At 46.1% G+C, this 72089-nt stretch overlaps 1 protein-coding gene across 1 annotated transcript; it reads right to left on the reverse strand.

Moving 5' to 3' along the window:
• Positions 1–7233: 7233 nt before the first annotated feature.
• On the reverse strand, positions 7234–44809 carry C17H12orf75 (chromosome 17 C12orf75 homolog). Its single transcript, XM_042054259.1, has 5 exons — positions 44715–44809; positions 29754–29778; positions 12302–12337; positions 11556–11635; positions 7234–7313 (listed from the first exon to the last, which is right to left on the reverse strand). The coding sequence occupies exons 1-5, from the start codon at positions 44758–44760 to the stop codon at positions 7234–7236; spliced, it is 267 nt and encodes an 88-aa protein (XP_041910193.1). The 5' UTR covers positions 44761–44809.
• Positions 44810–72089: the final 27280 nt, after the last annotated feature.

Here is a 72089-nt window from a genome sequence, read left to right on the forward strand (position 1 = left end):
TGTTCTGTGTGGGGGAGGGGGTTGGCCTGAGTTTGCCACCATGCCCTCTGGTGAAGCTGGAGTTGTGGGCTGGGCTATGGTGATGGTGATGGAGAGGGCCGTTGTTAGGGGTTGGCTGAGTGAGCTCTGACGGAGTGTTGGCGGTGTGTGGGCGGGAGGCTTACCTGGGGTCTGGGGTGCTACCATGGCCTCAGACGGAGCAGAGGGCTTCCGTGGGAGTCGTGGGCTGTGGGGCTGGGATATGGTGATGAGGAGACAGAGGTGGTTGGGGGTAGGTTTGAGAACTATTTTTTATTTCTTTTTCTTTAGTTTTGTTTTGTTTTTGAGACAGGTGTTTGTTTGTTTGTTTGTTTGTTTTTGGCCGTCCTGGAACTCACTCTGCGGACCAGACTGGCCTCAAATTCAGAAATCCACCTTCCTCTGCCTCCTGAGTGCTGGGATTAAAGGTGTGCACCATGATTGCCCAGCCATCCCTCTTGTTTCCTGTGGGAAGAACTTAAGATTGATTCCCCCTTACGCATGCTCCACTTGACTCTCCTCACAGGCAGCCTGCCCACAGGAAGCGCAGCCTCTGCTTCCCTGCATGGGCAAGTCTATGTGGAGAACAGGTAAACACAGAAAGCCGTGTTCTTCAGGCTGCTTGGTTGGTCAGCTTGCTCCCACTGGATGCCCTGAAAGTGTTCTCAATCGTAAGGTCAAGTTCAGGTATTCCAATTACAAGACTTGACTTGGTCTGGCAAGATGGCCCAGCCTGGTAAAGGCACTGATGCCATGTCTGCTGACCTGCGTTTGATGCCCAGAACCCACATTGGTGGGAGAAAAGTACAACCTCCTGAAAGTTGTCCTCTGACCTCCACAAGTGCGTGTGTGTGTGTACGCATGCGTGTGTGTGCGTGTGCGTGTGCGCGCGTGTGTGTGTGCATGTGCGTGTGTGCGTGTGTGTGTGCACGTGTGTGTGCACCCACACACACGCATGAGCGTCTGCACACATACAATGCATAATTAAAGTTTTAAAATAGACTCTGAACAAAACATAAAGATGCCCGCCTCAAGGATGCATCACAGATCTGCTGCCCCGGGTAAGTCTGCTCTGTCTCTGCACAGTGTCTTTCCTGTGTGCCTGGTTTCTCTTCCTGAAAGAATACTGCACATTGGCTCAGACACAGATGCCTTGGTCCATTATAACCTCATTTCCCCTGTTTACATCTGCAAAGTTTCCAAATCAGGACACGTTGCCAGGTTCTATGTAAAAAATGAATCAGGAGCTATTCACTTCAGTAAGACAAAGATGGTTCTAGCCCAAGCATGTGGCCTGGAGTTCACCATTTTCATGTTTCCACATCCAGGAAGTGGGACTGTAGTTATGCAATACTGCAGCAGGCTCCAGGATGTCGGCTATGGGCATGCACTACTGCAGCAGGCTCCAGGATGTTGGCTATAGGCATGCACTACTGCAGCAGGCTCCAGGATGTTGGCTATAGGCATGCACTACTGCAGCAGGCTCCAGGATGTTGGCTATAGGCATACACTACTGCAACAAGCTTAAACACTTTTTTCTTAAAAATAAATTATTTTGGGACAGGGATGTAGGGTGAATCAAGTTGGCTCAGCCAAGCCTCACCATCCAAACTGAATCCCAGGATTTGTGGGATAAAGGGGAAAAACGATTCCAGCAAATTGTCCTTTAAAGGGTTGCGTATTAGGAAGGCTGAGAACCACTGCTCTGGGAATCCAATGAGTTGATACTGGCGTGTAATAAGCATTCATACACGGACTTTTAAACATTTTATTATAAACATTGTGTCCCGTGAAAACAAAGACAGAGAAAAGCTAAATAAATCGCCCAACATTCAGAGTTAGTGACCAGCAAAGCCTCCTATACTGGAATGGAAACGAGGCACGATCCCATCAAAGCAGAGAAAAATAAACTGTTATTAGACGCTCTGCCCACCAGGGGGCAGAAGATGCACGCATTAGAAAGGCATGACTCCGGCCCACTGATTTTTTTTTTTTTTTTCATTTTTTTTTCTTCTCTGTTTTAAACGCTAAAAACTGAAAGTTTTGCCAATCTGGTGGTTCATGTCTGTAATCACAACACGTGAAAGGTGGAGGCGGAAAGACACGGTTATCCTCCACTACACAGTGAGTCTGAGGCCAGGCTGGACTACACGAGACCCTGTCTTTAAAAAAGAAATCAGAAACCTCAAAGTTTAACCGTGGATTTTATGCCAATCGTTAAAAAAAAGTTGGCTCGACGGTTTTTTCTATTGCTATAAAGAGTGGACACTTGCTGTGTGTATCCAATATGACCACATCTGTCCACGTCCAGAGAATTGTCCCTCGGTGAAATGCTGGCCAACATCGGACGACATCTTCACCAGGTAAGCCCTTTCTTACAAGGAAACGACATTCACTAAGGAATGAGAGACAAGGACCCTCCCTCCATCCTGCCTAATTCTTGGCTGAATAGCTATACCGAGGTCCAGGTACAAGATGGCGCCCGTGTGGTCTGCAGCATCGAAGAGGGAAAGACAGGAGAGGGCTCAGAAAACTCTTGGAATAAAGGCAGGCAGCTGAGCTTGGGGAGCCACACAGTGAGTGCTCTCTTGCGGTCACTGCGCTGTTGCTGGTGTGTGGGGCTGGCAAAGACGGACCTGCCAGGAAATGACAATAACATGCAGGTCTTAGGAGATGCAGAGGGGTTCAGCACCTGCTGGACAAGAAGGGACATTGTTCCAAGAAGAGAGAGCTGTTCTGGATCCCAGGGTAGAGTCCTGTAACGAAGGACTCTACGATGTGGACTGCCCAGTGTCTTTGGAAAGTAAGAAGGGAAGGAAGAGAGACAGCCTTGTCCCCTACAAGCCTGAGAATAAGCATTGAACTACAAGCTCGTGGGGGACACTTCAGATCCAAACCATAAAGGGTGGGCCTGGCTGGTGGGAAAAGGTCACTGGTGTGGGGTCTTAAAGGTCATACAGCTGCTGGTCCTCAGTATGAAGGAGCGAAATTCCCCCAAAACCGTGAGTCAAAATTAATCTTTTATCTTGGGATGGTTAGTTCTTTATTTTTATTTTATATGCATTGGTGTTTTGCCATGGGTGTCAAGTCCCATGGAACTGGAGTTACAGACAGCTGTGAACCACCATGTGGTTGCTGGGAATTGAACCCAGGTCCTCTGGAAGAGCAGCCAGTGCTCTTAACTACTGAGCCCTGGAATGGTTACTTTTTAGCCGTCAATTTGACGCAGCCTAGAATCACCCATGGAAAAGTCTTAATTGAAGAATTGTTCCCATCAGGAGGGTGGTAGGCTTGTCTATGGGAGAGGCAAGTCCGGTTAATTGGTGTGGGAACCCCCATACCCTGTTGGTAGCACCATTCCTGCTCTGGGGCCCTGGATTGAGGAGAAAGCAATCAAGCAGGCGTGCACGCCTTTACTCCTCTCTGCCCTTGACGGTAACCAGGCTCCTGACTCACTTCTCTGCTCTGACGAGCTGTCACCTGAAGGTGCACGTGTAAGCCCCTCCTCCCCCAGTCGCTTTCTCTCAGGGCATCTTACAAAGCAACAAGCTAAACTAGAGCGCCTCCCTTCAGGGCTTTCTGTCAGCTGTCTGGACACAGTGACCCCAAAGTGACCAGAAAGTGATGAGGAAGGGAGGCTCTTGCCTGTGGACCCCCAGCTCGTCAGAGTGACGGGCAAGGCACAGTCCTTGGGAGCAGACATCCTCGTGATGCAGCAGTGACCATGCGATCACACTGGCAGCCACAGGACAGAGGAGGGACATGCCGTTGACTGGGGGAGTTACCTCGTCATTGTGACTTCCAGCCATTGTATTTTAATGTGAATGAGCCCTGCCAGAAGGGTCCATGGCCACTTACAGTCCTTTCATGAACCATCGTTTTAGATCATACCCTTTATCAGAGAGTTCTTTGTATATAGCAGGCTAGCCGTGGTTACCGCAAATGTTGCCGAGAGTCCTCAGATGTAGAGTCGGGTGTCCATGTGGTTGTTGCAAACATCGGGAGATCTCAGATGTGAAGCAGGGTAGACCCATGGTTACCACAGCATAGCCTTTTCCCCAGCCATTTGTCTTTCAAATGTTTCCAGGTTTCAAACATACGCTTTCATTTTTCATATAATTAAGCCTAACAATGTTTTTTTTTTTACCTTGCAGACGGGGCTTCACGCTTCTTTCACGTAAAGCTGTTTCCCAGTCTCAGGTCAGGTAACTATTTACTAGTATTTCCCTCAGCTTTATGGGTTTCATAATTTATGAATTTTCAAATTTGTTCAAATCTATCCCTAGGGTATCATGGGGAAACCTGGGATTTCTTAACCCTGTTTCCTGCTAATTAAAAATAAAAACCAAAGGGCGAAGACATGGCTCAGCAGTCAAAAGTATTTGCTCCTCTTCCAAAGAATCCACATTTGGTTCCCAGCATTCATGTTGGGTAGCTCACAACCACTGGTACATCCAGTTTCAGAGGATTTGATGCTGTCTTCTGGCCTCTGTAAGCACCAGCACTACACACACACACACACACACACACACACACACACACACACACACAACTTTAATTTAAAAATTAAAACTTTCCCTGCATAAACCATATACTGTAAACAGAAGTCTGTATCTTGCCTGGTCCTGCAGCTATTCAGTCCCAAGCAAACACACAGAGGCTTATATTAATTACAAACTGTTTGGCCTCTTAAGTCAGGCTTATTATTAACTAGCTCTTACAACTTAAATTCACCCATAAATCTTATCTATGTTTAGTCACTTTTCTCAGTGAGGCATTCTCACCTTGCTTCCTCTGCATCTGGCTAGTGACTGCATCTCTGCCTTTCCTCTTCCCAGAATTCTCCTTGTCTGGTTGCCTTGCCTATACTTCCTGTCTGGCTACTGACCAGCCAACCTTTTAATTAAATCAATATGAGTGACAAATCTTTACAATATACAAGAACACTCTCCCACAGCAGTATATGCACGATCTCTTGGGTTTTCTCTTCTATTCCTCCGGTTCTACAGGCCCGAATGGCGACCATGGCTTGTCAATGCTTTGACTCCTGCTGGGGTATATTCTCCTCCTCCTCCTTCACCTCCCCTCCCACAGCTTACAGGCTCTAAGACCGTATGCGTATGAGTTGACCAGAGCTAGAAAGGCAGTGATATACTGCCAGAGAACACACCCTCCCTCCATCACATCCTCGTGAGGAGCGCCACCTCTGTAGGAAATCAGAAGGTCTTAGCAGTCTGCAACCAAGTGACAATGTGCGTCTCCTCACTCGGAAGGCTTAAGGAAGCCTTTCCATCAGACGGCCTCCTAGTCAGAAATGCTCTGACATATATCACCACTGTATTTTTTATTTTACCAATAATAATCTTGCAAAAACCATAATGTTTGAAAAGGTGTAAGCTCTTAGATTTCTCTCTGGCTTTACCTCTCTCTGGCTGTGATAAAATACTGATAAAAGCAAGTTGGAGGGCTGGAGAGATGGCTCAGAGGTTAAGAGCATTGCCTGCTCTTCCAAAGGTCCTGAGTTCAATTCCCAACAATCACATGGTGGCTCAAAACCATCTGTAATGAAGTCTGGTGCCCTCTTCTGGCCTGCAGACATACACACAGACAGAATATTGTAGACATAATAAATAAATAAATAAATAAATAAATAAATAAATAAATAAATAAATATTTTTTTTAAAAAAGCAAGTTGGAGAGGAAAGGATTTACTTTATTTTAAACTTCCAAGTGATGCCCACTGTCTAGGGAAGCTGATGCAGAGACCATGCAGAAACGATGTTTTCTGGCTCTCATTCTGTGCCTTGCTCAGCCTGCTTTCTTATACAATTCAGGACGGGCACTACCCAGGGATGGCACTGCCCAGAGAGGTCTAGGCCTGCCTATGCCAATCATTAATAAAGAAAATGCCCATAAACATGCCCGCAGGCCAATCTGATAGAAGCCATTCCTCAATCAGGGTTCCCTCTTCCCGAGCGAGCCTGGCTTGTGTCTAGTTCATCAAAACTAAACGGCACAGACAGGCTCCTGTCCCTCTCCTTTTTGAATCTCCCATTCATCGTTTACCCTCCTCTGTCTTTCAGGTTCTTACTGTGCTCCGCAAAGACGTTCATCATTCGCCTTAAGACGCAGGAGGTGGGTGGCTGTGTTATGAACATGCAGGGTTTAGGAGGCTCTAAGTTTAGCTCATCCCTGTGGAAGGAAAGTGTTAGGACTTGTCATAATATGGAAGAGACTGTTCATTTGTAATGGGATTTGATGGAGTTTTAACTTCTGAATGACATTTTCATTTTGTGGCATTGCTCACCATTGACAGTCTACCTAGGGGGCGGGGCTGGTGTAGAGAAATCCAGAATGGAGCCTGAAAATGCTCCCAATGGTCAAAGCTAGACAAAACCAAGAAAGCCTGGCAATATTAGATTGCAACCTGAACAACAAGATGAATACCCACATATTCTTATTGATATGAATAAATACATACTTTAGAAAATTCCTAGCAGTACCTATTGAAGGAATGGGGAGAAAAAAATAGGGATTGGAACACCCAGTAATTATGCTATAGGCCCCAAGGATGGGTCTTGGGTGTGGCTCAGTCTACCTGCCTAGCACACATAAGACCCTGAGTTCAATCCCCAGGACCCTGAGGAGACAAGAGCCAAAGATCACATTCATATTAGCTGTGGAAACTTTAAGGAGAAGCAGAACCCCTGCAGTCCAGTGTCACGAAATACCCAGTTGCCAGGATGCTTTTTTCCCTATTGCTGTATATTTCTCTATCCAAAGTGATGAGAGTACACACTACACAATCCATCAAAATGTATACGACTAGGTGAACTTGTCTGTTTGCACAAAGTACAGCAATGCATTGCCCCAAAGTTCCCCTTTCCTACATGAGGCAGGGCAGAGCGTGGCTGGAGTCATCAGGGGAAGGACCGTCAGGTGAGTCTACACTAGCCTAACCGTGCCTGACCAGCTGTGTTCTCAGTGGCCCCGTGTGTGAGTCATTATGTCGGGATCAGTGATTCTTTGCAGAACGGGAAGTGGAATAGAGACTGGCTTGGTATACGCACGGGACAAACTCTCCAGATACTAGAAGATAACTGGAACTCTGGTGAGAACAAGAATATCGCCAAATGCTATCAAGGTTTTAGTCAACGACCCCAAATTCCTCCGGGGGGGTGGGACCATAACTCCCATCTTGACTACGGTCTGGACTCATAAGTCACTTAGAGCTGCGGTTCTCAACCTGTGGGTCATGACCCTTTGGAGGGCAAATGACCCTTCACAGGGGTCACCTAAGACCATCAGAAAACAGATACTTAGGTTATGATCCATAACAGTAACAAAATCACAGTTATGAAGTAGCAACGAAAATAATTTTATGGTTGGGGGGGTCACCGGAGCATAAGCAACTGTGTTAAGGGTCGCAGCGTCAGGAAGGTGGAGAACCGCTGGCTTCGAGGTTTTGGGAAAGGGAAACTCAGAAACTCTGGTGGAGAGAGCCAAGACCCTCATCCAACCGATCAGAGTCAGTTTCACTGGTAATAAGTCAGGATCCTGAGCTCTCACTATGTGACGTGATGAGGGGTCATTCCATCTCAGTGAGGGTCTCCCTCAGGATCTATGATCCCAGTCCAATATAAAAGCACAGGAGGGTTCCTATTAACGGCATATTCCAAAATTCCCAGAGAGTAGGATTCAAAAGGTTTGCAGTCACAAAAAAAAAAAAAAAAAAAAAAAAAAAAAAAAAAAAAAGGAAAAGCTGAGAAAAATGTTACCAGGAAGAAGAGGAGACAAGAGCGATCAATTTAAATGGAACATGGTGTAAGCTGGGGTTGGAGCAACAACAGAAGAGGCCCAGGAAACAGATGACGTTCGGTGAGAGTTGAATTTTATCCCCAGTCCATCCTTACATTCTCCTATCTATCTAAAGGATAGATAAATTTGTAAATTTGTGCCGGGCGGTGGTGGCGCACGCCTTTAATCCCAGCACTTGGGAGGCAGAGGCAGGCGGATCTCTGTGAGTTCGAGGCCAGCCTGCTCTACAAGAGCTAGTTCCAGGACAGGCTCTAAAACTACAGTGAAACCCTGTCTCAAAAAACCAAAAAAAAAAAAATTGTAAATTTGTAAATTAGGTTTTCCAAAGTCAATGCAGTTGGTGTTTTTTAATTTAAATATTTTTTGAGACAGGGTCTCGCATAGTCCATTCTGGTCTCAGGCTCACTGTGGAGCCAGCTGGCCTTGAAGCCCTGACTCTCATGCCTATCTCCTCGGGGCTATTATTATTACTTATATAAACATCGGCGTCCCCGAGTGCCATGTTGAGCAAGCTGCTTAAGGACATCGAGTGGAATCTACGCCTCGTAAGTTCTACTTTTTGTGTTCTGCAATTCGATGGCTCCACAGTTATTATGATCAACCAAATATAGAAGAGCCTTTCTTTGGGAAAAACCCCCACTTCTCATAGTAATCTATTTGACCAGTGTTATTTGTACATATTGATATACAGTGTCTACATATGATAATACCACAAGCAGTTTCTTTGAAAGTCGTTTCTTGAAAATAATTAAGAAAGCCAGGTAAAGGGGATAAAAATATTTAATCGTTGAAATACGTTGGTAAACCCGGTTGCTTACACTGCAGTCATAAGTAGGTGTGCATGTTGTTACCAAATTCGGAACTTTCCGGATATCCCACTAAACATCAGCCGTAGTCCTAAGCGACAGTACGGAATTAACACGATGAGATGCTCTAATTACACACGGGGAGAACGGGCAACTGGGCAGCTGGAGGACTTCTGGAGCCATGTGAGCCTCTGATTAAAGAAAACGGGAATTTAGTCCACACCTGTGTGGGGAGCATGCACATTTAACTGGCTCATTTTCAAATACTTGCATTGTCCTCAACAGAGGGAATTCTCTTACATTTAAATGAAAGTTTTAAACCGACTAGGGAGAAAGGGAGAGTTGTGAGATTCTATTACCAACTTCACAGCTGAAAAAAATGACGAAGGAGAAAGGTCAAAGGACAAGAGACGATATATTACTTCAGGTAATTCCTTTATATGGCCCTAACACCAGGTTATAAATACAGTAAGGACTGCGTTATATAAAAACTATCAAAAGACAGGACTTCTGTGAACCGGGTGGAATGGCCAGGACGGAAAACACTATGAAGCCTGGCGGCCCAGGCTGGGTGGCAACAGCCTGACGGCTCCCTCACTGGTGGGTGACACACGGAGTCCCCCCAGTGAGCACCAAGTCTCACCAGTTTCCTTCTATGGCCACATGCACAGTATGTACCCATGGCTTTCACTACACACTAAGGATTTGGGAGAGGTGGCACAGCAGGGGACAATCTTTCAGGATTTGTTTGAAGATACAATGTCCCCGGAGCCAAATTCCTTCCAAATTCAAGAGCAGGCTGTAAAAGGAAAAAAGAAAAGGTGGGGAAAAAGAGTTAGCAAACTCAAAAATCACAACTTAGATAAAAGCACATGTCTTAAGCCTGAAAATTATTTACTGAACTTGCCTCGAAATAGAGCACATTTTCAATAGTCAACCAACAGCGACTTAAGATTTATTAGTGGGCAGCATATTTCTGAATGCTGAAAATATTTATATAAAGAGATAAAACTGGATGCTGAGAAACTTATGAAAAATACAAATAAAAATTAAAATACAGAATAACAATAACTAAACCAGGCTGCGAGCATATCGACACCACACGCATAATATAGGTCATCAGTTGTAACACTGTCCCTTCTCAGCATTAACCTGCAGAGAGGGTCCAACCACTCACAGCCTGTGGTCCACACTGGCATCTGAGAGCCGTAAGCTCCTTTGGGCTGGCTCAGTTGAGAGCAGGCCTAGGCCACCACTTCCTTCCTGGGTAGAAGACGCCTCTCGAATAGCCACAGCTGTGTGGCTGTGGTTTCCACTCTAGAGTCAGGGGCATAAGAAACTACCTAACCATATCAGATCAAGATGCCGAAAGCCATTCATCGATTTGGCCCCCCAAAATAGCCGAATGAGCTCACGGGGTGAATTCCAGTCAGAAAGACGGTGGTGTTAGCCAAAAGCTGTAGCCTGTCCTTTGTATCGAAGGCCCCAGGGAACAGCCCTCACCTTAGGATTCTGCCCAGTGCCTAGCCTGCCAAGTCACAGATGTAGGTGTGTCACAGACAAACGGAACGATGGACACATAGCCACTCATGGAAACAGACAGCCAAGACCTTCAGTTGAGAAAACCTTTCGGGTAATTTTAAGGTGAGGCAAAAAGGAAACGGGATCAAACTGACTACGCGGAGATGGCAATCAAAGAACACGCTGGGATCCATGAGCAGTGAGGGAGTATTTCGGCCAGCTACCTGTGACAGTTACTGTCAGCAGTAACTGCTTGACTGTCACTGCGGTAACCTTTGACCCCCACACAGAGACAAACAGCTATCAAATCTCACTCCCCAGTGAGCAAGCTGGGGAAGACAGAGAGAGAGGGATAAGAAGATAAAGAAGGGGGCAATGATGAAAGCAAAAGCTACCATTTATTTCATTTAATCCTCACAACAACCTTTACGTCTAAGCAAAAGATCCAGTCTATAGCCTGAGACTGAGGTCACAAAGGGAAAGTAACCTGTTCAGCCAGCAGGGGGAAGAGTCTGACTTCCAAAAGAGAAAGGACTCTCTCCGGGGAAACAGCACTCCTGAGTGGAGGCTGCTAAAGAGGCTGGGTGTGTTTGGTAAGAGACGGCACAGAGTGGAGAGCCAAACACAGCCCATGCCATGGGACCAAGAGAACAGAAATTCTCCCTCCCCTCATGCCTGCTCCTGTATCAGCCAGGACGAGCACCCCATCTCAACCAGTGATGGACGCATCTCCTCTTGAACCCTACTGCTTCATGCTGTGTATACCGATCCCCGAGTCCTAGCCAGAGTCTCTCTGACTGAGATCTTCCAGCTGTCATTCAAGTTCTAAGCCCTCCTGAGTTCTGCTGAGCCCTGATGTTTTAGACCGAAGTGAAACCATGGCTGTTCAGAAGAAAATGGACCTGGCATGCAAGATCTCTTAGACACACAGAGACACTACAAGCAGTCCCTTCATTATGGAGGCTAATCACACAAGACAATTCAGGAAAAGACACAGTACCTCTTGACTGTCCAGATATCATGTTATCTTCCTCTAATCTTCGAGAGAAAAATAATAACAGTTAGTGTTTAGATCTTTTTAAACATTCATTATAATTTCCCACAAAGCTACAAACAATATCACACACACGTACACAGAAAGATGGACACACACACATACATATATACACACACCCATACATATGTATGCACACACATATATATACAGACACACCCATACATATATACACACCCATAATGTGCATGCACACACACACCCATTCATATATATATGCATAGATACACCCATACATATATACACACCCATACATGCGTGCTCACACAGACACACACATATATACACACACACACACGCCTTTTTAAGGAAAGAAGCCCCACGCAACCCTTGCTTACTTTTCCGTACTGTCTTTGCTTGACTAGACACCATATTGGCGGCTTCAGAAGGCAGACCAACGTACACTCCGCCATAGTTTCTTTAAGAAAAGAAATTAGATCAATTTAAGGGCGCTAGAGGGAGAGAACCATCAAAAAATAAAGGACAAACCACTCCAAACGATTATATATATGATTGTGAAGATAACTCATGACTTTTCAAAGATTCCTGCTTTTCTATGTTAAAAGGAAGCTTTGGGAAAAATAGCTTCATTAAATAAGCAAAAATTTTTAACTTCTTTGCTTGTAATGAGAAAGAAAAAAAGTGAGCGAAGTACATATAGTGATATAGAGTCGAGCGATATGTGACTGGCGTCCATCACCGCTTAGGGCAAACTCAGAGATCCCTGTGGCATTAGGCAACGTGGATATTCAAAAATCACTTCCTCACAGGGAAAGACATGGATAGCAAGAGACAGGATGCCCGGGAACGCAGAGCAGAGGGGGTCCGAGGAAGCGCAGAGGTGAGGAGGGGGAGTCGGCCGGGGGCAGAACAGATGGCACAAAGCCACACGCGCAAGGCAGAGTGCAAGCTTGCTGGGTCGCAGCTCAGATCCTGGGTCTGGGCCTCTGTCGTTTCAGGTCCCATGTCCCTGCTAGCGTACCACCTGACGGAATATGTGTCATTGTCCTGTGCCAGAGTGGGTGACGTCCATGCACTACGGCCAAAATCACTCACGTGACACCGGCTGCGACGGCCCACATACCTCCTCTTGTCTTCGTCCGTAATTGAGTCTTCTGTCCTAAAAGCCCAGAAACAGTTGCCGTGAACCATGCGTTTTGCACACCGGACACTTCAGCTTCCGTTACAGGAGGTCATGGTGACTAATTTCACATTTGCTACCCGCTCTGTACATCTACAGCCCAGTGCTCTGCCTGGCTCTGGCCACACACTAACGGTCGGGCGATTTTCTACATATCAAAATAGATACATTCAGCAAAAGCTAGAAAGCCCGGCTGCCAAACTCCATCAGGGACAGGGGCCAGCCTGAGTCAGGAAAGGCTAGACAGAAAGCTGTCCGCCAGCCCTCGGGTGAGCGACCATGACAAGCTGCCTGAACCTCGGCTCTACGGTAAGGGCTCTAGCAGCTAACCCCTCAGTTCCTGCCTGCCCTCCCTATGACATGGAGCCCCTTGTGCCCCTGGAACAGCTCAACTGCAGTAGTGGAAGCAGGAGAGTTAATGCCAGTTTTATTTCCCTCTGTTCAAAGGATGGAACCATGTAATACACACTCTGCTACAACGAGGAAGAAAACGCTCAGATGAAACTTCTTAGCGGCCTCTCTAAAATGAACAGAGTCAGCACCGGACACATATCTCAGCTGTTCAAGGGCTTGTGGGGCAAGCAGTAGGGTCCACGTTTGACCCTCAGAGCCAGACATGGTGATGCATGCTTGTAGTACCAGCAGGAAGAGGCTGGGTGAGGCAATCCAGTAGGATCCGCCCCTATTTCAAATCTACTTCCTATCAGTTATCTAAACCCCGGTCTATGTTCTCAGTATAAACAACCTTCACACATACAACTAGCAGGAAGTGATAACACAGTCATCCTATTTATTGAGTAAAGTTTCAGATACACATTTTCTAAAAGCACCCTATGTATAATGAGTTATAACATGTCCACTGACCGGCTGGGAAAGGGGACTCTGTGTTTAAAGTGCTGGCTGCATGACTGACAGAACTCTACAAAAACATGAAGCTCCCCAGGGCAGCCTGACTACCTAGCTGGAATCAGTGAGCCTACGTTCAGCGGGAGACCCTGCCTCGATAAAATGAAGAGCAATCAAAGACTGTACCTGCTGTCATCTTTGGGCCTCCACATTCGTGTATACACACACACACACACACACACACACAGTGTGCACACATACACTTGTGTACACACACATGCACACACACACAAAATCTTCTAAACCTTCAGATATATATGCCTGAGTATATGAGATCATCATCTCATCCGTTTTCTCCCCAATTATTTCAATTCTGGGACTGAAGTCCTGGACTTTAAAAATGGCCTCAGTGGGGTTGGGATGGAACTCGGTGGATAGAATGTTTGTCGAGTGTGCCTAGACCCAGGATTTGATCTCCAGAACCTGGGTGTACTAACGTGAATCTGAATCCTGGCACTCAGAATAAAGGAGGATTGGGAGTTCAAAGTCATCCTCGGCTATATAGTGAACCTTGAGGCGAGCCTGGGATAGAGAGACCTTGTCTCCAAATTTAAAACGAAGCAAGTCACTATCAACCAGTCCCTCCTGGGTATCAGGTAAGGGATGAGACACATCTGTGCTCTTCCCTACACCTCTGAGAATTTCAACCCCAGACATCTGTGCAGAGAATCCTGGAGACCAAAAACGTTCAGGTGGGCACTCATGCCCTAGGCTCCACAGCCTTTCATGCAAGGAGAAAGAGAAAAATCCAAAACTAGCCCCCGCAAGAGATCACTGTGCTGGTTTCTCAGAGGTGAAGCTGCCACCGTGCCAAGCTCAGGAAAGCACTGAGCATCAGCCTTACAACTCCACTGGCTCATGAGGCTATTCCAGACACCTTCATCCCCGTACTCCTCAATCGGTATTCACTTCCCTTTGAAGATGAAAAGCCATGGTTCTGTAAGACTGAAGGTTACAGCACAGAACAGAGCCAGAGTCTGAACCCACCTGTGTGATTCCAGACTCACTGAGCCCTGCTAATTTGTATTGGAGACACCGGCACAGCCCCAGCCCCAGCTCCAACTAACACCGTCCCACTCAAGGGGAGAGGAAGCAAAATGGGGGAGAATCCTGGCTGGGCTGTAGTCATTTTAGAAGGAGCCCGCGGCTGCTGCTAGGAGTCATCGTCTTAGCAAATATTTCCCGTTGCTAGGCCACTCCTTTCCCCAACCTACAGGGGTTGTCCTGTCCAGCTGTCACATTAGAATCATCTGGAAAACCAGGTCCAGGCAGAGGAGGAACAGAAGCAGCTGATTGCTCTTGATGAATCTCCTCAGGGGAAGGAAAAGCTGTCATTCACCCAGCCGTCAGCAGAAACCGAAGTCTGTCCTGACCATATGAAGGTGAGCACACCTTCCCAGGCGGGGTGGAGTGGCTCCCCCCAGCCATGCGGGTCACATACAGGAAGAACGTTTTAGCAAGCTTCAGGTTCCTGGGAAGAGGGAGGCCTGGGGTTGCAGAGCCAAAAGCCCAACAGGCCAATAGGACTTGGGCTCCAGCTGAGAGTCCTATCTGTCCACAGTTAGCATCCTTGTGCTAGCCAGGCTGTGGAGCAATCAGGTGAAGTGCCTCACGGCTGAGCTCAGGGAGCAGGAGTAAGAAAGTTTAGATTTCCAAGAGTCATCTTGCTAGGCTGTCCTGGAAAAGATCACTGGAATGTGATATTTTTCCGAAAGAAGCCCAGCATATGAACGCAGACACACAAATACATACACATATATCATTTGGGAACGTGCCATTTTCTAGCAGAAGTCCTTCACATGTGCACACACACATGTACATGAATACAATGTGTGGACAAACATATCCACACACACAAACAAATATAAGCAAACATGCAAATAGACATATACAAATGCAAGACCAAGACATGCATACACAGGCACACACGTGCACACAAGAAACACAAACGCACGCCGAAACAGGCATGCCTAGCCTACCTAATGGGCAAGCGCCAAGCCAGTGGGAGATTCTGTTTCAAAAGCAAGGTTGAACCATACCAGTTGATGTACCAACATGGACAGAGGAAATTCTGTCCCTCTCCTAGAAGAATGGGCAATGGCTGCTAAGAGAGGAAGAATCAGTTTCCTCTGGGGTGGGTTCGCACAAAGGTTGTTCAATCCCAAGGGGTTATCCCTAGACACATGTCCGTGTGTCTTAGACACATGCCCGTGTGTGGTTATCTTAGACACATGCCCGTGTGAGCAACACTAAATGGGCTCAGATATATATGCATGTGTATTATAATACTAGAGAAGAGATTGTGAATCTGTTCACCAGCTGCTAGCGCTACCAAGATGGCTGATGAGCTGAACAGCCTGTGGAGGGGTGGGGTGGGGTGGGGTGGGGTGTCAGTAAGATCAGAACACTGCAGAACAGATGGTGAGGGAAACCAAGGGATTCATCTAACACACGTAGGCAAACATGCTGGGATACACAAACGGCTCTGGCACAGAGAAACAGTATTTTTCAGGACACAGGCCTTGACACGGAAGGTTCATTATTTTCCCCGTACACACACCACTCCTTTCTGGTTCAAATTTGAGTCACCATCAGGTGAAGTGTACGATAACCCGAAATCGTTCTCTATGATGAACCTGCCTCCTCTACCACCCAACGGGTAAGTTAAATCCCACAAAGCGTGGGAACGGTGCCTCTGTGAATTCATGTTTTTAAGTCTTTATGGAGAACAGTAATCACAGCCATGGCCCTGAGGATCCCCTCTGACCTGCCTGTTAGTTATCCCAGCAAGGAAAGAAAATTCTGCAGGTTTTCTCTGGCTTTCCATTTGGCCTCAGCGACAGGGACTTCAGAGGGCCACTAGGGGATGCAGCCAGCTGGCAAGTACGCAGTTCAATCACAACTCTGAGAGCTCGGAAAGCACCCCAGAGCGTGGATCTGCCGACTACAACACCCGCCCTAACATCAACCTTGGCCCCAATTCCATTTTCTTTACTGGGCTACACAGGCTGCTCTGGGAATAGAGAACAGGAGTTGCCTCTAGCGTTAACGTCAACTCAGAGCCAGGAGCTGGGCTGTAAGCGGTCTAGTGCCTGCCTTTTGCTTTGGGCACGGTCACATCAGCAAGTACACGCAAGTGTGTGTGTAAAGACTCAGAGGCTCATCTGCAGGACATCCTCCGGCAGTGCCGAAGGCTTCCTTGAAGCAAGCTGGCCTCCCCATTACCGGGAGACTGAATCTTGGGTCTCAAGTCTGAGAGCAAGGCTCACACCTTCTCTATTGTGGTGACCCAGATCAGGTGTCTGGTTACAGATGCAGTCTTGGTTTTGTTTTTCTTTTAGAAATATATATATATATATATATATATATATATATATATATATATATAATGTGTCTGTCTAACAATAATAAAAAATGAATATATCTAGAGAGAAGGAGACGCGAACCATTTGGAAGGTTATGCTTCTACCTAGTCTCCGAGGAGCCTCTGGTGAACCAGTTATCACCAAGGGTTGCTTCAGAGTACAGCATCTTATCACTGTTGGACTCTTAGTTAAGCTCCCGTGCTGACGTGGAGATCCAGTCCTACCCCTGTCCGCTGCTCCTCGGGGAACCCACCAGCCATCTAGAGGACACCATCCCTGAGCTTCCTGGAGCCCGTCGCTTTGCTCGTGCACTTCTTAGTTCTCTGGACACATTAGTGGCTGGGCTCTGCTCGGTGGTACCCACGAATGACAGCGAAAAATTAAAGTAGAATCTACTAGGTCTGGATTCTCTGTTAATTACAACAGTGTTAATGAGCCGAGTCCAGTCGGGGCCTTCCCCTTTCCTATTTAATTGTGCGTTCTCCGACTCCACCCCCACACGTTTTCTGGGCTTCCAATTATGGTAACTATGAAACGCGGTGACTATCTAGCAGTGTGAGTTCTCTGCTGCAAGGCAGACCCTGCTTGGCCTGTGGAGCCCACATCTCCATTATTTGGGGGTCTCAACGCCTCCCACCTCGATGGCCCTGACTTCATGGGTTTAAGAGCTGATTGTTGAATCTTCAAATCTAAGAATGATGAGGACATCGGAACAGGTGCTACGGGGGATACGCATTCCAAGTAAGGCAACCCCTCACCCCTGCCCACGCCCCAGCGAGGGACCCAGGTAGACACTGTCCATCAGCAGCTGCCCGGCAGGCACTTAAACCCCTGCCAGAGAAGGGAAACTGCTGGCTGGCAAAATGGAGCAAGAAAACTCAAGTCTTCCTCACTAATTGTACCTGTTCTAACTTAGGCCCATCTAGCACCCTTGAAGGGGAACGGAAGAGGCTACAACAGCTGCTTCTCATCTACCCAGAGCCTAAGTGGCTTCTAGACACCGCTGCAGCGTGGGTCTAAATCTAAAGCTGTCTGGGGGCTTCAGATAGTTTGCGGTGTTAGATCTGGGGTTTGGGAGGCGCCGTGTTTGAATCTTTTGGCTCGGGGTTTGGGTTTGGGTGCTACGGATCGAACCCAGGGCTTTGCCCACGCTAAGCAGCATGTTTCTACCGAGTATGCCCCACACCCAGCTTAACACGGTTTTAATGACCATACACAACAAGCCCGCCTTGATTTCTATCTCCCACAGCTAAGCAGAGTGAAGGGGAGGTGGACAGGGTCTGACAGGATGACCTCTTCTATGAAGGGATACCAGTAACCACCCATTTAAGTACTTGTAAAAATCGTTATTGTATTGGCATTTATGTGTGCATGTATGTGCACATGCATGTTGTGGTGTGCACTGGAGGGCAGGGGACAACTTCCAGGAATCAGCCTGGTATTGGCATAAAAACAGACAGGAGGACCAATGGAATTAAATCAAAGACCCAGATATCAATCCACACACCTATGAATGCCTAATTTTTGACAAAGAAGCAAAAAATATCAAATGGAAAAAAAGAAAGCACATTCAACAAATGGTGCTGGCATAACTGGATATCAACATGTAGAGGAATGAAAATAGACCTATATCTATCACCATGCACAAAACTCAAGTCTAAATGAATCAAAGACCTCAACATAAAGCCAGCCACACTGAACCTCATAGAAGAGAAAGTAGGAAGTACACTTGAACGCATTGGCACAGGAGACCACTTTCTAAATATAACCCCAGCAGCACAGACACTGAAAGAAACAAATAAATGGGATTTCCTGAAACTGAAAAGCTTCTGTAAAGCAAAGGACATGGTCAACAAGACAAAACAACAGCCTACAGAATGGGAAAAGATCTTCACCAACCCCACATCAGACAGAGGTCTGATCTCCAAAATGCATAAAGAACTCAAGAAATTGGTCATCAAAAGAATAAATAATCCAATTAAAAAAATGGAGTACAGGCCTAACAGAGAACTCTCAACAGAGGAATCTAAAATGGCTGAAAGACACTTAAGGAAATGTTTAACATCCTTAGTCATCAGAGAAATGCAAATCAAAACAACTCTGAGATTCCATCTTACACTAGTAAGAATGGCCAAGATCAAAAACACTGATGACAACTTATGCTGGAGAGGCTGTGGGGTAAAGGGAACACTCCTGCATTGCTGGTGGGAGTGCCAACTTGTACAGCCCCTTTGGATGTCAATGTGGCGATTTCTCAGAAAATTAGGAAACAACCTTCCTCAAGACCCAGCAATACCACTTTGGGGCATATGCCCAAAGGATGCTCAATTATACTATGAGGACAGGTACTCAACTATGTTCATAGCAGCAATATTTGTCATAGCCAGAACCTGGAAACAACCTAAATGCCCCTCAACTGAAGAATGAATAAGGAAAATGTGGTACATTTATATAATGGAGTACTGCACAGCAGAAAAAAAATTACATCTTAAAATTTACAGGCAAAATGATGGATCTAGAAAATATCATATTGAATGAGGTAACCCAGAAAGACAAATATGATATGTACAAACTCATAAGTGACTTTTAGACATAAAGCAAAGAAAAGCAGCCTACAATTCACAATCCCAAAGAACCTATCCAACAATGAGGACCCTAAAAGAGACATACATGGATCTAAACTATATGGGATGTACAAAAAGACAAGATCTCCTGTGTAAATTGGGAGCATGGGAACCATGGGAGAGGGCAGAAGAGGAGGGGAGAGGAATGGAGGGGACCAGAGAAAAATGTATAGTTCAATAAAAAAATAAATTGTGTTTCATTTTAATCATTCCTACCCTTTGAAAATTATGTGGATGTAGTTTAATATTTGAAAAAAATGAGTGAAATATTTCTAGTCATTTATGGCAAGCTTAAAATGTTCTAAATGACAGGAACATTTCAAAGAATCAACCACTAACCACTGGGAACGAAGTTTATAAAATACATTAGCATTTCATTGAAATGGCACCTCTCTCTCTTTGTTGGCAACAACTTAGCTTCTTTTACCAAAGAACAGGTTTTCAAGGAGAAAGATGTCAGGGTTAAAGCCACCCACTGAGTATAATAATCTCCACGATTAAGACCACAGATTCCCAGAACTCTGACTCAGAACTCCGGTCACAACATCAATGAGAATGTTTGCAAAACCAGATATTACTGAAAGTGGAACCGGCCACTGTAACTCAAATCCCTCCTTCTTGTAATGTCTTGGGATTGTGGGTACCTCCTCCGCTGGTAGTTGAGACATGACTCACGCTGCAGAGGACCAGGAAATCATCGTATCTAAGATTATAGACGGTGCCTACTGAGCCCACTTGAAGCTACTTCCTGTGAGCGTGCCACAGCCAGCGTGGCGCTCTCTTCCATATCAGAGTCAACCACACATTGACTCAGACTCCACAAATAATCACACACCTTTCTGCTCCATCCTCTTCTTGTAGACTTTTCCTAAGTGAAGCAGATACTGAACGTCTCCTTGGCCATCAATAAGCTCTATTTTTTGGTAAGCTGACCTCTAGAAGATGGACCACCTCCAACTGGCCACAGCCTGTGATTGTTCAGCAAAACGTGTGTTTTCCTCCACCCAGATTTCCAACAATGTATTTCGTACATGATCATTTAAAAAAAAAATCTGTACAGGACACAATAAAATCTTTCAATTATTTTACACTATGATTTTCATTCTACCAGCAACTAGAACTTTCCACTCCAAGAAACCTTATTCAGCAATAATCCATCAAATATAGACAGTAAGCAGGCCTGGTGACCTAAGCAAGTTTTCCCAACTACTCAAGAGGGATGGAGGTTAGAGGGTTACAAGTTCAAATCCAGCCTGGGCTTCTTAGTGAGACACTATTTCAAAATTAAAAATAAGAAGAGGGGTTGGGCTATAACTCAGCTCGCCTGAGATATGTAAATCCCCAGAAGTGCCAATAATGGTCATACATTTTTTAAAACTACATTTTCTTTTCTTCACCAACAATATATGGTATTCAAAGTATCTTCATCATTGCATTTTCTCAGCTTTACAGCTGAATGAACTACAGTTAAAATGTCAAAGCCTTTGGTAGTAAAATCACGAAACCATGGCACGTTCCAAGACAAACGGCGAATAACTAGACACAGCAGCTGCTCCAATGAATGATCTCTAATTCCTCCGAGCTTCTGTTTGCCTGGAAACCAGGAGGTTCTCACTCCCCTCTGCTTTCCAGAACGAACATTTACGCAGCAAAAACATAATATGCTTTTTTTCACTTATTCATCAAGAAAAACCGTTCTAAATATAAAGCTCTGCTTACAAAGCTGCTCTGAGAAGCGGAAAAACAACCCAGTGCCTGAGCCTCCCCCATCCACGTCTGGGTGCCACGGTGGAGGCTGCACTCACCTCAATTGGTAAACAGAACAAATGTAACACAGAAGCTGCCAGAGCCAGCGCTCCATTCTGGCTGGCTGTGTTTTATGTTTCATGATGATCGTTTGAAACACTTTTTTGTTTTATTGCAGAGGAGGTTGTTTAGTTTTTGTCTTTGGCGTTTGTTTTTGATTTCTGAGACAAAGTCTCACATGGTAGCCCAGACTAGTCTCAAACCCTCCGTAACCCTTCTGCGTCCCCTGCTTCTGGACCATTGGGATGACAGGCGTAAACATCACACCTGGCTGGAACAGGCTTATTAATTGACAATGTATTTGCTTCTAAATTATATTTGCTGTAATTATATTATAATTCTCCACTTGTAAACCCAACTTTCTTTAGAATTTAACTTTCTTTTGAATTTTTTTAATGGTGCCCCCGGCTCCTCGGGTTTTATGTTTTAAACACCTGTGCCCTGCCCTGCCCGCCTGGAGGCACAATTTCTGGAGGCCACGGAAACTTTAAGAGCCTAGTTGACAGAAGGCGTGGACCTCTGCAAGGCACAGCCACCTCTCTCGTTCCTGACTCAGGTTCATATCACTGCTTCCTGGTGATATGAATGGCTCTGCCCTGGCTCCTGCCACCATGGCCGCCCCCCAAGGAGGGACTGACACTCGGCCAACATCAGTCTTTCTTTAAGTCATTTCTGTCAGGTGTTGGTTGCGGTCGCGAGAAATGTACCCAACATTGTGGTTCAGGTCGAATCCACCAAACAGTGATAGGTGATTTCCAACTGAATTATTCTTCTGCCAGGGACTGGATGAGGTCTGATGAGGTCTGACTCGTTTGTCCGCAGCTTCTTCCAGCTGTTTGCTTTCTCTCTTTGCCTGGCCGAACTCCTCAGCCAAGACTGGCTGCATTCCTCCCCACCCCCCGGGGTGAGCATAAGTATCACTGACTTCAAAGCGGGGGACTTTCAATCTCGGCCCAGAGGAGAGTGACCAAGGGCTAAATTGTATTCCCAACCTTCCACTGATGTACTAATTGCTCTCTTTGTGAAGAAGACCCACAGCCTTCGGAGGCGGTGGTAGAGCTATCAATTGCTATAAGCAAGGCAGGAAAACGCTGTCTCCTTACCTTCAGAAAGCTTGCTTTTCCCCCTGTGGTACCAGTTCTGCTCAGGGCCTCCAGAACACACAGCTTGTTTTCAAATAGCCCAGGATCTCTAAACACTGGACAGAGCCTCCTAAGCTCCCCGCTGAGCTTTCAGACAGGGACAGTTCCACCAACACTCAGGAAGTCTCCTCTTTGGAGTCAAGTGCCCCTGTTAGAAAAACTCCAAAAGCACTAGAGATTATGGCTCTGACCCAAAGCCTGTCTCTCTGCCACTGGCTCTGAGGTGTTCAGCCTCTCGTGGTTTGAGCTCTTCTGTTCTTCCTTTTTTTTTTTCTTAACTATTACATAAATCATGAGAGTTTTTAATTTACTTTTTAAATAATACGTTTACACATTTATGGAGAACAGCGGGACATTGTGCTACCTGGTGTTTGTGCATCTTGACCCCCAGCTAGAATCATGTGGGAAGAGGAAACCCCAATTGAGAAAATGTCCCCACCAGATTAGCCTGTGGAGGCATTTTCCTCACCAGCGCTGGATGTGGGAGTCACCAGCTCACTGAGGGAGGGGCTCTCCTACCACCCGCCCCCACCGCACCCTCAGAGCAGGTGGTCCTGAGGAGTGTGAGACCGAGCAAGGCATGAGGATCAAACTGGTAAGCAAGGATTCTCCACGACCTCTACTTCCACTCTGCCTCTACGTTCCCTCCCGCCCAGACTTCCCTCAGTGACAGAGTGTGACCAGAGAGCCTTAAGCTGAAATATCATTTGCTCCCCGAGTTGCTCACAGTGTTTTATCACAGAGACAGAGAGCCTTACTAAGACAATTGTGCTACGTGGTCATCAAGTCCCTTTGATCAGCACAGCACCACAGGTTTTTAAATGTTCCCAGTGTTGCTACTGACACAATCCCATTGCTGCTCCATGGGGCTTGGCTCTTGTGACATTTTAGAGTAAAAAGTCATCCCACCCCCAAGGAAGAGAACAACAGTCCCTCTCTCTGATCTTCCTAGAATCACGCTCTCTGCTCTACTTCATCTCAGTCCTAGCCCCCTACTTCCCATTCGTCCTGCACATCAGCCCTCTGGAGGCCACCCCCCACTTTCCATTTGTCTTTCCCATCAGCCCTTTGGGCTTCCCTTCCTTTTCTACCTGGTTTAACAGCCAGACACCTATCGCTCTCTGCTCTCCGTTCCTAATGCTCTCCTCTCCTCTCTTTCCTTCCCTCCCCTCCCCACCCCCCTCTCCCTATTTCTACTCTACTGGGTCCTACCTGTGGAAAACCCAACCGTGACTCTAATGAAAATTACGGCTTCCCCTCACAGCAAGACCTTCCATGTGCTGTGCCTTCTGCCATGAGGTATTTACAACAGAACCTCCGACCAATGCTTTCAGCAGTCTCTTAAGTCATCCATAATTATGGCTCCCATTCGCCAGGATAATGCACACGGGGGCCGTGTATCACCTCCCGGCCTCTTTTCTCCCCAGACGTTTTCATACAACTCTTGGGATAGAGGTACATAAAATAAATACACAAACCAAACATTCACTGCTAATAAATAAGTGTATTTAAGAGCAATTACTTGATAGAAATACAATTTAAGTATTAAGATGAATACAAATTTGTGTACCTTTGAGATGAATGTGCTTTATTCTTCCCCCAATGAATTAAATCTTGGCTGATATTTGATATTGCAGAGCACGGAATGAATATATTAGTCAGGGTTTTCTAAGCTAACAGAACTTATACGATGAATACAATATATACATATATATATATACATATATATATATATATATATGAGTTATTGGAACGACAGGCTATGGTTCAGCTAGTCCAATGATGGCTAGCTGTCAACAGAAAGTCCAAGAATCTAGTAGTGGCTTAGTTCATGAGGCTGGAGGTCTCAGCTGCTCTTCAGTAGATGTTTAAATCCTAAAGAAGTGAGCTCCAATGTCAGGGAGGGAATGGATGTGCTAGCAAGGCAAGGGCGAGCAGGCAAGGAACAAAACCTTCCTTCTCCCTGTCCTTTTACAGATGTCCAGCAGAGGGCATGGCCCAGATTAGAGGTGGGTTTCCCCAGCTCGACAGATCTGGACTAAAGGCGAGTCTTCTTACCTCTAAGATCCAGATTGGAAACAGATCTTCCCACTTCAAATTAAGCAAAGATCTCTCACAGTTGTGTCCTCCATTGGGGGTTTTGGCTCATTCCAGATATACTCAAGTTGACAACCAAGAACAGGTATCACACAGAACAACTTTAGCTTTTGTGTGTTCATGGGAATGGGTGTAATCGCTCATGGGTACACATGAAGAGGCCAGACATTGACATTAAGATGTCTGTCTTCTTCAAGCAGGAGCACCTGAGTTTAACCCCCCAGGACCCATGTGAAACCCTAGACATGTGTGTGTCTGTAACGTCAGCACTGGGGAGAGGGAACAGGCAGATCCCGAGAGCTGCTGGCCAGCCAGCCTAAAAACACAATGAGACCCTGTCTCCAGGCAGAACAGAAGACAGCAATAGGGGGAGGACAATTGACATCTTGCTCTGACCTCCATGTGTGTGCATGGGTGTGTATACCCACACACTCCCATGCATACACCACAAAGACACACATACACGCAAACACACACATGGCACAAAACACAAATCAAGATTGGGTATTCATAATTTGCTTGTAATGTGTTTTCTAGATATTTTTTCTTTATATCCATTACCTTTTGTGGCAATAAAATAGCTTTGCTTAAAGAAGAATCTTAATGAAATTTTACTCTCTAGGTTTTAAGTGAAGTATTCCCTTGTTTAAATCTAAAGGCTATGATATTTTTGTTTCCAAAGGCAAACGTTAAATTTGAGTTAATTTATTTAATAGTATCATCTATGACGCATATTTGTAATAATCTTACAAATAATGTTTAATCTTTAAAAAGCAAGATTCTTGGATAAGAACAAGAGAAGGTAACAGGAGGTGAATATGATCAAAATATATCACATGAAAGTGTCATAAGGAACCATTATTATACATTATAAATATAAGTACTAAGTCATTAATATTACTAATACGAGTATTAGTAATATATTATGATATAATATATTATTATATTAATATTAATATAATTAATATGCGAATAATGTTAGTATATAAATATAATAGTAGCAGTAATATATTAGTGTCACTAATACTGATATAGTAATAACAATAATATTAGTATTTTTAAACAATACTTTCTAAAATATGAAAAGTGACTGACACTGGGAAGAAATCAACCCTAAGGCTCAAAACTGCCCCCTTCTTTCCCACACCACCACACTTCTTCATTCGAGAAATCGCCTCCCCCCGCCCCTTGGCCATGTGGTTTGATGAGGCTGTATGATTGGCTCCCAAAACCAAGCACATGACCTGGCCCTGGCCATTGAGAATTCGCCTGGCCCCTGACTCAGAATGGCAAAGCGTCCTCACCATGCGGGAGTATACGTTGCGGGTGAGGGGCGTCTCACTGAAACTAAAGGAAAACGGGCTGTTTTCACGGGGTCGCTTAGCTAACAGGGCACCGAATGGCCGTCTCCCCCATACCCTGGGAAAAGCTGTTAGCAACAGGGCAAGCTGGGGAGAGCAGTTTTCCGGGTCTGACCACCTGGATCCAAACCCCTGTTGCCTTCCACCAACACATGACAATGGCTCTCCTTTGTTTGTGTCTTATGACCAAGTTTAAACTGGACTTCGGCCATGACCAACCAAAATATCCCAACACAGCCTATTGGTGCCAAGTAGCTCAGATAATTCGCTGAGATGAAAGAAAGAAAAAAAAATGTTTGATTTTTGCAAGCATGTGAATCAGCTGAATGAATTATAAATATTTTGCTCCCTGTCCCTGCACCATGATAATAGAGAGACTGAGGAGCGGGCTGGCAAAAGAGCTTGCCACCATAAGCAGGCCTGCCTCAGGGCGATTAACCCTCCAGATGCCTTCACACAGGCTGTCGCGTTTCTAAGGTTTACCTACCAATTACTCTTCCCCTCAGCAGAGACAACCCCCAGTCTCAACTCCCACAGCCTTTCTTACTCTTCAGCCCAGAGATCTACACGCGACCTGTCTCTGTCGCCTGCACGTAAAGCAAGGGTCAGTTAGAGACTTCAGTATGAAAAGCCACACATGACCACAATGAAACACTCATAAAATCTGGGTTTGACTATTCTTGTGTCAACTGTTCATCATGGATGTCTCTAGTCGTGAGAGCACAACTGATTATTTTCCTCTTTAAAAAGTAATATTTTTCTGTGGTTCCCAAGTTTTCCTGATCTTGCTCTTTGCTCTGGTTTTGGTGGTACCGGGAATGGAGCATCATACATGTTATTATTATTCTTCACGCAAACATTCTACCGTGGAGTTACAGGAGCCCCATCTCAACTTGCTCCGTACTTTATTTTTCTTTCTTTCTTTCTTGTTAAGGTGGGCTCTCCCTAAGTTACCCAACCTGGCCTTGAACCTGCCATCCTTCTACCTCAGCCTGTCAAACTGCTGGGATTACAGGTCTGAAACATCAATTCAGACCTGCTATTTCTTTTGAAGTAGAAACATGTGTTTTTAAAGTGTTTCTCCTTTCAGTTTGACTCAGTTATTACTTGCTCCACTCAGCTGAAGCCACCGTCCGGAGGGGGTGGATGTGGTGATGGCCACAGCCACCTGGTCCCCTTCTGGCCACCTTCTGCATCTCCAGCTCAAGTCAGAAACTGTGGCATTGTCCCGCTGCCCCCTTCTCTTCCTTCTCTGTCACTTAACGCATGGACTGTCTCTACCGTACCCGACCACACAACCTCCCTCCTTCCCACGGCTCCCAATTGCTGGCTGACCTCCGTGGCTCCAACTTCATGACACCCCTCTACCTCCTTCTTCCCCCATGTGACACACCCCCAGGAGTTACCCTGGACCACAAACATAATCATGTAACTCCTCCAACTTAATATTCTCAGTGGCTCTAAAACATTCATAAATGAAGCCTAGTTGCTGGCCTGTTAGGAAAGCGCCTTCACAGGCCGCTCCCAAACCATCGGCACCATCTTACACCTCCCCCATCCTGGATGGGGGGCTCCAGGAGGGACCAGAAGACGGCCAGGCCCTGTCTCCCGCATCCTCTTTGCACAAGCTCACCTTGCTTCCTCTTCCCTGCATGAACTCTTGCTCACCCAGGAAGCCCAGCCCAGCACAGCCTGTTTTCATGAAGAGCCCCGTCGCTATACTCTGGTCACCAGCAAACCACAGTGGTCTGCAGAAGGACCTTTCGTTCTATGGTGGATTCTTGCACACAGAAAGCAGACAGCTGAGTAGGAGAAGGAAAAGATGATAAGAAGAGGCCTCCCCTAGAGCTAGACTTCTACAACATTGACCCTTTATGCCTAGGAAACTGTCATGTGACCCCAAGTGTATTAGAACATAAAACAGGTATCCAAACATTTGCTGATAATAAATTTTAAAGAAATGTATTTTTAAAGTTCATTTAATTTCCCCACATATTAAAGAAATTGGTTCACTAACAAAATGGGTATGCCTATCTATTTTCATTGAAAGAATCAAATTTTGAGTCAACAAGATGGCGCAGAGAGGAAAGGCACTTGCAGACAAACCTGACGGCCTGAGTTTAATCCCCCGGCTGACGTGCAATCAGAGAATCAGCCACTACAAGCTGTCCTCTGACTGCCACATGTATGTCGTGACGGGCACGTATACACGCACACATGCACACAAATGAACGTAATAAAAAAAAACCTTTTTAAAAATTTAGCTGCATGTTGGCTGGATATCTGACACTGTGGGGCATTCAGCACCCTTGGCCGTGTCCAGTCTGTCATATTTTATTTTATAATAATAAATGGCACTTAGATGGCCACTTCATTTAATACACAGAAGACGAGGGCACAAATGTATTTAGAGTCATTTCAGCAACCACTGGAGACTCAAGCACTATGCCAGGAATTTGAAGCAAGTGATTACTGCTTCTTTTGTGCCCAAAAGTCTCACATGAAATGACTATTTCATTCCTAGAAATCTTCATAACTCCACATATTAGTCTTCTCTGAATTCTTTTTCATAATTAAAAAAAAAAAGTCTGACTCTATTCTTAACATTGGACCGCTAACAACTGTCAAGTCTCATTCCTCCCCCTCCAGCCTGAAACCTGCACAAGCTGTAGGAAAGCCTGGCACTTCCTCCCTGGGCGATCAGGAAGGCCAAACCCAGTTTCTGTGTAGGATCTCTCACCCGGACCATTCCCCAACCACAACACAAACCAAAGGCATGCCCATTCCCTCACCCAATCCAAGCAGACCACTCTGTGTGCAGTAAATTCTTGTGTTTGTGTTTGCACACTTGGTCCCTAACGGTGATGTTGTTTGGGAAGGTTGTGGAACTTTCAGGAGGTGTAGCCTCGCTGGAGGAAGTGCTGTATTGGGGGTGGGCCCCACTTCCTATTTTCTCTGCTTCCTGGCTGCTGAGGCAACTGTGAGTGAGCTTCCTCTCCTTGTGCCTTCCACCTGCGACCATGCCTTCCCCGCCGAGGCAGACCAGAAGTGTCCCTCTGGATCGGAGTCAAAGTCACCCTCTTCCCTTCAGTTATCGGGGTATTTTATCACAGCAGCAGGAACGAAACTAGGCCAGCGTTGTAACCAGAAACCCCCTGAGACAGTGAACTCCTATGCGGCTTGTTGTATCTAGATTACAGATATGATCCAGTAGAATGGCAGAGAAGGAGAGCAATGGAAACACAGCATTCCTGAGCACGAGAAACCTCACAGAGAGACGTCTCATTAGTCCTACAGTCTAACGGTCAGTTCAACACAGAAGGATGTCCTGGGCCAGTGTCCACGGCTATAACAAAACACCTGACAGCAGGTAAACCTCAAATCATAGAAGTATGTTTGGGTTGTGGTTCTAGAGGCTGTGAAGTCTGAGAGCACAAGGCGGCATACACTCAGGTTCTGCTGGGGATTCGGTGAGACAAACAAAAACACAGTTGGATGGTCTCTCTTCCCCTTCGTAGAAATCACTAATGCCCAGGGCATCTCCAACTCTCATGACCCCATGGACCCTAACTGCCTCCCGAAAGCCTCAAAGTCTTAACAGAAGAATCTGGGGACTGACTGTCCAACACAGGAGCCCCCCAAGATCAACACATGAAGACCCCCTCAAGCTGTAGAAAACGACTGTGCAGTTCCCCTGAGTATCTAGGAATATCTAGATATTTCCACCCAAACAAGTGAGTGTTCACATGAGTAAATGTTCCTCCAGTATCCAGGGGCGACACGGTGAGCGTTCTCATGGTCACTTGTTACGAACTCAAGTCTCTGCGCAGGTTGGGATGGAAATACCACCGTACTTTTTCTTATTAACACGGTAAATCAGAATGCCAGGATCACTGAAGGGGGAACACGAAAAGTCACAAATAGTAACAGCCTTCAAATTGCACTTAGCTGTCAATCAAAGGAGGTCTACAAGTGCACAGTGCAGAAAATGTCCCGTGTCTTTTCTGCCATACCTAGTCCCCTAAAGGTCAGAGCCACAAGAAACAGCCTTTCTTGGGGAGAGGAGTTATAACACCAAAATGTGAAGTACTTACGCATCTTTAACTGCTCCTGTCGGACCTAGGGGAGAAAAGAAAAAAGATTGGCATTGGTGTGACAGTATTTTACAGATTAAGTCCAATACCTAAATAGACTGAAACATGCGTGTGTGCGTGTGTGTGTTTGGAGACAAGGTCTCACGCTGTGCAGCTCTGGCTGGCCTGGAACTCACTACGTAGACAAGGCTGGCTTCCAACTCATAGAGATCATCCTGCCTCTGCCTCCCATGTACTGAGATTGGTGTGTACCCCAACACCTGGCACGAAAACACTTTTTAATAAACGTTTAAAAACGAAAGCAAGAAACCTCTCCATTCACTTCCCCTTGCAGGCTGGTGTCTACTCTGAGCTACTGGAGTCACACGACACACTAATCCTGGAACAACATGGAGACGGTAGATGTGATGAAGTAAACCGTGTGGACACCAGCCTGGTCCCAAGGCAGGCAGAAGGTGCTATGAGTCTAGGTCCTTCCACTTCCTAACCACAGAGCAAACACAGGCCGGCACAGTCCGAAGCTCTTCTGGGCCCTGCACCCACCTCTATCTGAACGACTCAGAACCTGGTTACTGCCTTCACAAGCTAAGACGACATTCTAGAAACCTCAGTTTCCCTCTTGAATCAAACAAGGGAGAAAAGACTGCCCTTCTCGAGGGAGTTAAAATGAGCTGACCAGCCACAGCATTCCAGAGAAAGGAAGGGAAAACATTTATTTTTCATATAACTAAATCTGAAGGCAACATATATATGTGTGTGTGTTTATGTGTGTGTAATACATCTACAATTCATTCTTCCCTGATTTTTTTTTTTTTTTTTTGGTTTTTCAAGACAGGGTTTCTCTGTAGCTTTGGAGCCTGTCCTGGAACTAGCTCTTGTAGACCAGGCTGGTCTCGAAATCACAGAGATCCGCCTGCCTCTGCCTCCCGAGTGCTGGGATTAAAGGCGTGCACCACCGCAGCCCGGCCTTCCCTGATTTTTTAATTGTTTTTATTGAGCTATATATTTTTCTCTGCTCTACTCCCCCTCTACCCTCTCCCATGGTCCCCATGCTCCCAGTTTACTCAGGAGATCTTGTCTTTTTCTACTTCCCATGTAGATTAGATCCATGTATGTCTCTCTTAGGGTCTTCTTTGTTGTCTAGGTTCTCTGAGGTTGTGAACTGTAGGCTGGTTTTTCTTTGTTTTATGTCTAAAAGCCCCTTATGAGTGAGTACATATTATATTTGCCTTTCTGGGTCTGGGTTGCCTCACTCGGTATGATGTTTTCTAGATCCATCCATTTACCTGCAAATTTCAAGATGTCATTTTTTTCTGCTGTGTAGTACTCTATTGTGTAAATGTACCACATTTTCCTTATCCATTCTTCAGTCAAGAGGCATTTAGGTTGTTTTCAGGTTCTGAGGAAGGTGTTCTTACAAAGTAGTTGATTACATATGGAAGAGACACTGAATACCACGTAACTAGACAGGGTTGAAACCAAGTTCTGTGTCTTCCATATGGGGTGTGTGTGTGTGTGTGTGTGTGTGTGTGTGGTGTGTACTCACTGCAGGTGTACACATACATGTATGACTGACTATGCATGTATGTGTACACATATGTGTGAACATGCATGTGTGTATGTGTGCATTTGGTGGGGGAAGAAAGGGGAAGAGACTGACAAACAAGCAGGTAGAGACACTTTGGAATTTAAAATGTTTTAAACCACCACCCTAAAATTAAAAAAAAAAAAAGACAAGAAAAACAACCAGGGACAGGATATTTTGATCGTATAAATAAATAATAAACAATCACTGCCTCCGAAATGAGCAATTCCAGAGTTAAAACAAGTAGAGGATCTAGAAGAAAGACTAGGAAGAAATAATAACCATCTTACTTTTATTCATGGGAAGGGGGAGAGGGTGGTTTCCTGTTCCTCGTGTGGTGGGGGAGGTGTGAGAAACTGGGATTCTCAGAGTCTTACAAAGAAAACACATCCTGAGTCCACGGTCACTGGAGAGACAACCACGCAGGGGCCGAGCATCAGAAGTCACTGCGGCATTCTCAAGGATGATGCCGGGCAGGCTCAGCACAGAACAGTCCCAAGTGGTGTCCTTGTCCCCTCTCCAGTGTCTGTCTAATAGCCGCTAAATCATTATGCTGCAGTGTCTCGTGGCTGGGACACCCTGGGCAGACAGAGCTTAGAGGACCAACCAGCACACGCTATCCGCACTGACTTCAATCAGCCACCAGGAACTCTCCATCCCTCCATCCACTTCACCTTGAAGGCACCAGGCCCCGGGTGCCATGAGAGCGGCTCCCTGCTGGGCTCCCTGCTGGGCTCCCTGCTGGTGAACTCACAGCAGGCTCAGTGGGAAGGAGGGGTGTCACGTCCCAGGAAAAGGCGGGGTTGTAAAGCGCACCTCATTTTCAATCGCGCCCCTGAGAAGCCAAGTAGCAACCAGGGTACAAGAATGTGGCTCCACAGTGCTTCTTTTCAGAGCTTTGGTTGGTTTTTTTTTTTAAATAATTGTATAATTGTTTGGAAACCTGTGAGAAAATTACCAGAGTACATAGGTACGTGAAATGTGACTTTTAAACCCGTTTTACCCGGAAAAGCGGCAGGTCATATATTTTTAATATTTTATATTATTAATATTTTATATTAATAATTTATATTATTATATTTTATATATTATTATTTTATATTATTAATATTTGAATTTTTTTTTTTGGTTTTTCGAGACAGGGTTTCTCTGCAGCTTTGGAGCCTGTAGCCTGGAACTAGCTCTTGTAGACCAGGCTGGCCTCGACCTCACAGAGATCCGCCTGCCTCTGCCTCCCGAGTGCTGGGATTAAAGGCGTGCGCCACCACCGCCCGGCTTGATTTTTTTTTTTTTTTTTTTTTTTTTTTTTTTTTTTTTTTTTTTTTTTAAAAAAAAAGGGCCACGGCTATGAGCACCAAACACTAAACACCGGAAGTCGGGCTGGTCCTGTCTTATGACGCAGCGAGATGACGTAAGTAGACTGGCGAGTACTTGAGGCGCCTTCTCATGACGCAGCGAGATGGCGTAAGCAGGCTGGTGAGTACTTGAGGCGCCTTCTCAACCTCTAAGTCTCAACCCGGGGGGGGGCGGGGATGAAAGACCCTTTTAGAGGGGTAGCCTCGGACCACCTGCCTACCAGATGTTTGCAATGAGAGTCACCGCAGTGACAAAATTACAGGTGTGAAATAGCAACGGGAATTATGTTGTGGTGGGGGTGGGGTCACCACAACATGGGGAACTACTGGGAAAGTTGAGAACGGCTGGCTAGAGAATGTCTCTCCCTACTTCGGATCTAGTCACACTTAAGATCTTAATCTCAAGATATTTTTTGATAAATCTTATATGACTTATGAATCATTTAATAAACTGTTCCCCGGGCCGGGCGGTGGTGGCGCACGCCTTTAATCCCAGCACTCGGGAGGCAGAGGCAGGTGGATCTCTGTGAGTTCGAGGCCAGCCTAGTCTACAAGAGCTAGTTCCAGGACAGGCTCTAGAAACTACAGGGAAGCCCTGTCTCGAAAAACAAAAACAAAAACAAAAAAAAAAAAAAAAGAAAAAGAAACTGTTCCCGGTCTATCTGTGGACTGTGCTCATGAGTTAAAAGTTTTATTTTGATAATAAAAGGAACTTAAATTCAGAAATTGTTACTTTTAAGGCTCAAACTGAATAGGTGAAGCTAACTCCTAACCTTATAAATGTTTGTTGTAAACTGTTAAAGATAATTAAGACATGCAAGTTAATAGTCACCTTATAAATGATCAACTTCTCTAATGTGTTCAGAAATGCACTTGTAGTCATGCTACTCACTAATGTAATTAACTACAGAGAAAAGCTTTATTTAGCTTCTTGTACATGTTTTCAGGGTGAAGCCTAAATCAAGTAACTAAAAACAAGCAAGGTTTGCTTAGCTCACATATACTTAATAGATAATGGGGCCGGGCGGTGGTGGCGCACGCCTTTAATCCCAGCACTCGGGAGGCAGAGGCAGGCGGATCTCTGTGAGTTCGAGACCAGCCTGGTCTACAAGAGCTAGCTCCAGGACAGGCTCTAAAGCTGCAGAGAAACCCTGTCTCGAAAAACAAAAAAAAAAAAAAAAAAAAAAATAGATAATGGTCCTCAAACTTCCCAGAGATCTGCTGAATATGGCATTTAAAATATTTAATGGAAAAGCTTACTATGACAGAGACCCGCAGCTTCTAGCAGTGGCCCCAAGGTCTCCAAAGAAGATGCTGCAGCACCATGGAGACTCCATCTGGATTGTGGTAATGCTAACCACAGGGCAAGACTGCCCTAATGCCACACCTGCCGCAGAACCTGGCCCAAACTCTGGACAAGCAGGACACTGAGAGTTGACTGCCCCACTTTGCCTAAACAAAGGAAGGTCAGTCTCTCCCATGTTTCTCCCCCCCTCCCCCCGTGGGAAAACCTCTCACCTTCTGGGCATGGCAGGTGAAACCTGATGTTGCCCTGGAACCTCTGCCCCCAACTCCATGGAGATCACAGGAGCCTGGGATGACAGTCTAATAATGGGCTAGTCTCTGTCATTTTAATTGATACATTTGGATTGTACCTCCTGCTACAATCTATCCTTCTCAGATCTCTGACGGTATTGACGGCTAGGCTAACTATAGTTTTGTCGGCTTAGCAGGAGCAGGTAAATCTAGGTTCCTCCCTAAGGCTGCAGCCGCCTTGTTAGCTCATTTCAAATGTAACAATCAAGCCTTGCTTTTTTCTGGAGCTACTAGGTTATCCTGTTGAGAAAAAGCAAATGGGTTTGTCTTGTTAAAAGGCTTCACATTAAAAGATAGACAGGTCGTAAAAGGAACGTGACTGCTCTCTGGAATAAACTACTTGCATCTCCAGTGATTACAGGAAAAGAAAAAGGGCTAAAATCTACGTAAGGTCTAAGAAAATATTTTCAGATGTATGAAGGTCTGCGGGTGTGAAAGCTTACGTTCTGGGGGGGGGTCTCAGAAAACGATTTAAGATATAAAAATGCAAGTTGTAAAGGTATGAGTAAGTGATTAAAGATATATGAAAATGGGAAACGTTTCCTATTTCTTTCCCCTTTCTATGCTATTGTTACACTAAGATTTCAAACGTTCAGAGTTTGGGCGTTGAGCAACGGAGCTCGGATAAGCTGGTAGAGCAGTAACAAGATTTTAAATTGTTTTTGGTTCTCTTCTAAGTGTCGACTTATGGCGCCTCTCATTGGGCTAAAGACATTGCTGTCTAATCTACATCTGCATCTCCAGACAGATGAAAAGAATGATCATGCTTTCTTAATCCAAATCTATAGTCAAAAGGACTCCAGATAAGAACAAACAGAATGTTGTTCCTGGAGAACCATCAGGCCAGCTAGGATGCAAGGCACCACGTCAGCCTGGTAGCTGGAAGAAACACACACTCGTCTTGGTTCCAACAGGCAGATGACCCTTTGAGGTTCCTCCATACCTAGTGAGTATGAAGAATTATGAATCAGGTTACCCAGATGTTCTTAGTATTGTTCAAATTTACACACCTGTTCATATGAGAGGTTCCTCACACTAGCCAAGAGAATACTTATCTTCCCCCTCACACACACACCCCACTCCACTATGAAGCACTGGGCATCAAAACCAGCAAGCCAAGAAGGAGTACTGTCACTCAGCAACACCCCAGGCCAAGAGATCTACCACTGGGCCACACCCCAGGCCAAGAGGTCAACTACTGAGCCATACCCCAGCCAAAGAGGTCTACACTGAGCCACATCCTAAACCCTTATCCCTTCTAAGAGAATAGCATCCATTTATTTTTACATTAGAAAACAATCTAGTACAGCTTCACAAGCCTTCTTAGAGAATAAGCAATCAGAAACCTAAATACCTTTGGTACTTATGGGAAATGATAAAAACATGCAAAACGCCTCACTCTGTTTTCTAAAAGAAAAATCCTGCTGAGAACTGTGAAATCTACAGGGAAAAAAAAAACCAACTTCTCTTTAATATTAACACTTTTATTTTTTAACACGGGTCCCTCTGACCAGCAATGATTCTAAATCTAGATCATATTTTCTATTTGGTCAGAGGAAATAAAACAACAGCTCATTAGTTCAAGACAATGGTTTTTAGTTTTTCTTTTTTTAAAGAAGCCAGCGAAAACAATACGGATTCGAAAGCTGCATCTCTTACAACAATGAAGAGGCAATTCCAGGTCAACATGTCCTAGAGATAGACAACTATGTCAATGAGTGCAGATGCTCTCACAGAACAGCTCCTTGTCTCTAGGTTGTCCTTTTAATACTTTAACTTTCGAATAGTGAAAAGGAAAAATAAAGGCAAGGCTAGGGAAATAGTGTAGTTGTAAGAGAGCTTGCTGCAGACCCACGTGGACCTGAGTTCAAATCCCCAGCACCATGAAAGCAGGGCATGGACAAGCGTGACCGCTGACTGCGACCCCAGCACTGGGGAGTCTACTGGACAGCCAGTCTAACCCAGGTGACAAGCTTCAGATTCAATGAGAGACTCATTCAAATAAGGTAGAGAAGGAGAGCAGGCTATCCGGTGTCTTCCTCAAGCCTCCAGGCACCACACACACGCACACACACACGCACACGCACACACCCCAAACGAGATAAAACCTTGACACTAAGCTGCTGTAGCCTAACCTCATCCACGGCCATCCACAGAAAGTCCCTCGTGGTGGAAGTGATTAACTCAGCGGGTCACAGTGTCAGCTCTGAGGACAGAGAATGAACGACGTGACGTGAAGGATGAGAGAATATCATGATTCTGTCTGAGATGACTGCCAAGCAGAGGTAACTGCCAGTTCCCTCTTCATCCCTGCCATCTCTGACGCCCTCCCATCCCCCCTACCTTAGTCTCACAGTGAGCAGCACCTCCTTCCTGCTACCCAAACAGCTTGACTCACTTGCTCATCCTCTCCTCCATCCACACCTGCATCCCTCGCTCCGCAGCCAGTCTTCCAGCTCTGGCCTCAGGACCTCCACCTCTGGACCTCAGCCCAGACACTCTCGGCACTTCAAAGGCTCCATTAACCTCTTTGAATCGTGACCCTTCTGTAAGCACACACCCCCTCTCCTTCAATGTCATTTGTGAATGCCTTTCTCTATGGAACTCTAACAAGTCCATTCAATGGAGGAGGCACTGTTTAAACCCTGTATAAACATTAGCCCAGTTACTCTTACTATTTATTCAGATCTTACAGAGTCTTCAAAATCCATCTGGTCCCACCCCTTGCAAGCAGGCTTTCCTGACTGTTCAGGGTTTCAGCTCATTTTCCCAATTTCTTCATCAGTCACAGAGTGCTCGCATAATTTAGAACTTCATTTTCCACTGTATTTGTCTCCCAAACATACTCATTCATTTAAATAAGTATTTCTAGAATGCTAAAAAAAAAATCCATTATAAGTTTTAAGGTTGAGGAGTTAGGGCAGTTTGGCTGAACAAGTATAAGGAATTTGATCCACGGGGAAGCCACGCAGAGAAACACATGCCTGTAACCCCAGTATTTGTGGGGAAGCAGAGACGGCGTTCTTAGAAACCAGTCTAGTTCAAACCTAAGCCCCAGGTTCAGGAAGTGACTATCTTAAAAAGTAAGGTATAGAGCCGGGCGGTGGTGGCGCACGCCTTTAATCCCAGCACTCGGGAGGCAGAGGCAGGCGGATCTCTGAGTTCGAGGCCAGCCTGGTCTACAAGAGCTAGTTCCAGGACAGGCTCTAGAAACTACAGGGAAACCCTGTCTCAAAAAACAAAAAAAAAGTAAGGTATAAACTAGGTGTACGCCTTTAATCCCAGTTCTAGGGAGGCAGAGGCAGGCAGACCTCTGTGAATTTGAGGCCAGCCTATTTCAGGAGAGCCAGGCCTGTTACACAGAGAAACCCTGTCTCTGGTTGGGGGTGGGAGGAAATGATGGTGTAAATGTATCTCTTGTGAATTCGAGGCCAGCCTGGTCTACAAAGCGAATTCCAGGAAAGTTAGGGCTGTTACACAGAGAAAAAAAAAAGAGGAAGACTTTTAACATCTGGCCACCACATCTGTATATGTATACACATACACACACATGCACATACACATACATACACACAAAAATTGATTAACTGATTGATTGATTAAAATACAATTATTTAATTTTAGAGATTGGTCTAGAAGCCAAGGATACTTCTATAACTAAATAGAAGGGGCTCTCAGGAAGATGTCCCTCGGGGGAGGGACACACATGAGACAAGAAAGGACAAGACAGCAGCTCTCCAGCAAAACGTGCTTCAGAGAGAAAACAGTGCAGCTGCTTACAGAGCAGGAAGAAGTGCCGGTGGCCTTGCCAGCACTAGAGGCAGGAGGACAGAGTAAGGTAAGATACAAAAGACCACTTTGATGACATCATCCAACTCTTCCACCACCCCCTCCCCCCAGGCATGGGCTAAAGCTAAGCACTGGCAGCCTGCTCCAACACTAACAAACCGTCTACTGTCACAAATCAAGGATGGACCTTGGTGCTTACATTAAAGGGAAAACAATTACTTAGCTAATTGAGGACAATGCGGTCACTAATCTAAATAACTGGACCCCAAAGCATTGTATTAACTCCCCAGGGGCACTGGTAAAATGAGGTGATTGCTAAGCTCCTCCCTTTCTGACTACCCTTATATTAAAATCAGAAGCATTGTGACAATAAGCCGCCCACAAAATTAAGGCCAGATGGTTGCCCATTGCCTATCTCTGGTAAAAATTATAATTGGTTCAAATGGCACACGCCGAATGCTTCTAAAATAACTGCCTGGTTATTTTAAACAATTAGCCTGCACTGAAGCAGGGCATTGCAGATATCTGGGAATCCTGGAACTTTTTTCATGTGCATGTGTGTGTGCATGTATATGCACACGTGTGTTTGCATGTTCATATGTGTATGGGTACACAGGCATGTGGAAACCCTGGCTGACATTTTGTCTTCCTCAAGCTCTCTCCACCTTATTCACTGAGGCTAGCCAGCTTGTCTGTAACCCTCAGTATTGGGGGAAGCATCTTGCCTATAACCCCAGAACTGTGGGGGACAGTTTGCCTGTAGCCCCAGCATTGGGGGGCCAACTTGCCAGTAACCCCAGCGTTGAGGGAAAGCTTTCCTATAATCCCAGCATTGTAGGGGGGCCGGCTTATCTGTAACCCCAGCTTTGTGGGAGGGCCGTATACAGAGGCCAAAGGCTCATTGGGATTTCTGGGCCAGAACAGTGAGAAACTTTGACTTAAAAAATAAAGTGGAGAAGGACAGGAAAAGATGGAGTTACAGGTGGCTGCCACGCCCACCCAGCTCTCCTGTGGGTTCCAGTTCCCACACCCATGTGGCAAATGCTCTAACCACTGAGAAATCTCCCCTGACTCCAGTGGAATTTTTAAGGGATTTTTCTGACTTACTTAGAAAGGGATTTTTCTGGTTCACACTCCAAATATTCACTCAATAGTGTATACCTATACAGCTTGTATACATGAGGGAATACCCGTCTGTGAGTGCAGGCATGCATGTGCGTGTGAAGGTCAGAGGTCAGCCTTGGGTGGTTTTCCTCGAGGCCCACCCATCTGTACTCACAGGATCCCCCCTGGCCTGGAACTGACCGAGTATGGTAAACCGGAGGACTGGCACAAAGTTCCAGAGACCCTGTCTCCTCTTCTCCCGGAGCTGTATATCACCACCCTTTAGCTTTTTATTTTTTTTAGGATTTTATTAATTAATATTAAAATCATTTGGAGTCTCAACATAACAGAAAAATAGCAAGAGAAAGATATCTGAAACATATTTCTTTCTTTTTACATGTCAAATATTTTCCTTTTTTTTAGAAATTTTTTTAAGATTTATTTATTTCATATACAGTGTTCTGCTTGCATGTATACTTGCAGGCCAGAAGAGGGCGCCAGATCTCATTACAGATGGTTGTGAGCCACCTTGTGGTTGCTGGGAATTGAACTCAGGACCTCTGGAAGAGCAGTCAGTGCTCTTAACCTCTGAGCTATCTCTCCACCCCTCAAATATTTTCTTTTATCATTCCCAGATCTTACAACTTTCGTTTACACATCCTAATAACTTGCATTTCCTAAATTACCCCTTTAGCTTTCTTTACGGCGTTCTGAGAATCAAACTCAGGTTTCAGAGATTGCGAGCATTTTACCAGCTGAGCCAAATCCCCAGTCCTCTGTGTAATATTTTTTCATTTACCTATTTACTTGATTATTGAATTTGGAGGTAAGGTCTCACTATATAATCTCGGGCTGGCCTAGAATTTGCTATGTAGTCCAGGCTAGCCTCAAAATCACAGAGATCCATCTGTCTCGGCCTCTTTCTTTGCCTCCTGAGTGCTGGGATTAAAGGAATGAGCCACTGTGCCCAGCCTTCTCCGTGATTTTTTTTTTAAAGAGACTGAGTAAGGACTTTGGTCTTTGCCTCCTGAGGGAAGAGCTGGAGGAAGAGCAGAAGGAGTTCCTGGCTGCTTGGGCAGGGGCACCCCAAAGCTCCCCGTGTTGGAATAAATATCCAAACCCTTCCAGACAGACCACTTTATACAGCAGTTTCTCTGGATGAAATGTGCTCAAACATCACAGAATGGGAACCGCAAGCATCCGTCTTCTGTAGCTCTGAGTTGGAAAAAATCAAATTCCTGCAGGGAGAAAGTGCTCCTACCAAAGAGGCAAAATGAGCTGCGCCTGAGGGTGGTGGGAAAGTTCTGGAACTGGGCTGTGGAGACCAAGGCAAGACGATGGAGGGTTCCAGAATTAAATAGAGAGATGGGCAGGAGGAAACTCCGCGAGGCGGTGGGACAGTGCTGGCCTAACATATACAAATGGCAAGATCCCGAGTTGGACAGACAGCACTGCAAGGGAGAAATGGAAACAAAAAAACTTAAAATGCAAAGCTCCTGAAGGCTCGAAAGGGTCCCCCATCCGCACGAACAGCTCAGCTCCTCCAGGAAGCTTCTCTGGCGAGCACTGTCGCGCGGGTGTTCTCCGCGTATTCTACGTGCACGGTGCAGCAATTGTCCTCACACACAGCCTCCCTGCTCAGCCCCTCAACAGTCAGGAAGCTTAGCTGCACTTTCTAATCCTCCCCTGCTGGCTGCCCCATCCCCTGCTCTGCACTGAGGTGTGGAGCATGGGTGAGCTGAAGTCGAGGGCACAGCCGGGAAGGGGCTGCATGTGTTTCCTTCCTCGTGGCCGTGAGGCCACATCCTCCATTTCTCCACTAATGTGACATAGCGAACCACATGTACTCCAGCCCACGGCTGCGCGTCAACCCGTCATATTAGCCAAGTTCACCAGGCCGCAGCCAAGAAAGGCAAGGATCCAGATAGCCGGGAGAAAAGAGAAATAATTATCTGGCTTTGCCTGAATACATAGGGAATAAAATGGGGTTTATCTGAGGCTAGCCCTATCTACATAGCGAGTTTCAAGTGAGCCGGAACTACATAGTGAGACTGTCACAAAAAAAAAATTAAAATTAAGTTTATAATGGTAATTTCAGGCCTGCTGAGACAAAAGTAGATCTGTCATTTTCTTGTAGAAAAAAAAAATATTCACCAAAGCCATCTTTTCAACATACTAATAACTTTTTACCGCAATATAATAATCTCATTTTACAGTGTTTCCCTCCATTATCTGATTTGGAGTTTCACACTGGCCCTAGGAAACAGAGTTCATCCAATTATCCCCCACGATACAGATAAAGGAACCAGAGCTCAGAACGCAACGTGAAATGCCCACAGCCACGCAGCCCGGCAGAGGGGCAAAGCCGTGGGTGAGCCTGAGCTCCCAGTCCAAGGTCACCAACGCTCCTCACCTCTCTTTGCCTTTTAAATCATTTAAATCATCATCATCTATTCACCGAATCTCATAGGCTCGGGACAGGTTTGCAGCCTGGCCCTAAGAGACCGTGACACGGAAGTCACAGCTCACAGTTGGGACAGATTTATCTTCGCGTCAGGGCATTCCTTCCGTGCCCTTCTGGCTCTCATCCTGACGTAGCCCCTTTCAGAAACTAAAATTCCTGCCGCCACCAGCTGACAGACAGAACATACCAATGGCCAAATCCTGAAACCAGCCAGCTGGACACACAGGCTGGGGAATATTCGGGAACGACTTCTCAAAGCCAAGGGTTAGAGAGGATGCAGACACGCCCACACACGGATGAGGATGCAGACACGCCCACTCACGGTGCCTTCTCCTTCCCGGCGAACAGCGTGTACGCCCTACCCTGCTCTCTCTGAACAGTAAGGTAATCTTCAGCAAAGAGCAAGGAAGGGAACAGCATGCTCTTGCACGTTCGTTCTTCACAAACAAAAGTGGTCGTTAAGGACTTGCACTTCGAGGGATTTTCTTTCAGTGTAGCTAAATTTCCCTCTACCCAAGGAGACATCTACTCAAAAGAAAAAAAAAGCCAAATATTTGTAAATAGAATCACCCACCTCTCCCTCCGCAAGAAATGGGATTCTTTTTTTTCTTAAGGCCTGGAACCCCCCCCATATAGACTAGGCCGGCCATAAACTTGTTGTGAACCTCCTACCCCTCTTTTCCTGAGTGTAGAATGACAGGCACAGATCACCAACACTGGGCAGAAGAAACGTGATTCGTGGTTTGTTGGGAGAGGGGTAAGTTGTCTGTCTGTTTTTGTTTTTAAGATAGCTTGAGCTCACTGGAAAGTGAGGCCCAACTGAGGATGGCCTTGAACTTCTGATACTCCCACCTGCTTCACAGACCCACACCCCATGTCCAGTTAATCAGGTACTGGAGATGGACCCCAAGGCTTTGTGCATGCTAGGCTGGTCCTCTATCAACTGAGCTACATCTCCGGCCCAAAATACAATTTCTAGACTGTTTGGCCACACTACCACTGCGATGCAACCTGTGTGTTAACAATTCACAACTGCCTCGTTATTGTTCTGATCTTTACTTAACAACGGTAACTTCTCCCACTACCCCCCAAAAATCTGACAAAGGCTCTGCTAACGACAATGTGAAAGCACGGAGCAATCGGGAGCATTTCCTGCTCCTGCAGAGGAACCAAGTTTGGTTCCCAGCACTACTGTGGTGGCCAAAACAATTTGTAACTAATGTTCCAGGGAATGTGATGCCCTCTGGTGGTATTCTCAGGCACCTACATCCACATAGCACACACACACACACACACACACACACAGAGACAAACTTGCTCCACTTTTAAGAAAATCTGCTATGGATCCCTCTTCCAATTTTTGTTTTGTTTGTTTGTTTGTTAACATTTTCAACCTTTTTTTTTTTTACAGCCTAGCACATGTGCAGTAGGCTTACACGGAAACACAGAACCTGGGACCTAGACACCAGCAATCGCTGAGGCTTTGACACTCTGCTGATTGCCACTTGCGAGGAAACATGGCCAGTCTCTGCTTGAATCCTGATCCTGTATTCATTTGCATATGATACTGACTAAGCTGAGTCACTGCTATATGAATCTGAAAGATCTGCTTCCCAGTGGCTGTCTGCAGATCACCAAGGCAGACCTTAACTCAAGACACTGAAGGTCACATGGGACAGATAAACTTTCCCTGGGCCTAGACTTCAGGTGTTTTGGTTGTAGCTCTCACAACCAAAACACCTATTTGATAGGTGTTTTGATAGTCCACAAGAATTTGATATTTCACAGTATTTGATAGTCCACAAGAATGACACTGGCAGCCACAAAAGAGAGACCAACTGTGGTCAGTGATTTGGGTAGATTTTCCCGATGTGGAAATGTTAAAAGTTTAGCCAGGCTTGCTATTATTGCAGGCCTTTCCATCCCAGCTCATGAGAGCCTGGTCCAGGAGAACCGCAAATTAAAGGCCAGTCTGGGCAGCAGGGGGAGTTTAGGGCAAGCGTGGACTACTTAGTGAGACCCTATCTCAAAATAAAAAAGCAATACAGGGAACAGAGCTCAGTGGTCCAAGTCCTGCCCGATGTGTGCAATATCAGACCCTGGGTTCAAACCCGAGTACTTCAAACAATCAGAAATAAAAATAACTACCAAGCCTCAAGGTCTTGGCTAAGGGAAGTGACAGCCCCAAGGTTCAAAATCATTAGCAGGGCATCCTGATTAGCTCAGTAAACACTGCAGGGTGGAGAACTGTTTGTACTAGCTGGTTGGGGTAGGCTGTGGCATGACCGAACTCAGCTAGAGAAGCTAGGGAATCCTGTCCAAAAAAAGACGCTGAAAATACGTCAGCAGAGAATAACCCCAAACAAATCCAACATCGGCTAGTTTAATCAGAAGACCTGCATCTTACAGTAAGTCGCTTGATACAAAGCCGGGCTTAGCCAGGGAAATCTTAGAAGCCCTGTCCTGCCAATCAACGAAATGAATCAATGCCTAGACAAGTTTGAATATATTTGTAAGTGAAAATATATCAATAGAAAGGCCAATACCGAAGCTCTATCAGGCGAATCTGAGCGCCTAGCTACCGCAGCTTCTCGGAGAGAGCCTGAGAGCGCAGCCCGGTGGGTCTTAAGTAAGCAGACCCACACGGATGCGTTTCCGGAGCCCCGCCGGCTGCTGCTCTAAACCCACTGGCACTCGGCCCCACCCCCAGCCCCAGAAAAGTCCTGACTTGCTCAGCTGCACTTTTCCAGGTGCCGGGTCTGGGAGCAAAGGGGTTGGGGCGGGGGAGGGGGGCGAGGCCTGGAGGCGCCCCAATGAAAGGGGAGGTGAGGGACCCGAGACGTGTCCGGGAAATTCTGGTCCCCAGAAGGGTGCAGAGCCCGCTGCAGGACCCAGGCGACAATCCTCCCCGCTGAATTCGAGCGTGACCGCCCCCGCACGGGGCACTGGTTCCCACTCGGTCTTTCCAGAAACGCTCCAGTCTCGAAAATGGGGTTGGGGCGAGGGAACTGCGCGCCCACCGCTGCGGCAACCTCTCCCGCGGGACCCACGCCCCGCACACCGCTTACCTCGGCCCGCGCCCCCGCTGGTGGCAGTGGAGTTCCCGCAACCCATTGCGCTGCCCGCGGGGAAGCCGCGCTCCGGACCTCACCAACGCCGCAGGTCCGGGAGGTGGAGACCCAGATGGAGGCGGCACCAGGGACCAGGGACAGCCCTAGCCCCGCCCGGCGCGGGGACCCCCACGGACCCCACCCGTCACCGCGGCAACCGTAGTGTCCACCAATCCGCAACCTCCTGCGCGCTCCTCGGCCGGGCATTGGTGGTGGTTCAGAGGGGCGGGAGTTCAAAGTAGGGTTTGGGGTACCAGGCCAAAAGCCGAGGGTGTGGTTCGCAGCAGGATCACCAAGCTTGGGATGCTCACCAGCTCGCTCTCCTTCCTCTTCGCCTTCCCCTTTCTTTACTCAAGACCCCTATTCTCCGTCCCCAGGATGTGGAGAGGAGAGGAAGCGACAGGGAACATCTGTTTGGAGCATTGTGGATGTCTGTCTAGTGAGGCTAAGGCTAACAGCCTAAAGGATGTTCAGATCTGAAGACGAAACCAAAACCTCTCCCGCTTTCAAAGAAGGCAGAGACAGCTCCGTCCCCACAACCTCATCACCTAGAAAACCCAGTTGCCCCACCCCCAGGTTGGTCAGACCTACTTGTCTTCCCCCCAAATCGGTGTCTCTCAGATCTGAAAACAGAGTCTCACCCTGCTTTCTGATTCAAGGCAGAGCTACGAATGTTTGTGGTTTCGTTCAACATAGCCGTTGGGCATGTGTAACTGGGGTCACACACAACACCTGCTCTGCCCCGTGACAGCTGTATGACTTCAGGAGCAATATGGAGACACAGAATCATGGACGTGTGTAAGCTACTGGCTCAACGCCTGTGCTCAGTCAACGCCAGCTGCTATCATGGATCTTGGATTGAGCAGGAACACAAATTCCCTGGAGGTGAGGGATCCTCCGTTTCTTGCTGTCCTCCTGGCTCACAGTGGAGAATCAATAAACTCATTGAGAGGTAAATTCCAGCCAGGAAATAAAGCCCCATTTTAAACTCACTTGGTATTTATAGAGAGCCCAGGCTGTGCCAAGTTCTTTGCTAAATTCTGGGGTTACAAACGTGAGGGAGACCGTCTCCTCAGAGGGATGATTATAAACAAATTAGCTACATTGTAACAGGAACACCGACAGAGTGATACAGAGAAGAAAGGCTCAAAACTATAGATGGGGGCGGGGGGAGCATATAGAACCCAAAGCTCAGGCAGGCTTCTGAACACCACCTCGGAGATTCCAGGGCTTGGGAATCCTGTTATTCCTGAATAACGTTGAGAGACATTGCATCCTCCAACTGAAGCTTAGGTATGTGTGACCTTGCAATGAGATGCTGTTTATTCTTGGACAAGATGAGGGCACTTTTCAGTTGGCTTCTAGAAGAGCCAAGTATCACTTTCTTTTCTAGTCTGTGGACAACTTGATAAGAAGCCACTCAGAAACCAAGGTTTTATTTTGACTGGTGATTAGGTAGGAATGTAGCCCATTTCGGTGAGGAAAGGATGGTGACAGGAACACATGAGACTGTTACCAGCCTTAAGGCCAACGGCCTTTCTCCATCCACTGGGCTTGGCCCAAGGTGCGAGTCCAAGTTCATTGTCTCAGGCCAGTAGAGACTAAAGATGCAGACACTTGCCAGAGTGAGAAGGTAAACTTTATTAAGAGGTTTACAGAACGGTAAGAAATTACGGAAAAATGAGGCAGGCTCCCAAGATACATTTAGTAAAAAAGAGAAAGCAAAGCTCTCAGTATTGCCGCTGGCCCTGTGGGTGTCCTCAATGCTGTCCATTATTCTAAGGTCCCTCTGTCCTTACAGCTACCAAGAAGCGGCAGCGGTGTCGTGGCTGTGTCTCTTGGATCTTGTGGAAGCTCTCTGACTAGCTTACCAATGCTTTTTCTCGTGGTTTGTCTGACTTGAGTCTTGTCAAGTCCTCTTTACTGTCCTGTACCTAACTCACAAGTGCCTTTGTCTTGTCCTTGGTGCTCCTGGCTGTACAGTTTAAACCTAGCAGGAAGGAACTCTCACATCTGTTCCCACTGCAGCGTATGTGAGGAACTTGGAGCTTGCAGCATGAGCCCTTTTCCCTTTGACCTACTGTGAACTAAACTCCAGCTTCAGGTGGCCGGTCTCCCTAGGTTAGCAAAGAACAGACAGGAAAGAGGTTGGGCTGTACAGTAACCTCAGGGCCGACACCTAGTGACCCTCTTCCTACAGGAAGTCTCCACCTCTTAAAGATCCCACAACCTTTCAAACTAACATCCCCACCAGGAAGCCAAACCCCAGTGTACTGGTTTCCATCTTGGCCTCTGTTGTCTTCTTTCAGAGGTCACCCCTAAACAAATCCTACATTAGAGGAGGGGTATCACCCACCACCAAGGAGCCGGAAGAATGACCGTTCCTTCGTCCTGTGGTCCCTGACAGTGGGCTGCGTTCCTGAGACACCAGCAAGAGCAGTGAAAGCAAATCAGAAACTGGCCCAACACCCCCAGCTAAACCTTTGCAGTATCTGCCCAGCATGCTGGGCACAGAACAGCAATGCCACCCTAACTGAAGATAAGAGACACAAACCAAGACCTTGAAGTAACCTTGTCCAAGTACTGCCAATGGGAACATGCCCTGTCCTGGCAATATGAACGGCAGCTGCCACCTTACCAACTGCTGACAGTTTGTTTCTGGTCTAGTCCTCCTGTCCTATGCAGGAAGTGTATCAGACATTCATTGTCCCTGCTTCCTGACAATAGCCAACCCAGAAAAATAAAATAAAATAAAATCTCACTTCCTAAAATTACCAGCAAAATGACCTACTAGGAACCTAAAGTTCTCGTAAGTTCTTGCCTCACAACCTCTTATGAATGGATCTCCATGCAGCTTTGTGTGTGTGTGTGTGTGAGAGAGAGAGAGGGGGGGGGAATGAGCAGTCATAGACCCAACTTGCCCAACTACAAATGTGTTCATGGGGATCTTTAGTAGGTGATAACTGACCCCGGTCAATATCATGTGTTTCACCTGACAGACTACAGCTTGTGTAATCTTTCCATTCTTCTGACAAACGCTACTCTGTATCTCCTTCAAGGCCAGTCATTCCTCTACGTGCTTGAGAGGTGACTGGAATGAGGCCATTTCAGACACTAGAGAGCCAACATAAAAAACCACTCAAGTCCCCGGACAGAGATATCACAGCTTCTGACAGCGCTCTACGGGGGGGGGGGGGGGGAGGTCATAATGGGATGTTTATTCAGAGAGGTCTGCTGGAGGAGAACTCAGATCCAAGATCCACAACAAGAAGACTCCAGGCGAAAAGAGCGACCACTGAGAAGCTCTGAGGCTGGAGTGTGCTGAGTATGCTCCATCAGTAGAAAAACGTCCAGGAGAGCAGGCTGGAGGCCAGGTGAGGGCAGGGAGCAGGGGAGCAGGCTGGAGGCCAGGTGAGGGCAGGGAGCAGGGGAGCAGGCTGGAGGCCAGGTGAGGGCAGGGAGCAGGGGAGCAGGCTGGAGGCCAGGTGAGGACAGGGAGCAGGGGAGCAGGCTGGAGGCCAGGTGAGGGCGGGGAGCAGGGGAGCAGGGGAGCAGGGGAGCAGAGGCAGCTGTGACCTCCAGTGCCTGTGACTGGTGAGTTAGTCAAGGGTTTCAGAGGAGATAACATGAAAAGTTCCTAACAGATGAAATATGGAGAGAAGAACCAACACCCCCCCCCCCCCCCCTTTAGGGATTTGCTTCTTTCGCTGTATCTTGTCATTGTATAGATAAAAGTTTGGTGCATTTGGATGCTTCTAAACATAGTCAAAAGAAAATCATTACTGAGTGGAGTTCCATCTGGACTGAACCTCCACCTGGCGATAGATGAAGAAAATGACTGAGCCCCACACTGGAGCACCGGACTGAACTCCCAAGGTCCTGATGAGGAGCAGAAGGAGAGAGAACATGAGAAAGAAAGTCAGGACCATGAGGGGTGCGTTCACCCATGGAGACGGTGGGACAGAACTAACGGGAGATCACCAACTCCAGTTGGAATGGGACTGATGGAACATGAAACCAAACCGGACTATCTGAATGTGGCCGACGGTGGAGGCTGACTGAGAAGCCAAGGACAAAGGTGCTGGACTTTGATTCTTCTGCATGGACGGGCTCTGTGGGAGCCTTCTCAGCTTGGTTGATCACCTTCCTGGACCTGGGGGGAGTTGGGAGGACCTTGGTCTTAACATAGAGTAGGGAACCCGGATGGCTCCTTGGCCTGGAGAGGGAGGGAGGGGGATATGGGTGGAGGGGAGGGGAGGGAAGGGGGAGGAGAAGGGTAGGAGATGGAAATTTTTAAATATAAAAAAATAAACCATGAAAAAAAAGAAAATCATTACTGCATGCCCCATTGGCAGGCTTCTTTCTCTGTGATGGGAAAACCCCACCACCCAGCCGTGGTTTCCCCGCTGACTTTAAGCAGCAACTGCTTTGTGGAAAGGAGAGAGGAGAAGGTGAGAGCAGGAAGATGTGAGGGAGAGGAAGTCTGCTGTCCTGGTTCTCCTCCCCAGGCAGGACTCCCCACCATGTTGTACGGCTTGGATCTTGTTTACATTTCTCTCTCTCTCTCTCTGTTGACAAGCTGCAAGGTGGCTGCCTTGGCCGCTATGTATGGAAGACGCTCTACAAATGAGAGTTCCTGCTCTGGGCACGCTTCAAAGTCAGGACACTGCCAGCACACTTCTCCCATCGTTGTGTTTCTGATGATCCTCAGGAGGTCAGTAGCTTACACTACACCACGCCTGCCACTCACCTGGTCCTCTCTCCGGTGCTCACATCTCACACCGTCATAAGGAAAAGCGTGAACACAGCATGTCAGGTTAGAGAACAAGCCACGCCACATTCATGTCATTCTATGACAACATGTGATGACAATGGTCCAGATTTGGGCCTGGAGAGATGGTTGGGTAGTTAAGAACACTCGGCGTTCCTGCAGAGGACCCAAGCTCACTTCCCGGTACATGCATGGCAGCTCACAAACATTCACAACCCCAGTTCCAGGGGAGGATTCAGTTCCCAGCACACAGGTGGTGGCTCACAACTATCCAACTCCAGTTCCAGGGGTTCCAATGTTGTTTGTGACCTCCATGGGCACCAGGCATGGACGCTGTACACACGTATGCGTGCAGGCAAGGCAGTCATGCGTGTAAAATAAAAAATAGATGCTTTTAAATGTTTTAATGTTCTGCTTTATTATTGGTTATTGTTTTTTTAAATATTTATTTATTTACTTTATTTATTTATTATGTATACAATATTCTGTCTGTGTGTATTCCTGCAGGACAGAAGAGGGCACCAGACCTCATTACAGATGGTTGTGAACCACCATGTGGTTGCCGGGAATTGAACTCAGGACCTTTGGAAGAGCAGGCAATGCTCTTAACCGCTGAGCCATCTCTCCAGCCCTATTATTGGCTACTGTTAAGCTCTCGCTGTGCTTAATTTTAAACTCTGTGCGCGTGTGTGTGCATGCCTGTATGTGTGCATGTGTGTTCATGTGTGTGTACCATATATGAAAAGCATAGGCAAAAGAGCTGGGCTTTCAGATATCCACAGGGAGCCTTCGGTAAGACAAACACAGATATGGCAACTATTGGAGTTAATTGAAAGGGGGATTGTTTGAGACAGGGTCTCGTGTAACCCAGGCTGCCCTCACTGTGTAGCTCAAGGATGGCCTTGAACTCCTGGTCCTCTCTCCAGCCTCACGAGGGTCTAGATGACAGGCTTGCTCCACCACGCCCAGCTTTCAGCACCATCAGAAACCCAACGCCTCCTGTCCTTACACACACTGCTCTCTCCAGGTTCAAAATCCCAAAGGGTAGGCCCAAGGAGAATGTTCTCTGAGATCAGGAAGAAATAGATGCTGTCACCCCTTAAACCGAAATGCCGGAGGACCAACTGTGACTTTAACAGGACAATTTCCCTCAAGCCCTTAAAAAAAAAATGTTCTTTTTCCAGGTAGTTAAAAAGACAGTTGCCCCCAGAGTGTGTAATGATAATTTAAGAACACCAACTCTGATACTGACGTTTGAGCGTGAGGCGATAAATAGACGCCCAGAGAATTCTCACTCCCTGTTGATCCCGCATTCAGAGCAAGAACTTGAACCCAGAACCTCCTGCCGCTTGTCCACTCAGACCGAATGACCGCTTAGAATGAGAAAGGGAAGCAAAGCGCGCACATCCAGGCATGGAAGGTCCTCCCTTGGCATCCCCTCCACTGCAGCAAATCCGATTAAATCACCACTTCCTGATCTCCTTACATCTCCTCTAGCTCCACGGTTCTCATGGGCAAAATGAAAGTACCTGTCTGGGCAATAAGGCCTGTATCCATCTCTCTCCTCACTCCGTCTTCTTCCCATCATCTTCCAGCTCCTTACACACTTCAAACATGCTTACCACTGGACCTCAGCACAAAACTGTATCTCCTGCCTGGAATGCTAGCCCCTCTCTTCTCCGCCTAATTCCTTCCTGCTCACACTTTAAGCTTTATTCAGGAGTGACTTCTTCAGATAAACTTGGTCTCACCTTCCCAGTGACAGCCTTGAACCTGAGGGCCCTACTCATTCCTGCCAGCTTGAGACCGTCTCTCTCCCCGGTGGACAAGTTGTTTGTTAATGAGGAGGCCAGGCTGGCTCACTTCACTGTGGTCTCATTAGCACTTTGCCGAGGCAGGAGCTCAACAATAGTGGAATGCCTCTGTCTGGAACCCACCAAGGTCACCTTCTAGAGGAAGCAGACAAGAAAACAGATAAATAAAAATGGTGATCTGAAACCTCCTTGTTGGAATGAGTTCATGGAAGGCATTTGGCCGCCTGTAGGGCTGAGATTAGAAACACAAAGTCAGAAGGAACCTCAGGTAGTGATAGGGATATTTAATGAGACGCCTGAGGATTCAAGGAACTAGATTATTGGCTCTTAAAACTCCTTGGCTCTGTTTTAATCAAATACACACACACGTGCACACACACACACACATGTGTGCACACACCAGCAGAATCCAGGATGCCAGGCTTGGAACGGAAGCACAGGTAGATCCCGAGAATGGAGAAAAGGGATCTGAGAAGGAAACCAGAGTTCTGACATAAGGTCATGGCTGGGATTCCACTTCAATCCCACGATCTCTAGGCGCTTGTCTACTTTGTCCACATAGTTTGTCATTTCAGAAAGAGAGGGAGTAAAGCAGAGACCCAAACCAGGTCGTAGACCCCTTTGCAAAGCACTTAACGGGAACCTTAAGAGTACAGCTCTTAAGAATCCTGCCCAGGGTTCAATTAAAGACACCACAACAAGCAAAGGGAGCTAAAACGTGAGGGCTAAGAAAACTACACATAACCCAATCTCTCTATCCATGTTTCTTCATTCTTCTTCCTCTGTTACAAATGTCCTCAGTCATATTTACCCTCATAACCAGCAACTCCCCAGCCCTCACAGATCCAGGGCTGGAATTCTTTTTCCCCATAAAAATCAGATAAGAGTTTTCCCACACAAACTTACAAACACACAAAAACACACACAGATTCGTGACTCATCTCAAAGGCGAGAGTAACTTAGTGCATGTCTAGTGAACTCCTTAATGGAGAAAGTCAGTTAAGAAAGGGATAGAATCATCAGAGAATTCTAGAGGGGAAGGCTAGTATGCTAAGCTGCATTTTTAGGTAGTTAGATAAAGAGATAAAACGTTTATTTTCAGTAAAATTACAAATAGGGCACAGATTGTGTTTTAAATCAGTGTACCACTTTTTTTCTCCCAGCATGCATAGAGGATATTGGGTAACCAGGCAACCTACATAAACAGTCAGGGGGAAGCTATGGCTCCTGATCTGACAGCACATTCACCCATCGCTGAAATTTCTCTGGACCTTCAGGTCTGGAGTTTACACCTATTGCTCTGAGCAGCACAAACAAAGAGGAGACCCGGGCCTCTAAATGATCAGTTCCAGGGTAATGCTGTTATCTGCCTTCTGATCATGGGCGTTGTGGGTCTGTGGTGCCAGCAGGAAGGAAGTCTTTCTCTGGGTTGCTGTTAATTATCTCTTCTGCAGTCCTTAAGAATAAAACACAAGCAGTAAATCTCTTGAACCAAAATCATCCGTAAACTGAGGTGAAGGTGAGCGTAAGAAGTTAGGAATCTTTCAGTGTAAGGTTAGTTTGGGGTTGTTGTATTCCATATCTACAAGTGAGGTAAAACCAGGGCATAGTTATTCTTCTATCTCTCTGAGCAGCTGTGAATCAGCAGCCTTGAGCAAGGAGTAAATCTATGTCCTTGGATATCTGTGGATATCTTAAATGGAATGTTTTTGTGTGGATCCTAAACACTGACCAAATGTCTTTTGGTAAAGATGATTGCAGGAAGGCAGATCTCTGCGTTTACCTAGGAGAGAGGAACAAAGGCCTGGCAGTGGGAAACTGATTTCACACACATAGGAAACAGTTCTGAACTGTGGAAATTAATTCCCAAATATGTATCAGAAGGGGAGTCAGCTACAATGAAAATCTATAAGAAAAAACATCCACTTTATTCACAAAACAATAATCCCCAAATTCCATGAACTTTGGTTTAACCTTTAAAGCCCTTGGCTCTCATAAGTCGCTGGTGATAAGATGTCTGAGCAATTACTGTAAAATATTGCGGCTTGTAGCAATAATTTATTTCCTCATTTCACCAGCCCCCACAAGTTCACAAAGCATAAACTAACCAATGCAAAGATTACGTCTCAGTGGCATTTAGCATATCCTCAATGTTGTCCTACCAAAGTCGCAATCCAATTCCAGAATGTGTCCACCTCCCCCAGAAAAAGCCTGGCACTCACCAAGCAACCATACCCCACCCCTCACTCCACGCCCACCTGTTTTCTGGCTTGATATATTTGCCTGTTCTGGATGTTTCATACAAGTAGAGACGCTGTTACATTTTACACTTAAATTATGTAGAATGTTTTCCTCTATCAAAGCTTTATATTGTTTTGTGCTCCAAAGGATTTATGGAGTCTCAGGGCAAACTAAGATCCGAAGTGAGAGGTTTCTCTAGAATCAGTGGGTTTCTCCAACAGGAGCGTAAAGAGGGGAAAGGAGGAAATGACTTCCGGCAGACAGCTAGACGAACGCATTGCCTGGCACCTACTCAGTACCACGATGGTTTAGTTTACTCATAAAATAAATGACATCATGTCCTTTTCTTGGAAGCACATTACTTGGGAAACAACCTTCTTCTTTTCTGAGGAATTGAGAGTATTTTTACTTGGGCATTGGATGCTCACACTATAACAAGCATCTATTAGCCTGTGTAAGTGGATGAATGTTCCTGGCAGCTGGAGGAATAGCAGGCTATGATTCAAGCCATGGACAGGAATGAATTTGCCTGAACATTTTTTGTTTACATTTTTAAATTTTAGCTTTTGGTTACATTAAAAATAGTGCCTATGCATGTGGTTACCATGTTATATTTTAAGACATGTGCATATCATATAATGTTTAAGTCACATTTAATGTACTGGTCTTCTCACTCACAGAACAGAACACGTTTAAAATAGTTTATTCTAGCCAGGCAGTGGTAGCACCGGCCTATAATCTCTGCACTCAAAAGAGAGAGGGAGGAAGATCTCTGAGTTCAAGCCCAGTCTGGTCTATAAAGTGAGTTCCAGGACAGCCAGGGTTACATGGAGAAACCCTGTCTTGAGAAAAGTTTTTTTATTCTAATTTCCGTTTATATATTTTTGACATGTTATTGTTGGAGATTTTAAATATGGTTGGATAATTTTTGATGATAAAAAGGTACAAAGAGTCTATAAATTAGTATATATATATATATGTATATGTGTGTCAATTTACAGATTCAGTATCCAACTATAATTATTTACACAATGTAGCCTTTTCATTTGAATCTCATCTTAAGATCTAATATTTAAATAGTGAAATATGATGAGATCTTAAAGGGAGCCCGAACAGTAGCTGGGATGCACATGCACAGAAGTCTTTATCAAGGCAGCTTGTCATTTTATAATTTCAGCTTTCAAAACCCGAGTTTTAACAGCTGCGTATTTGTCTCTCTAAGCAGGAAAAGAAGCTTGATAGTGAAATTCTGGAGTCTGCGTTTGTCCAGGAAAGTCCTCTGCTCTCAGAGGACTCCGTCCGTATTTCAGAGGCTCCTTGAAAGGAGACCAAAGGAGCTGCGTTCTCCCTTCTCATGATTGCCCGACAAATAGGATTGAAAACCCAGTCCATGCGTCCTGCTGTGCATGCATGCGAAGGAGATGGTCCTTGGCTACAACACCCTCGCCAGCCAAGTTTGGGGAGATGCATGGAAATCAGTCAAAACCTCCTTGCTAGAATCTCGGAACCGCGCCTCACACAGCCAGGATGTCAATCGTGTCTGTGTCGCTGATTGGCCTATGAAGCAGCTCCGTTGCCATGACTAAGTAAACAACATTCAGGGACGGTTATGATTAAATTGCTTGGAAGAGGGGAAGGAAGGGCGCAGGGCTCTGCCACTGAGTCATTAGCAGAAGACATTTGGAGCCCTGAGTCTGGAACCGGGACTTAGAGGGATTTCCGAAGGAAGTAATTTTCCTAACTCAGGCAGGCCCTGGGAGCAGAGGAGACAGGGTAGGGCGTAGAGGCACAATGAGGACATCCTTTTCTCATCGGAAATGCTACGACAGATGTCAGAGAGCACAAAAGGACCTCGGGATTAACCTGCTGCAGTGTTTTCAACTTTAAAGGCTTTAAAAGATGATGCCAGACAAGTCTCAGGCCGCAAGCCCTTAGATCATAGTTCTTCTGAGTCCCCACGCCTCTGTGTGCAAGCGCGCGCACGTGTGTGGGTGCACCTGTCTGTGCGCATGCCTGCGTGCGTGCCCATGCAAACATAGACACGCAGGCACATTGCTCGTGTGTGTGGAGGCCAGAAGTCAACATCACCTGTCTTCCTCCATCACTTCACCCCTAATATTTGTGAGACAGGGTCTCTCACTGAACCTGGAGTTCACTATCTTAGCTAGAGGGCCTAGCTGCTGAGCCTTGAGACCCGCCTACCTCCACCACCAGCCCCAGCGCTGTGCCGGGTTCTCGAGTGGACTCAACAAGCATCGTACCCACTGAGCCATCTCCTCAGCCCCTCGCCCCCTGTCTTACAGTCCCGGTTTCCCATCTTGATTTTCCTCAGCCGTCCTCGCTTGAGCTTTTAAGCAGCAGTCAGAACCAGCTGCTTCGATCCCGCCCGTGAATCAGGTTTCTCTCTGTGGTGCTTTATTCCAGTTGAAAGTCAGTTTTCTGGATGTCTCAGCAACAACCCTGGTGATTGCTCTCATTATGTTTACACTAGAACAGGGCAGGTAATTGCAGGCTTAGAGCTTAGAAGCTACGGGGACCGTCGTCACCTGGCAGGCCGATCTATATCCCTATGCTTCTCTGCCTACTGCATCGACAGAACCTAGGCAACCAAGACCTCAAGAGCCAGATCTCCTGGTCCAAATTCTGACCTCACCACCTCCTAGCAAGTTCCTTGGTCGTTCTGTGACTCAGTTCCCCTATTTGTCATAAGGGTAAATAAGTACCTATATCAAGTTGTTCTGAGAAATGGATGGTTGCTAGAGGTCAGTCATTAACATATCCATCACATGGTAAACACTAATGAGGGTTTGATTTCAGGAGAAAAGTATCATAGGGATACTGTTGCCATTACTAGCAATCATTTCTGGTAAGCTTTTGATCATTGGTAGTTGTCATGTTTGTAGGACTTCAGAACATTTAAAGGAGAGGATGATGATTCTTATGCTGTTATTGAACCATTATAGAATGCTCTGAAATGCTGAGGGTTGCTGAGGAGACAGAGGATAAAGTGTGTTCTGATACACACACAGGGCTCAGTAGAGACCCACAGCGGGTGCTGGAGTAAAGAACATGATTCAAGTCAGGCAAGACTCCCTCCAGGAGGCCACATCAACTGAATGATGTTAGCCAGATGGAGGGGACAGGGATGGTACCCCTGGAGAGGAGGCAACCCAGTGCTCTTGGCGCCTTAACACTCCTGATCAAATCAGCCAATGAATGCCTGATGTTGCCCTCCCCCCAAGTCCCCCACCTCCCGCCACTGCAGCTGCCAAGATCAAGGCTCACTGCCTCCAGCCTTTCAGGAGCTTCTGTAGTGAGCCAGCCCTTCAAACAGGCACCCGCTACCATATCTACCTTAGCTAGCACAGGAGCCCTTGTTGGGTGTTGCTTTCCTCTTCCTTCTGCCCCAGCTCTGACCAAAGGCCACGCAGTGAGTGACTAGGAAATGTTCCCCACAGGCTCATGCTCTGAAGAAATAGTCTCAGGTTGGTCACAGGGCCATAGAAACTTTGGGAGGTGGGGGCCTAACTGAAGGAAATGGGTCATTGGATAAAATTCTTGGGGAAATCTCTTCACTTTCAGTCTCTTCCCCTTCCCTCCCCTCCCCTCCCTTCCTCTCCCTTCCTCTCCCTTCCTCTCCCTTCCCTTCTCCTCTCCAATAAGGTGAAGCAGCTTCTTGGCAGGCTTCTGCCACCACCTGTCCCAGAAACATGGAACCAAGTGACCATGGACTGAGGCCTTTGAACTGTGAGCCGATAGACAGACAGACAGATAGATAGATAGATAGATAGATAGATAGATAGATAGATAGATAGATAGGAAATGGATGGATAGATAGATAGATAGATAGATAGATAGATAGATAGATAGGTATATAAACAAATGGATGGATTGATGGATGGATGGATGGATGGATGGCTAGGTGGATGGATGGATGGATGGATGGACAGACAGACAGATTCTTCTTTAATTTATTTGTCAGGTTTTCCATCACAATGACAAAAAGCCAGCCCAGATCATCAAATATCCCATCACTGGCAAGTGTTCTATCTGGTCGGGAAGAATGAATTCCTCCTCCCTCCATATCTTAGAGGTCTTGCTTACCATACTGACTGTAGCGCATCCTATTTTATTTCCACTTTCAGCCCTAGCAGAAGTGCAAACCCTACAACATCGAGGTTTTATTTGATTTGGCATTGCTAGAAGCCCAAGCACATGTCAACTTGAGCTGCTATTTCTCGGCTGAACAAATCTCCCTGAATCCCAGCGTCAGTCCAGAAAGCATGTGTTTGAAGATGGAGTCGATAAACTAGATCGAAGATTGTTCAAAGCAGTCTTGTTCAGGGAAAAAGCAATTTTGTTCAGCAGCCGCTGACTTCCTCTCTCCCTGGGATCCCAAGCACTTGCTTTTTAAAACCTATGACCAAGAAGAAGAAGTAATTGGAACAATGTATACTTTCAGAGTCCCACATCCCTGTCAAATGCACAGTCCTGATATCTGGGCATCTCTTGCCATCTAGTGAGCACTTACAGGTAGTCAGAGATACTAGCCTAGACTTCTTTAAACAATAAAATGGAAGAAATTCTGCCTATTGGTAAAGAACGGGAATTTTACTCCGTAGTGTGTCAGGTGGTTATACAAGGTCAATTCTGGTGCTGCCTCAGCCCCTCCCCTCACACACACACACACACACACACACACACACACACACACGCACGCATGCACACACGCACACACACGCACACGCACGCACACACGCGCGCACGCACACACACGCACACACACAGTGAATAGTATCCCTGTACTGAACTAGCAGACAGCCTGTGGCAGCAAGAGTGGAATGAATTCAGGCAAGAGTTCCACCATCCATGTTGTGTGACCTGTACACGGCACACCTGAATTCGTGTGTCACTCGTGGGACATGCCACAAGTGTGTAATCTTTGCATCTGTGTAATACAGCAGCACTGGGCAGCTGAGCCTGGTTTGGCAGCCCAGAATTCCCAGTTCAGTCATAGCGATTGATCTGGGAACCTGCACCTTAAAGGGACACATGAGTCTGCCCTACCCTATGTCCCTCCAGGTGATGTGGACCCTGGCCTTATAGAGACACTGTGTTGATAAACACTGACCTAGCAAGCACCTTGCTGTAACAATGGTGTGATTGATCTCATAGCCTCTTCCTCTCCCTTAAGTCTAACTTAAAATAATTATGCGCTTAAAATTAGCAAGATAAATTTCCTCTCTCATTTGCCAGGTGGCCTGCTGGACTGTTATAACGTGGTCATGAAAAAAAAACAGAAAATGAGATGGGCATTAAGAGCCCCACATTGGTGTGCTCATGTATAATTTTCTGCAAGTTGCTAGCCCTCCACCTACACCTTAGGCCAGTGATTCTCAACCTGTGGGTTGTGACCCATTTCGGGCTTCGAGGACACTTTAACAGGGGTCACCTAAGACTCGGAAAATAAAGATATTTACATTATGGTTCTTAACAGAATCAAAATCACAGTTATGAAGTAGCAGCAAATTTAATTTTATGGTTGGGGCCACCACAACGTGAGGGACTGTGTTAAAGGGTAACAGCATTGGGAAGGTTGAGAACCACTGCCTTCGACACCTCATTTGCCGATGAAGAGGTCTCACTTCCTCCACAAGAAACACCAGTTTCTGTTCACATTTGCAAATGTGAATACAATCCTAATTACGAAAAAAAATTCCATTAGATCCCTGTCTGTACTGCTCTCTCTAGCCTTTCTCGTTTTCTGAAATTATGAGTCATCTCTATCTCTCCATGATCTGGTCCCACCAGTTCCATGATCCAGATACAGTTCATGGGTACTTGTTTAGCATCTTCTGGCACCCTTGACCTCAGGGGTAGGGTATCTAGACCTCTTCTGTTCAGATCTCTCTACGGTCTTGCTGTTTTCCATGGAAAGTGCCCTAGGCACACACAACCTTGAGGGGAGCGATTTCCTTTGCCATTCATTTCTGCCAAGATGTACTGCCTAGCCACAGGTCCAAAAGCTGTAGAAGTGACTAGGCATGAACTTAATTTGAGCCACTCTAAAGCTGTGCTCCTGGAAGTTGACCAATGTCAGATTTCTTCTCATGGGGGTGAGATCTGACATGATCACAACTGATGACGGAGAAACTGTGACTATCTGACTTTAAGAACACACATTTCTTTTTGTTTGTTTATTTGCTTTAGTTTTGTGTGTGAGACAAGGTCCCACTATATAGCCCTCACTGTAGGTGGAATTTTCCATCTAGACAGCCAGTCAGCTCTTTCCTGCCAGCCACTCCCCAAGTAACCACACAGAGACTTATTATTAACTATAAATGCTCGGCCAATAGCTTAGGCTTATCTCCAGCCAGCTCTTACAACTTAAATTAACCCATTTCTATCAATCCGTGTACTTCCCTGAGGCTCACCTACCTCCTCCATGAACTTCCCATGTTGCTTCTCCCAGTCTGGCTCGAGATTCTGCCCTCTTTCTCCCAGTATTCTCTCTGCCCTGAAAAGTCTGCCTAGCTATCGGCCAATCACCTTTTTATTAACCATGAGAGTAACACATCTTCACAGTGCACAAAAGGATTATTCCACAGCTCCTCACTGGCCTGGACATCATTATGTAGACCAGGCTGACCTGATACTCAGAGAGAGCTGCCTGCCTCTAGGTCCCAAATGCTGGGGGCAAAGGCGTGTGCTAATATGCATGCAGAGGACCTGTGCGTGCCATACAGACAGTAAGTAGCCTGGCAAAACGAGTTACAGGCAGAATAGACATGTCTGTGAAGCATGTGTAAGTTCATGTGATAAGTTCCATATGAAAGGTTTCGGAAGGCAGTGTGTGGAATATATGAATAGTACCCCCAAGAAGCAGAAAGAGAATTTTGCCTTCTGCTTTTCATCCTTCTGCACAATGTAAATTCTTTTACTCAATAGCATAGCTGACTCTTATAACTAAATTAACACAACAGTAGGAAAGTGCCGCGTGCTACCCAGGGGAGTGTGCTGATCACCCAGGTTCAGGGACCATTGCACCAAGCAAATGAGATAAATCCTATTCCTTTAACTTCTCAGTTAAAAGAATTAAGCCTTCCCTCCAGATGCAAGCTCTTCCAATTACCCCATAACCACCAAGCCTCAAGCACTACCAGCACTTGGGAGTCCTTGTCTGTGCAATAAGTAATTAGAGATGATGAGCGGCAGAAAAAAAAAAAAAACAACTAATTGAAAGTTGAAACAGGAAATATAAGAGGGGGAGTGAGTAAAGATGCCTAAACCCATGTCCAGGGACTGCAGCCTAGAACATTGTATCTCTACCCACCGCCTACACTTCTAAGATACATGATACTTTGTCTCACATCCTTGAGGTCCTTGAGCAGAAAGATCCATTAAGAAAGCAAACTGAAGTTTGTTTATACTCCAACGCCTTCTGAACAGGCTAAATTTTAGTGGTCAAGGGCCAACGCATCAAACCTTTCATTGAGACACGTAATTGCTTATCATTGCAATATCTATCTTAGTGAATGAAATATGCACTGTCAGTCCCAAACAGAATGCTCTTTAATAGTCCCTAGGCTGAGGGAGTCGTTCCATGGGTAGAGCGCTTGCACAAAGACCCGGGTTCAGTCTTCAGCTCTGCGTAAGACTGGGCCTGCTACTGCACACCTGTGATCTCAGCACTTAGGCAGCAGAGGCAGGAGGATGGCGGGGTTCTGGTCCTCGCTTTTTCTGTCTCCGAGGCAGGAGGGAGCTGAAACAAATGAGCAGGGTGGGGCAGCTTGAGTCAATGGAGACAGCTGTTAAGTGTTACAACTCCACTTTATCCCAGGAAGAAAAGGGAATATAAAAGCTGGGTACAGGCGCTGGAGAGATGGCTCAGAGGTTAGGAGCACTGACTGCTCTTCCAGAGGTCCTGAGTTCAATTCCCAGCAACCACATGGTGGCTCACAACCATCTGTAATGAGATCTGGTGCCCTCTTCTGGCATGCAAGCATACATGGAAGGAAGGAATGTTGTATACATAATAAATAAATAAATCTAAAAAGAAAAACCTTTATTAAAAAAAAAAAGCTGGGGACAGCAGCCGGGGCATCACTTAATTTGTGTTAAGAGGCATACTCCGCTCGGCTTCTAGTATGTGCTGCAAAGAAGGCTTCCAGCAGGGATCTGTGTCAGGGTTCAAGTTAAAGATAAGTCAGCAGCTGGTTTAGAGACAGCTTTCAGATAAGGTTTGAAAGCCCCCAGGTCCAGGGACATTCTCCAGATAAGGGCAGGTAGGGGCAGGAAGTTCTGCTGGAGGGGGGAGCCCCACATCTCCGAGCCATTGAGATAAGCTGCGCGGATGTGGGGAGACTGCGACCTCTGACCTCTCCAGTCAACACCAATCTTCCAACAGAGTATCAAAAGTTCAAGGTCATCGTCAGCTACACAGGGAGCAGGAGACACTGGATGCCCCACCACCAAGGGCTATAGTTTAAAATTTCACATCAAATTCCTCTGCCACTATCAAAAATTGATATAACTCTCCATCTTTAAATTATCCTTGAGATACCAGTTCTTATACCTTTTTCTTTTTTCTTCAATTCCCCCTTAATGCTGGATTCTCAACACAGCACTTTTTGAGAGAGAAAAGCAACTTGAGCAGAAAGTAGAGAACCACCAGCGTGAAAACTTCTCCCTTGGCTGGAAAGATGGCTCAGCCCTTAATGGCTAGAGGCTCGCAATGAGAAACATAGGAAACTTCATCCAGTAGGTATGTAAAAGCCGCAAATGACTTTCAGCTCCAAATCCTACCATAAAAACATGCACTGCCAATTCCACATCTGGTCTCCTGATGACTGTACCTGGGGTTTTCAGCAATTTGCAACATCTGGCAAAATTTCAAAACGGTAAATATTCCTTGATATGAGATACACATTACTTGCTAAAAATAAGTTATGATATGATCCACAACAAATTTACAAGATTTTCAGCCTCAAACAACAGTCAAGTTTTTGGGTAGTTATTAATTCAGTAATTGTTCTTGTCTGTAAGCAGATGGCTTTCGCGTATACATTACCACCTTTTTGCTTCAGAACCCTAAAGGGCATTCAAAGGGAAATAGCCACATTCTGCCCTGGAACTGGGGCAACAGACATTCGCAAACTCCAAACTTTCATGCAGTCAATCAAGTGGGGGAGGGGGAACTTGGCTCCAAATAATCATTCAAAGAAAATGGAAATGATACTGGTTGGAACAGTTTTCTAAATAGTTCATTTTACTTATAAACAGACAGACAGACAGACAAACAGACAGACAGACAGACAGACAGATAGATAGATAGATGGTCTGTTTCAGGAAATCATACTTTTGGGAGGAATTTTTTTTCCTAACTAGAGCAATAGTAAGTCTATTTTGGAACAGGACAGGCTATTTATAAAATGGGGGGCAGGGAAGAAAAGAATATTTGTGTAAGAAAGCAAATGTTTCCACAGTAAGCCCTCGGTTTCAGATTTCTCATTATTTTCCCCAAATGACCCATTAAATCTTAAGTAAATACAAAGTTAGACTCCAGATCATTCCTTGAACCACAGGACTCCCAAGCGCAATGCAGGCAATTTCCCTGCAGTCGTTTGAGAAGAGGGAGCCTCAGCTGAAAGAAATAACCCTATCAAATTGGCCCGTGGACAAGCCTGTGGGGCATTTTTCTTAAGCCCGGACCACCTCGGGAGGTGCCATCCCCAGGCAGGCGGTCCTGGGTGGGTTAAGAAAGTCGGCTGCGCAAGCCGTGGGAGCGAGTCCCGAAGCAGAGTTTCTCCACGGTGTTTGCTGCAGCTCCTGCTTCCAGGTTCTTGTTTCTAGGGTCCTGTCTTGAGTTCCTGCCCGGACTTCCTTTCAGGATGGACTGTGATGTGGAACTGTAAGCTCAATATATCCTTTTCTCTCCAAGCTGCTTTTGGTCATGGTGTTTCACCGAAGCAATGGAAACCCTAACTAAGACACCCGCCATACTGTGACCATACAAAACAGCCAGAGAACAGCCGTCAGGAACTGTCCGCCTTGCTTTCTTGAGATGGAGTCTCTCACTGTCTTGGAATCTGCCAACTGTGTGCCTGTCCACCTCCTCAGTGCCAGGACTACCCGTTACCACCGCCCCTGGCTTCTTTAGGTGAGTTCTGGAGAGTAAACGCCGATCTTCCCAGTTACTAGGCAACCAGTTTACCATGGGAGCCATCTCCCTAGTCCCTGGTGCACGCTTTGAAAAACCATTAGTTTTATCTAAATGTGTGCCACTTATCGGCCATATCAGCTAACTCTCTTGTCCCTAAAAACAGATGAAATTATCAATTTTAGGGTCAAAATAGATAGCATCTACTCAGTAATGACTAGTATTAATAAACACCCTTGAAAGCAAGGTGCAAATTTAAGGTGCCCCCCTGGAATTGCCAGAGAATTTGGGACATCACATATTCTGTGCCCTTCTCTATCCTGCCCTTTAGATTGGTATAAACAGACATGTACAGGGGAGCTTGTATTTTTTTTTCTACTCAGTATCCTTACTGCAAGAACTAACCCCACACCCACCCTTGCAGGCTCCATCCGTGACTTCTGATTACAAGCTTAGAGCAGGCACATGACCCTGCAGGACGTCTCAGGTTAGCTACTAGAAGAGTTCAAATCATTTGATGTCTTTATTGTTTTTAAAATCACTTCCTTATGGCTGATTCTGCTCTTCGCTCAGAAATCAATCTACTAGGTTATTCATAACCATAAGAATACAAGTTTGTATGATTAACGACTTCCGAGCTTTGGTTGGAGGGCAACACAAGGAAGAAGTGTAGGCATTTCTTTCCTAAAACGGCAGTCAATATCGGGAAGCATTTTCGTGGAAAGTGACCCTGGACACAGCCACAGACCTCCATTCCTATACCAAGAGACACAGATTTACATTTTTCAAATACTCACGGATCCTCAAGGCCTGACCATACATGGGCATTAAATATAGCTCTCCACTACATGCCAATGGTGAATCACATTCTTACACTTAAAATATCTACAAACCTCTTTACTGGGACTGGAGGGGAGACCCAGAGGTTAAGAGAGCTCTTCCAAAGGACCTGGGTTCAGTTGCCAGCTGTTCCAAGCACCCACGTCAGGCCACTCACAGTGACCTGTAACTACAGCTCCAAGAGATCCAAAACCCTCTCTGGCCTCCAAGGGTGACGGCACTTGTACGGGGACACATACATAGGCACGTACACAAACACATAAAATCCCACACCTTAAAAAAATTATAAAATGCATATAGGAACAATTTACCATCTTGGCCTTTCTTATCATGACCATTTTAAATATTCACATTGAGCAATGTCCTCCAAAACTGGACAAGCTATACTATATATATAATAAATATAATATATACTATATATATTATACTATATAAAATGTGGTCCTATATAGCTGGGGTCTGTGTTGCCACCAAAGGTCACAGGGATGCTCAAGGTCTGGGCTGCCTCCTGTGGCCATGATGGTGTCCAAGGGCTGTGTCACCACCAGGGCCACGCTGATGAGAGAGAGCGGCCTGTCCCCAGGGCCATGGTGACATCTGGGCCTGAGCTGCTGCTGAAGGCCGTGTCTGGGTCTGTGGCCCTACACCAGCCAGGGTCTGAGTTGATGCCCATGGCTTCTGTTACCACCGAGGGCCGTGCGGATACTTGGGGTGTGCTCAGCCACCTGCGACCATGTTAGTGTCTGAGGGTCGTGCTGCCACCAGGGCCATGCTGATCTGGTTGGTCCGCACCACAGGGCCCTGGTATTCTGTGCCCAGGCTGCTGCTGGGGGCCATGCCTGGTTCTGTGGTCCTGCTGCAGCTGGGGTCTGTATGCTACCACGGGGCAGGGTGGCTCATAGGAACCATGTGTGTTGAGATTCAAAGGTCATGTTGAGCCAGCACTGACCACCACTGGCCCTGGGAAAACTGGCCTTGCCCCTCAATAGCCACTGCAGCAAAAGAGCTGGCCCTGCCCCTCACCATCGGAGTGGGAGAGCTGGCTCCACCCCTTCCCTGGGGGGTAGACCCATTGGCCTAGACTGACCAAATCAGCTACCACCTGGGCTTTGAGATAACCCACCCCAGCATCTTCCCCATCCATGACCTGTTGGATTTCGTGAAGGGACTGGTCCTGAAGAACCATAGCCAGGATCTTTCGGTGAGGGTCTGGTATTGATGGTGTACCAGAAGCCAGAGGCCTCATACCACACCAACAATTCATTGCAATGAACATTTGCATTTAAAGTAAACGTATGGACAAAGGGACAATGCTGCATGACACACTGCAGCTCACATTGCTACTAAGATGAATGAAGAGGTGATGGAGAGGCAGGGAAGACGGAGTGAAGTGGTTTTGGTGTCTGTTTGGGGGTTTTGTTTTTAGTTCTCTTTTGGGGGAAATGCTACGGGGGTGAGGGGTGGACATGGGTGGACTCGAAAATGAGTGGGATTGGGGTACATGATATGAAATTCCCAAAGAATTAATTTAAAAATTATGTTTTTTTTTTTTTTTTGGTTTTTTGAGACAGGGTTTCCCTGTAGTTTCTAGAGCCTGTCCTGGAACTAGCTCTTGTAGACCAGGCTGGTCTCGAACTCACAGAGATCCGCCTGCCTCTGCCTCCCGAGTGCTGGGATTAAAGGCGTGCACCACCACCGCCCGGCTAAAAATTATGTTTTTAAAAAGTTGCTAGGCCATGGTAGCACACACCTTTAATCCCAGTGCTCAGGAAGCAAAGGCAGGTGGAGCTCTGTTGAGGAATATTATTTTCATGCGTGTTACTTTTGTTTATGCTGCGTTGGTTAACTGTGAAGCTGTGAGTCTTTGCCTGTCTAAAACACCCGATGGTCCTAATAAAGAGATGGACGGCCAATAGCGAGGCAGGAGCAAGGGTAGGCTGGGCTGGCAGGCAGAGAGTATAAATAGAAGGAGAAATCTGAGTGGAGAGAAAACAAGGAGAGGAGAACATCAGGGGCCAGACACCCAGCCACACAGCAAGTCACAGAGAAAGAAGTAAAGAAAGGTATACAGAAATAGGGAAGGATTAAAGCTCAAAGGCAAAAGGTAGTTCAGATAATTTAAGAAAATCTGGCAAGAAACAAGCCAAGCTAAGGCCAGGCATTCATAACTAAGAATAAGCCTCTGTGTGTGATTTATTTGGGAGCTTGGTGGTGACTCCCCCAAGAAAGCCAGAACAGGAAAAAAAAAAAAAAAAAAAAAAAAAACAGAACAGATCTCTGAGTCCAAGGTCAGTCTTGTCTACACAGCTGGTTCCAGGACAGCCAAGGCTACACAGAGAAACCCTTTCTTGAAAAACAAAAACAAACAGAAAAGTCCCTTCACCCCTCTCTGCTGTACCTGACTATTACCGTTCTACTTTCTGTCTCTATTAAATTCGAGTTCCCATTAAATTTTGAGCCACATTTAATCTCCTTAATTTCTAAGTACAGTATTATGTCTTGCCTAAAGTTCAGACAACCCGGAAATGCCTATTAGGGAACACTAAATTCTTCCCATTCCCAGCCCCACAACCCAGAAGTAGGTCATAACTATTAACAGTTTCAGGTACACACAGTATGAAGCTTCCCTACACAACTATTTGGCAGTTGGGAAGGGTGTGAATCACATCTCCTCTTGAGGGAGGTCTCTTCTGAAAAGTTTCTGCACCCCATAAGCCCTCCACTGACACAATAATCCGAATCAGACCAAAACAAGCCAAATTAGAAAAAGCCCAGGTTTAATGGATACCAATGCTCCCGGATGGCTTTCCAGCCCGCCAGAGGAGAGACGGGGGAAGGAAGACCGGGAAACCACGTGTTTGTGCAGTTTAAATACCCTGTGGGAGTGATCTTGAGCATCTCTGGGGAGGGGTCATCATTTGGCGGGCCTTCCCTGGGGTGGAGTCTGGACTGAGGCAACTCCTAGAGAAGGGTTTGGGGTGGAGCTTCCACCCAAAAGTTTCAGACTCTGGATAAATGGATGCCAGGGGCTGGGGTGAAGCCTTAACCCAAACACCTTCATTACCGTGCCTCTAAATCTCATGGACCGCGCACCGCTATCCACTCGCTCTGGTCCTATGTGTGTGTTGTACTTTTTAGACCACAACTCAAGAACTCCACCGGCCATCGCTCCGTGATTTACATATATTTACATACATGGTTTACATACGCGTCTACCAAAGACTTGTGGCTGGGGCTCCAGCTTGTATTGTTTGGGGGAGGTGACACAACCTCCAGAAACAAGGCCTGGCAGAAGGAAGTTAGGTTATCGGGAAGGTGACCTTACAGGAACACTGGATCCCAGTCCCCTCTCCTCTCTTGTTTCCCTTCCTGTCTACGATGAGGTTGACAGATCTCTCTGACAGGCCCCCTCTGTCTTACAATCATGATAAACTAGAGCACCATAGTCTACAGCAACAGAGCCATGGACGAAAGCCTCCAAAACCATGAGTCAAAATGAATCTTTGCCCTTTAAGTTGATCATTTCAGGTATTTTGTCCCAGTAAGGGAAATTTAATTAGCACACAGCCCTCCCAGGGGTGAGGATGAGGAAGTACCTATAACAAAGACTATGAGCATGGACCTCATTGTGCACATCTATTCTCAATACTAAATCAGAAGAAAGGGCAGTAGGCTTTACCTTAAAGGGAAACAAAAGATCTTAAACAGTTGGCCATAAATAAAATGGTTTATTTTTGACAAAAGAGGTCCCATGGAAATCCCCAAACATCCCGGTCTGTTACCAAGATAATAGGTTGCCTTCCACAAACTGACAGCAAGGTCCCCATTGCTGAAGACAACACCCACACAATTCAATGAAGCTAGAGAGGTCGAGGTGGTGCCTACAGAGAGCCTTCACCCCTACATCCTAATGTCTTTAGTATGGGAAGGCCCTCTGTGGGCTACCCAAAGGGAAGTATAAATACCAACCCAGCCACAGAGCCTTTGATCTACAATTCTGTCCTTCTTACAAAATATGTTAGGGCAATGGTGGCACAAAGCTGGTGGGGGTCACCATCCAATGTCTAATTTGACCTAAGGCCTATTCCAAAGATGGAACCCATACCCAACATTGCTTGGGTGGCCAAGAACCCAACTAGATAGCCCAGAGACTTAGGATAAAACCAATTACTGCTGGTCTTTTAAAAAAAAAGTGTTGATTATAAAGGACTTCTGTATTCTGCTATACTCGTAGATCAGTGATTTGATCCACCATCATCAGAGATGTTTCCCCCTGTGGCAGATGGGAACAAATACAGAGACCCTCCCCTGTCATCCCTCCCACACCAGAAGAGAGAGAAAGACCATGAAACACATGGCTCTAAATGGAAGGCTTCCATTGACTCCTTCCCCTCAGAGTTCAGGGAACCCAGGTGGAAGAGGCAGAAAGGGTGGAAGAGGCAAAAAGGGTGGAAGAACCGGAGGGGATGGAGGACACCTGGAGAATAAAGCCCTCTGAATCAACTGAGCAAAAGTCATATGAACTCATACAGATCAAGGCCACATACACAGGGCCTGCACAAGTCTGCACCAGGTCCTCTACATAAATGTGATGTGTGTGTGTGTGTGTATGTGTATAGGTGTGTGTGTGTGTAGGTGTGTGTTTGTGTGTATATGTGTGTGTGTTCAGTTTAGTATTTTTATGAACTTCTGAGTGTATTAACAAGTGGGGTCTCTGATTCTTGCGCCTTCTCTTTGGCTCTTTTCCTTCCATGGATTTGCCTTGTCCAACTTTGATAAGAAGCTTTTTGTTGTATCTCATATTTTATTTTGTCGTGTTTGGTTGTTATCTCCTAGAAGACTGTTCTTTTCCAATGAGAGGCAGAAAGGGAGTGGATCTGGAGTGGAGGGGGTGGGGAGGAGTAGAGGGAAGGGAAACAGTAATCAGGATATATTATATGAGAAAAGAATCTATTTTAAGTAAAAAGGAAATAAAATAAAGTAAGGGAATAAAAATAAAACAATCTACTGAATATATTAAAATAAAAAGCATTTCCTGTCAAATTCCTGCCAGCCCGCACAAGGTCTCCCGCGTGGATTCTTCCTGTTTCTTCTCTCGCTCCCTGGCCTTGGCATCTAAGGTCATCCTTTCTAAGAGGCCCGTTGCCCAACACTGCTGTGTCTCCCCATCTAAACTACACAAGTGAAATCAGCATTTCAGAATGCCAGCAAGTTCGTTCCCTGCATGCACACTCTGAGTGTCTCCAACTCTATGTTACAAATACATTTCAATATCCGTCCCTGTTTCCAGCTTGTTCAGATGAGTCCATTACAAACACATGGGCACCCCATGCTGTGGCCACCCCTTAGAGGTAACGCATGTATCCACCAGTGGCTGCGACAAATTAACCGGTGACTCAGTCACATGATGTATGAAGCCTCATGAGGATGGTGTTGGCAGGTGGCCACCAACCTTTCTCTGAGAACTGCTTCCTGTTTCCAGCTCCCTCTTCAAGTATCAAGTACAGCAAGCTTTCTCTGCTCCAGCTGCTCCCAGGTGCCCCGTCACTTCCCCTTCATCCTCCCCAACCTGCTTCCCATGACCCTTCCTTTCACTTGGCTTAGAGCCAAGGTTGGCTCTTTTCTGTTTTGTTTTGTGTTTTCGAGACAGTGTTTCTATGTGTAGCAATCCTAGCTGTCCTGGAACTAGCTCTTGTAGACCAGGCTGGCCTCAAACTCATAGAGATCCACTTGCGTCAGCCTCCCTAGTGCTGGGATTAAAGGCGTGCCACCACTGCCCAGCCCAAGGTCGGCTCTTATAGCTGCTCCCTTGTACACACACCCTCTACCTTCCGTTGTTCTATTTGTGTGTCTAAAAGTCTGTTGACATCTGAGTGTGGTGGTACGCATCAGCCATTCCCACAGCTGACAGGAAGAAACAGGAGGTTCAGTTCTACGCCATCTTTGGCTACCTAGCAAGTTCAAGGCCAACCTGGGCTACCTGAGACCTTGCCTCAAACAACACCTTCCCTGCCCCCCCCCCCCCAAAAAAAAAGTTGATGCCTTAAAACTATCTCAATGAACAGGCTGGGGTCTAGCTCAGCAGCAGATGGTTTGCCTGGTACAATGAAGCCCTGAGTGTGATCCTTAGCCATGCAACAACAAAAATCTCATGACCCCTGAGCCTGTGTCAGATGCGTACATCTAGGGGAGCAGCTAGCTTCGGGCACTCTAAACCCATGTTTTTCCACGGCTGGTGCCATGGCCTCTGTAATCCCCAGGAATAAATAAGGGACCTCTCTCAAGATGGGCAGTCTACAAGCGTGTGAACTTTTGGGTTGGTACCAAGCAGGGTGAACTAACAATTCTCTCCTCTAAACATAACCGTGTCTCTTTATTCCTCGCTGCTAGTGTCCCCGCATCTGTCCTTCCTGCTCCTCTCTGCCGAAGCAGGGACTACAGTCCAAGCTGGCAATGGAATTTTAGTAAGAAGTATAGAACATTTCAAATAAAATAACAAAATAAGAATCACTCCATAGTGACATCATGAGCAGCAAAGCTGTGGAGAAGAGACCTGTTCTGGGACAAGCAACTGTTGTGGTCAGAAGCAACTTTAGAAGCAATTTGAAGAAGTGTGAAAATAAGTTACACACTTATAATAAAAAATTATGCTTTTATAAGCATTGGCACACCGAGATAGACATATTAATAGAATACAATAGGAAGCCTACACAGCGACCCGAAAATATATGACAATGATATTCTCAAAAAGTGATATTTCAAATCAATAAAGCTGGAGAGATGGCTCAGTGGTTAAGAGTCACAGCTGGAAGGACCAAGGTTCAGTTCCCAACACCTATGTCAGGTGACTTCTAACCACCTGTAACTTCATTTCCAGGGAATCCAAGACCGGTACCCCCCCCCCCCAACATACAGTCTGCTGACATACATTCAGGCTCACCTGTGTATGTGTTAAATAGAAAACTTAAGCCTTTAAATCAATAGGAAAAGAGTAATTACCTCAGGATGCGGGTGGAGGACAGCTGGGGAAGCATCTATAAAAGTCAAGCTGAAGTTCTGGTGGGGCTAGACTGGAATTTAGGAGAGGAGCTTTTGTATACGTTGACCATGAAATTTTTGTTGAGCCAGAAATGATCCCCAGGAGCTGAGAAAAAGATATTAAATATGATTTTTTTTTCAGAAGACAAACGACAATTTTGTGGGATGTGGGATTATTTGAAGAGGAAAAAAAAATGACGAACTAGAATAAAGACTATGTTGACAGGGTTTGGGTAATGCCCCCGCCCTTCGTTTTGGCCGTATGCTTTGCAAACGTGAGACGCGGGGGGGGGGGGTTCTCACTTTGTGTTGCTGTCGACAACACAACAGAGCACCAATTTTGAGCTTTTGTAATTCATAAGCTATTTTAAGATGCAAAGTTTTTTAAGGAATCTTTGTGTACATGCAAATATGTACATTTATGTGTATTTGCATATGACAGCATAAAGTATCAGGAGGGGGGACGCTTG

Source organism: Arvicola amphibius, chromosome 17 (genome assembly GCF_903992535.2).
Source record: "Arvicola amphibius chromosome 17, mArvAmp1.2, whole genome shotgun sequence".
NCBI lineage: Eukaryota > Metazoa > Chordata > Mammalia > Rodentia > Cricetidae > Arvicola > Arvicola amphibius.

Coding starts and splice junctions, on each gene's coding strand:
- C17H12orf75 (XM_042054259.1), bottom strand. CDS start 44,760: ATGGGTTGCGGGAACTCCACTGCCACCAGCGGGGGCGCGGGCCGAG. Junction 11,636..12,301: donor ACGGACGAAGACAAGAGGAG/GTATGTGGGCCG, acceptor CTTTTCTTAAAG/AAACTATGGCGGAGTGTACG. Junction 7,314..11,555: donor AGCAAAGACAGTACGGAAAA/GTAAGCAAGGGT, acceptor TGATGGTCTTAG/GTGACCCCTGTGAAGGGTCA.